Source organism: Acipenser ruthenus, chromosome 22 (genome assembly GCF_902713425.1).
Source record: "Acipenser ruthenus chromosome 22, fAciRut3.2 maternal haplotype, whole genome shotgun sequence".
Lineage (NCBI taxonomy): Eukaryota > Metazoa > Chordata > Actinopteri > Acipenseriformes > Acipenseridae > Acipenser > Acipenser ruthenus.
This window is the reverse complement of record NC_081210.1, coordinates 4,671,346-4,732,293: the sequence shown is the minus strand read 5'-3', so window position 1 is coordinate 4,732,293 and position 60,948 is coordinate 4,671,346. Positions and strand designations below refer to the sequence as shown.

General features: G+C 41.2%; 1 protein-coding gene across 2 annotated transcripts; it reads right to left on the bottom strand.

Annotated features, from left to right (window-relative positions):
- Nucleotides 1-2,485: 2,485 nt before the first annotated feature.
- LOC117431041 (xylosyltransferase 1-like) lies at nucleotides 2,486-53,377 on the bottom strand. Of its 2 annotated transcripts, none has more exons than XM_034051626.3 (11): nucleotides 52,891-53,377; nucleotides 24,392-24,983; nucleotides 20,753-20,925; nucleotides 20,242-20,444; nucleotides 17,593-17,673; nucleotides 16,500-16,716; nucleotides 16,207-16,383; nucleotides 13,602-13,864; nucleotides 12,089-12,284; nucleotides 9,144-9,477; nucleotides 2,486-7,163 (listed from the first exon to the last, which is right to left on the bottom strand). In XM_034051626.3, the coding sequence occupies exons 1-11, from the start codon at nucleotides 53,170-53,172 to the stop codon at nucleotides 6,841-6,843; spliced, it is 2,841 nt and encodes a 946-aa protein (XP_033907517.2). In that variant the 5' UTR covers nucleotides 53,173-53,377; the 3' UTR covers nucleotides 2,486-6,840. The 2 variants fall into 2 exon arrangements, with proteins under 2 accessions (XP_033907517.2, XP_033907515.2); XM_034051624.3 differs by having other exon boundaries at nucleotides 13,602-13,867; nucleotides 52,891-53,376.
- Between the last annotated feature and the right edge of the window lie 7,571 nt (nucleotides 53,378-60,948).

Sequence of the window (60,948 nt, the reverse complement as noted above, 5' to 3'; positions counted from 1 at the left end):
AAACAAATCACTTTCTTCAGAAAACCGTGGGAGAGGTTACATTAACTGGAGTTAGACTGCAAGTTACAAATACAGGAATGAGAATGGTGAAACACTGTGACATCCTTTTTAAATTTTAAATCATTATGATATGGGATGATTGGTTTAAAGAATGCTAGCAAAGGTTTTTTGTCAACTCGAAAGTTAGTTAAAATCATGTGTTGCTGTAGCCCATGTGATCAATATTAGTCTACCAGTATTAAACATTCAGCTTCTAATTTGTCATGGTTTGGGTTCCTGTTCTAAGCACAGTGTACACCTAGAATACCCCCCGTAGAAACTGCACTACCTCTGAACACTGTAATTAAACATTTCACCAAAGATAAGATTTCCCTGTGCAGTGTGCATGCTCACGTTGATGGAGGTGTCTGTTGGGATCTCACTGCATGCATGACTGACCAACCTAATTCCATCATTCGTCAGAGAGACACACTGTTGTTTGATGGTTCTACGGGGAACTTGCTCTCTTGCTCTCTGCACCAGCCTGCCTGATTCTCACACTCTCTCCCTTTGCATGTCTCATTAGAGACCCTTGTTTGCATAATTAGCAAGGCTACATTTCAATAAAGCTTTGGGACCGACTGGAAAGGGATGTCAATCAAATCAAAGCCCGTTCAGCTGGATTGAGTACAACGAAGATTCTTTCATTGTACAGTGACACAGTAATTGGAGAGGAGAGTGCTGGGCTGCAGCGTGGGGAGTTCTGGGTTTGAATCAGCTGTCTGGTTAAAGTGCAGGGTGGAGTGGAACTGTGCTCAAAGTACCGGACTACAGGGTGGAAGGTCACGGGTTTGAGTAGCTTAAAAATTGAATTAATATGCTGTTTTTACTGGAAAGGCTTTTTGCATAATTTTATATTTTTTGGCAGTTCATGGCTTGCGTTGTGAGGATTAAGTTATGTATTCCCATATTGATAAAAAAATATCTTTAATTATTTATCATAGATTAAAACAGAGGTATAACTCGCTGTGGTAATTTCAATGGAGTTCCATGAATAAGGAAGCAAGTGGCAGAAATGTACAAAATTTGAAGAGATGTGGTCACATTTGACTGCTGTAATAGCATTGCAATAGAGCCCCAGAGTTACAAATCCATTTTGAAATTGAGACTGTTGACTAAGTGGTTTAATACTTATGTGCTGTATTCATAAAAGTACTGCATATTTAACATGTGGAATAATAATAAAACACATATATACATTAGCTAGGAGAGCTAAGTGATCTTCTTCAGTAGCCAGGAGCCGTTTCTTGTTTTAAGTGGTGTGTTCGGTCAGTTTGTAAGTTTGGGGTTCTCTAAAAGATAATTTTGCCATAGAAAGGTGTCACTCAATGTGCACAATTACCCACACACTGAAAGCACAAAGCAAGCAAGCAAGCTGTATCAACCAGAACAGTGTGCTGAACAGGATGGATTTTTACTCTGTAATGAGGGTGTGGGGGGCTAGGAGGCAGTGTGGCTTAGTGTTTAGCAGCATTGTGAGTTGTATATGCATGACTACAGAGGTGCGACTTTTGGGAGGTCAGTCTACAGCATGCAATGCCGTACTTAGCACTTTAGAGAGTTCTTTTGGGAGATATGTGCACTCCACAGGGTAGAGATATCCGAAACACACACAGCCACGGCAAACAACTAATTACAGCACGGAGATCGTTGCGCAGAGTCGCTGCTGTGTTAATTCTGTTAAATTAAATCAGAAGATTACACGCTACAGAGTGTAATAAAGAATGTGAATTAGACTAAAGATAGTGGAGAGGGCAAGGGGTGCACAGCTAATCCTTCTGTTTGTAGTGTGTGTGTGTGTGTAACTGCTTTTAACATGCAGAAACTCACTGTCATGTTCCGTTACACATTCAAATATGGCTCATGCATTGGTGACGGTTTACTGCCAAGTTTCCTACCTCATATTCAGCTTTTAGTACCATTTCCGCAACAGTATTCTACTTTGCATTGTCTTCCTGTGAGTGTAGCAAGGTACCACTCTGTTGGGTTTGATTAATAAAGGTCCCCCATAATATCTTTCTGCTGTATTCTTTAAGATCAGACGACTGCTCTATTAAGCTGTTCCCAGTTGGTAAAACAGATTTTCAGTTTGAGTTGCGTATTTTGCCCCCAGTTTAACCTGATGAGGATTACTGTAATTGTAACACAGCTTGTTAATTGGTTTCTACTGCATTTACTATCCGACTTGCTATCTTATGACTCTGTTTATTCATACATTATGTGCAAAGCTGACGGCAGGAACAGTCATGGAAATGAACTGGTATTAAATAAGGAAATGTGCAGCTGAAACATGTGAGATTCAATTTCTTTGGCCAGAAAACCATGGGACTGACAAAGCTTCCAGTTTTTAAACTGACACCAAATCTTAATGTTACCTGTAAAAGTGTATTAACATTGTGGTGCCCCTCTCGTCCACAAAAAAAAAAAAAAAACACACAGAGGGAGAAAAGATATTTCATCATTTTATTTTAAAACTCAGCAGTCAAAAAAAACAAAAGAAAAAAACACACGCAGTAAAACAGAAGGCATTGTATATACAACAGCAGTTTTTTGGTATGATACAAGTTCCTGGTACATATATATATATATATTTTCTTGGAGAAATAAAATAAATTCAAACATTTGCTTGCAGACATTAAAAGCAAGAGTTCCCAAGATGAAAGAACAGCTAAGGCACAAAATCTCCGCTCTTCTCGGCTAACAGAAGGTGGGGGGGGGGGGGGGGGGGGGGGGGACGAGTTTGGAGAAGTTAGTGCAAAAAAAAAAACAACAAAAAAAACACAACAACATTCTAGCGACAGGAACAGCAGTTTGACGTTAGGTTCTCAGAATGGCACATAATCATCATTATAACAATTATTACCTCGTCAAATGAATCATAAAATATTTCTTTTCTTTACTTTTTACTTTAAATAAATTACAAAATATCTACATCCTTTAATGTGCCAAGTTCTGTGCTGGGAATTCATATATTTTATTTTGCCTTGTAACCATACTGTATTTACAATTTGTATTCTTTTTTAAATTTTTTCTTAAGACTTTAGATTACAAAATACTTCTGTACATTTTTTATGTATAATATTTATAACAAAATAGTTATTCTTTAATTCATCATAACATACAGTAACATTAGATTATTTTTCTTATTTAATTCCAATGAAAGGGTGGTCAGTACTAGGTTTTGTTTTGGTAATTTTTTTCTTATTCTAAACAGCAGAAATTCAAATTAAAAGGTGTTGAAATGCATTTCGACACAATAGAACCAGTACTATGAATCAGAGGAGGATAGTTGACAGGTCTCTTGACTGTTCCACAGCACCGTTGTTGCTGGGAAAGGCAAGACTGGTGTAGTAGCTGCCTGCCAGTATTCACTTTGCCCCAACACTGCCCCACAGTGGTCAGGGCTATAGTTGCAAGAGTATTTCTTTGATTAGGTGAGGTCAGAACTGGTCCTTGAGTGCTGCTCACAGATTACGTTTTTTCATCTTAAAAGGTTCCTAAATGAAGTCCCACTTTTAATTTTTTTTTTTAAACCGAGAGAATAGGAGAAGAGTTACCAGACCCTTGACCTGACTACTGTCGGTTCCATGCGTACAGCTGGTTTAATACCATTAAACAGCAAATATTCACAGCTGGTAGACTTTAGATAAGCTGGAGTTAGTATGCGATGTACAGAACTCTGTCGTGCTACAATGCATTGATTTTTTTACATTTACAATTTTCTTTTAAAGACATGACCAGAACAAAATCTGTACTGTTAGCAGCACTGCTGGATCAGGATGGCCAATACATGCCATTAAGTTTAGCAGCCCTTCATTTTTGTAACAGAATATATATATATATATATATATATATATATATATATATATATATATATATATATATATATATATAAAGCTGCGTATAATAAAATATACTGTCTTGGTATTTTTTGTTTCTTAAATCCTAAGTTGTAAGGAACATAGCTTGGTTTTGACGAAATTTGTATTCACAGCAACGAAAGATCACCCTGTTAAGCTCATCCTTCCCTCCTAGTCCTTCAGCTTTAACCACTGGACCACACTGCCACCCCTCCTTACAAGCCCTTCAGCTCCCATATCCCTGGACTGCCTCCGTCAGTGGAATCTGGTGGCGATTGCCATGTGTGGAGTAGCTAATCGCCTCTATCAATCAGTCCCTGAGCTGCGTTTTCTGCCAGCTGTAATTGATGGGCTGCTATAATTGCACAGCTCTCGCAGCGAGATCCTTAAACCTTAAGAGCATCGCGGCTTCAGAAAACCTTGTTTTAATCAATGAGCAGGTGATTCAAGTAAATACATAAAAAGGAAAACAAATGTATGCTGCTGATGAGGTAGAGATATGCTTGCAGAAGCTTCTGAGGCTGCTGGTGGAAGGTAGTGGGCTTGAGTAGCTCTGTGGTACGCGGCTGCAGTGTAGGAGGTGGGGAATCCAATAGTCTTACTGTTCTAGCATGTTTGCAGTTTGTTTAAACAGCATCATACATAAAAACATATTTTATTGTTAAAAGTGAAAGACACGGGGGCTCCCGAGTGGCGCATCCAGTAAAGGCGCTCTGCGTGGAGTGCAGGATGCGCTCTATGTCCTGGAGATCGCAGGTTCGAATCCAGGCTATTTCGTTGCCGACCGCGACCGGGGGTTCCTAGGGGGTGGCGCACAATTGGCCGAGCGCAGCCTGGGTAGGAAGAGCTTAGGTCAGCCAGGGCGGATGGCCAGGGCAATCCACTACCGCTCACCAGCGACCCCTGTGGCTGATAGGGCACCTGCGGGTCTGCAGTGGAGCCACCCAGATCCGTGTTGTCCTCCGGCACTATGGGTCTGGTGGCTTCGCTGTGGATCCGCAGTGCGAAAAATGACGGATTGGCAGGAACAAGTTTTGGAGGACGCGTGTTTCAGCCTCCGTTTCCCGAGTCGCCAGGGGGTTGCAGCGGTGAACTGCGATAAAAATAATAATATGGCATTCCAAATTGGGGAGAAAACCGGGGTAAAAAAACCATTGGTGATGACTAAATTAAAAAAAAAAATTTAAAAAAAGTTAGACACTAAAATGTTCCTACAAAAAAACAGGATCTCACGGTACAGTTAAAGCAGCTCCCAGATTGTACAGCACAGATACGGTCTCACTGCAACACTATTTCCAGCCTAGCTTAGCACTACAACACATATATGCATGTGGATCTCAATACTGTTCAGTGTTTCAATTAGACAGTTCCATTATTTGAGGACTACCTGCTCACACAGTATTCGCTGTGGCACAGTTAGCAGTTTATTCAAGCAGAAGTAATGCCTGCCAGCCACAGAAGGTGAAGCAGCAACATAAACAAAATGGAAACTACGGACCAGATTCCTCAGCTTGTATTTAAAAAAATTAATTAAATAAAAAAAATGGTGCATTTCTTCAATACTGCGTGCATAAGGATAGCCAGTCCAGACACAGACTGGGAGGATATGGAATGTGGTAAGTTGGGGCAAAGGCCTTTGTAAATAAAGGCAGGTGGTTAGTAAAGATAAAATATTCAGCAAGCTGCAAATGCAGCATGTAATCATTAGTCATTGACTAAAAATATACATATTTATAAATAAATAGCTCAAACTCTCTCTCTCTGCTTCTGTTTGTTTCCCCCTAAGTTGTGCCAAAAAAATAAATAAAAAAACCGTTATGATATTTTTTCCCAGAATGCCAGCGCAGGTGACATCCCATATTTCAAGTTTCAGGCAGCCTGCAGTATCCACGAAACAAACAAAAAAAGCTTAAAAACATAAAAAACAAACCCAGCTGTAACATCTGCAGCTGCACTGTTCAGCTTCCAGATGTGCTGAGTTTCTAATTCATGTTTACTATTATTTTAATAGAAAAAGGAAGGATTGAACTGTACAGTACATTTTAGGAAGGCCGCTATACTTCATTAAAGCCGATGTCATGTTCCTAACCACAGTGACGTCAACATGTTGAAATAATGGTACAGTTATAGGTTGCCTGGTTGCCAGCCATGAACTTAAAATAAGCAGCTCCTTTCTGTATTTTTCCATGTTTTAAACACAAAAATACATTGGGATTCAAGATCAGTGGCTTGAGTTTAAATAAGGTAATTGAGAGTACGCTTTGTTTTATTTTCTGTATTAAATTGAGAACAATTTGGACATCCTATTATTTTTTACTTTAATTGTGCCATAAGATTATTTTCTTTTGTAACAAAAGAAAGAAAAAGAAAAAAAAGTGGGAACAGCAATATGCTTCCCAAGCAAAGCAAAGCAAAGTGTCAGCAAAACTAACAGAAAGGCAATGTTTGCACAGACAAAGTGGCACCCTAAAACACCTTTGTGTCCCCATTGTGAGGTCACTGTGTGAATATGGTGACTGGCTGCAGCATTCCACAGTAAGTATCACTAACTGGGTATCCCCTTGGGTCACGATGACTACAATGTTGCTACCAGTTTGTATGTCCAGTGATACGAAATAGAAACGTGGACAAAAGTTTTGAAACAAAGTCAAAGTAGCACAATTGGGATGGCTTCAAATTTAGGATTGAGAAACTTAAAATAAGACAAGGTGAAGGTAGGTACGGCTAAACGGCTCAAAATAGTTTGCCTTTTAAATCACAGTCTAGACTTAACTTCCATAACAAAATCAAAAGCTGCCTGACCGAAGTAATGGCAATACCATTACTAATATATAATATTAGCAGCCTTCCTTTTTTGTTATTTAAGAAGCAGTTACACTTATATAAAAACGGTTGCAATAAAAAATGAATAGCAGTTGAGCCTCCCGTCCAGCAGTGGGCGCTACCTGAGGTGACCATCTGCTCTGATTGGCCCAAGCTCGGCTTTGGGGTCGGGGCTGAGCGCGCTCCACACGGTCTGGCTGCAGGCCTGCATGACCGGACAGCCGCTGGGCCCCACGGAGCACACGTCCACTGCAGACCAGTGTGCCCCCACCAGCTCGTCCACCCAGCGCTCCAGCTCGCTGCCGGTCAGCCCTGCATTGTGCTTGGCAGCCTCCACCTGCCCCAGGTGCACCGGGATGTTCAGCACCGGGTTGAGCCCGTGGAAGCTCTGCTCCATGTAGCTGTTCTTGGCCGGTCCGTTGTGCAGCCTCAAAGCATCATCTGAAAGAGGAAGAACAAACAAACAACAAGGTTTAGCAGCTGAGACAGGATATCCTTCTATGAGACCGGGGTAACAGGGGAGTGCAAAAGAGAGCTGGCTTCCTGTTGTCTCAGGAACAAAGTTTGTTTTGTGTGCAAAAAAAAAACAAACAAAAAAAAACCCTGTAATTGTAGCATTAGGCCATCGGTTGTCATTCTTATGCAATGAGAAAAATGTGTGTGTATGTGTATATGGTTAACTTGACTGGTGGACAACAACGCCTTTGCTTAATTCGACAGACAGTCTTGGTCCTGGATTTTTTCCATATAAAATATATGCATCCTGCATCTTAATTTTAATTCAATACCACGTTTTACTCGTAACCCGACACTTATTACTGGTACCAAAGGGATAAAAACTATTAAAAAGACTAGTGGATAACTTGACACTGTTGTTTCATGTGACTGAACTCTGACTGGAAACGGATCATTCATTCATTCATTCACTCATTCGCAAATACCAAGTGCAGCTGGTTACAGTATCAGTGCACAATGAGTGAGAAGCGAAAAACAAGTTCTCGTTCAATTGACTTTAAAGCTGAGGTTATTCGGGAAGCTTGTCAGCAGAACTTTCAAAGCTTGTGTTTTTGCATGCGAAACAATTGACAGTGCTTGATTTCTGTGTGAAACCAAGTTGTTTATTATTGGTTTTCTTCACAGAGTTAATTCTGTATAATGTACATTTGTTAACTTTTGCTATTTAAACCGTGAAATTAGACAGTACAAAGCCAATAACTAAAAATAGTCAACAGTTTGTGGTTGGATTGTTTTCGTAAAAGTAACGCTGTAGTTCTTTTATTAATTCTTATTTTAATTGAACTAGAGTTGTACCGAGTTTGTACAGTACTGTATACTGTAATTGATTCATTCACTGCAGTTCTTTCAACCGTTTCCATAAGGACATTTAACTAAACATGAACATGTAAATACTGTAATATTGTAAACATGTGAGTTCTGTTACTTATATGCATATTAATACCATGGCTTATGCGCACTCGTGGTTAACTCGACACCTTGGATAAGTGTCTAGATGGCATCCCCGTGTAGTGTCACATACCTGAAAACACAAGACAGCTGAGCTGCGTTTCCATCGTCGGTTGTTTAATCTCCCATTACAGCTATGGACTTGGCTTCCTGTACTTCTGCTTTTATTCATTCTGAATCTTGTTAGAGGTACCCGAGAATACTGTGGCTATTGACAAGCGATTGCTTAACATGCTGTCGTAGTCAGAAATCAGTGAAAGTAATTCCTCATAATTACCTCTATTTGAGGAATTGGTGCTTTCACCATGCCCTCTGAATGCCAGTTCTTGCTTGCCAAGGTAAACAACAGAATCAATCAAGCGTTTAAGAACCTCACAAGTTTTCTTACTTGCTCATTGTGATGTATTGTATCCCTACACTTCTGCTCATCCAGTTGAACACCAATCTGGGTTTTGATTGTTACAGTGTTACAGGGGCTCGCAAGTGACTTTGGGAACGCTCATGTTATTGCACTGACTTCGATAGACATCCTAGATTGCTGTAGCCAGTGCTGTTCCATATCGCTTTTTCTGTACTGAACAAAAGACTGTTCCAGCAGTAATTTTTTTTTTAATTGACAGCTACCAGTAAGCCACGGATACTTTTCATAATTTGAATGTTGGAAGTGGTGAGTATATCCCTTCCCTTCCCTTGTCAGTTCGGGTATTTGTGGTGTATACCTCCCTTTTTTTAAAATTCTTCAATTTTTCTGAGAAATGTCTTTTCCGTTGTCTGATGATTTATTTATTTTTTTTAATTTGTAAAAAGCAATTTTAAATATTACTATTGGTTGATTTTATTTTACACTTAACACCTAGTTTCTGTTCTCTCTCACACAAGCTTCTCACGTGCTTGTTGCCAGTATCAGTGTTTTTATCTGCTAAGTTTAGGAAATGTCCGCGTGAAAGGGCACCTCACCTTGTCTGATGGGCTGGTGGTTGTGGAAGGCGAGCGGGGCGATGAGGAAGCGCGTCTCTGCGACCGGGCTCCAGTGGTGCAGCACCTTGACAGTCCAGATGCCGGGTCGCAGCGGCAGGTTGAGCGGTGGCCGGTAGTGTGTGAACTCGGCGCTCGCCTCGATCAGGATGTCGTAGGTGGCTGCGATCACGTTGGTGGGATCCACCCAGACCACGGTCACAGTCACGTTGGCCCCCTTCCCCCACTTCTGCATTCCCACCGGCTCGTCCGTCGGGCCCATCAGCCCCCCGAAATTCCGGAAAATGCGCTCCTTGGCATCCCACTCCGTGCCAATCTGGAAATTATAATAAATACAATTCAGAACACGACGTGTCACTAATTTACATGTATAGTAAAATAACACAATGCAAACACCACATTCACAGCAAGTAGGTTTCTATCACCTAAGCCCCTTTCACACTGGCATGTTCTATCTGGGTCAGGACCCGGTGTCATGCGGGTCTGCTATATGATTTCACACTGCGTTTGATAAAGCAGGGTTGACCTGGGTGACAGATGCAAGTACACAATGCACATATCAATGCCCCGGAAGCAGCATGTTACTGACGCTTCCATCCAAGCTTCTCTGGATTGAACCGTCGGCCCAAATGTTGATTCGAGCAAATGTTTCTTCATCCCTGCTGCAGTCTGGCTCATGGTGTGTCTCAAACAACAAAAATATGGCTAAACAGAATAAACAAAAACGTTCCTTGCGGAAGTGAACCTTCACGCATGTGTGGCTGTTTGTTATTTCATCGGCTTATGAACTGCCGTCATGCATTTTGTCTCACTCAGCCCGGGTCAAAGCGTCTTGACACACATCCTGTTCTTTTTGAGCAACAGTAGCAAACAACTTTATATGCACGTTATTTACCATGACAGTTAGGTTTAGTTTAGTTGTGTCGCTTTTGTTTTGTTATTTTCATGTTAACAGATACAGTACTAGTTTATTGTTAGGTTTTCAAGGCATCATCTTTGCTGAGGGAAACCTGCAATGCAAAGTCACAGCTCCATTGTTCTGTACACTTTCATTGAATTTACCACTGGTAAGCAGCATTTTGTTTATTATACAGCACTGTGGCAAAAGTATGAGACCTCTGGCAACTCTGTTTCTGAATGAGCTGCAGTCGAATATTTTTAGGCAAGCCAGCAAACACAGTCCCAATAGACTGGCTGCCTTCATTCAATCTGGATTGATCGTACCGTTGGGCCCTACCCAGAACCTTGGGACTTCAAGGGCAGGGCCCAACGGTTCTCGTTATCCTTACCCTGTCCTAAGCTAGTGTCTGTCCATAGGAAGAGGAAGGGTAAATGGCAAGCCAGCAACTGTGCAAAGCATGCTATGTGTCCGAGTTATATATGAAATACTTGCTCTTTTACATTATTGATTATGCAATGTCCTAAGAGAAAAATCTACTTGTTGGGATAGCTAACATGCTGCCATTAGTACTGAAGAGAATATGAGGTGATATCATCTGTGGTTTATATTAGAAACAACCTAGCATGTGTTAAAGGGTAGAATTCTCCACCTGGGAGTTTATCTAGCTCAATGCACCCTACTTCTCAGCAGCTAACTAACTTAATTAATTTCAATTAAGCAAATAAAAAAATATTATTTATTATTTATTTATTGTTATTTATTTCTTAGCAGACGCCCTTATCCAGGGCGACTTACAATTCTTACAAGATATCACATTATTTTTACATACAATTACCTATTTATATGGGTTTTTACTGGAGCAATCTAGGTAAAGTACCTTGCTCAAGGGTACAGCAGCAGTGTCCTCCACCTGGGATTGAACCCACAACCACTACTCCACACTGCTGCCCAAAATATAATTGATGGGCCACTGCAGGATAGTTATTTGTTTATTTATTGGAGAAAGAGAAGGGAAAAAGGATAGAGCTTCGCTAAGTGGTGGAAAAGTATGAATTTTTAATAACGGAGAAGATGTGAGAGAAGAGCAGGTGGGGCAGTGAGAAGAATGAATATATATATATACTCATATTCAAGTTTACTAGCAAAGTCCTCACAAAGGCATTTATTGAAGCACACAAACCCCAAATAGCCATCTATAAATGTCTGCTTCAGAGGCTGTTTCTCGCTTCTATTTATAATAAACCTCCTGAAGCAATTAAATTCTTATTGTTCAGCATGCACCCACCCATCACTTATCCTGTAGGATGTGCAATGACTAATAAACTGATTAGCTGAGATTATTTGCAAAGACTTCAAATATATTTTGAAAGGAATTGTTAACAAATTAAATTTGTGTGGCAATAAAACCTGCACACCCAGTAAAAACAATATACTTGTTCAAATACTTCTGTTGGATAATTAAGGGAAACATGAGATTCTGACAATACAATATTAAAAACCACATATATAAAATACATGTGGTTTAAGTACATGGGTGATGGCACATTTGAATTCCATTTGCTCTGTCAGAATAGCATGAGCAGGCTCTCAGCGTTTGGTTTGTCTGATCCAGAAGAGATCTACTCAGACCATAACCTTTTTTTTTTTTTTTTACAGTATTAAATGAATAACAAGCAAATGTTCTTGTGCAATTTTGCACCTCCCTAATTTTACAAGTGTAGAATTTGAATAGGCGTAAATATATATGCAGTAAAATGTGTATAGGATGCTAGATGAGTGGAATATAAAGACTGCAATAGAAAAAGAAGACAAATATAAAGAACTGGCAAATATCTTCGTGAAATTACCAGCAGAGGTAAAACACAAACTGAATAACCTCCAAACTCAATATTTTGCCTGTTTCTGGTCCACACTCAAGTCTTCCTACATCGACTTCTTGTCAAAATCATTCCAATTACTATAGTAGCTGCTGAAACATGTCAGTGTGCAGTCTGAAATCTGTAAACCTAATGATGTGATTGGTTACCTCGGCAAACTGCAGCCTCCCGAAGTTGCTAGGCGGATTAGCGATCTTGAACACTTTCTTGGGCATCACCCAGGTCTCCAGCGTCTCCAGTTTGCTGGTCATCAGGTTGGTGGCGTGGTGTCTCACCAGGTAACCTTGGAAACGGTCTGACAGGAAGTACAGGTGGACTGACACGGGGTGTCCCATCGGGAAATACCTGAGAGAAACAAGAGGCATTTAGTCTGATTCCCAGCCCAAATCAAGAGGCACTTCCCCAGTATATCGTACTGTATTACCGGTTTACAGATTAAGTTTTATACCGTCTCAGTTTTTTGTACATATTTTTTTTTTCATTTGGGAAACATATATAGACATGTGCATATTCACACTCAAACACAGATAGAGACATAGAGTATCTCTAGAAACTTGGACAGACGGAGCACAAACAAGTCTGACAAAGATTGACTGGCTCCTGCTGAATGGTAAACCGCCACACTGTCAGCCAAAGCCGGCAATGGCCTCATCTGTATTCTGTCAGCACTTTGATCTGCTCCATTTCATCGCAGCGTTGCCAACATGACAAGCAGAATAGCTAATATTAACACCCTGGCCTCTGATCCAGCATAATCCAATAACTCCCCTCCATCCGTCCCTCCCCTCCCAGCTCGGTCCCTGGCGGGCTCCTCCGGGTGCTGGTGTGCACACGGTAGAGAACAGAGGCGCCACTGTGGGCTGCCCACGGTGTCTGCTCTCCAGAGTTGCAGAAGGCTGTGAAAGACAGAAATTCACACTCACTGACAAACGTCTCCTTGTGCTTCTTAGAACTCCTGCCTCCATGACTGAGAAACATTTGTTTCCGATTCACTGGAAAAAAAAACTATTTTTGGACTAGATTATCTACAGGATACTTAATTTCTCATCCATTTTGTCTTCAGTGAACTCGACAGGATAGTTCTTTAAGAACTATCTTTAAGAACTAACAACACCCGCAGGATAGTTCTTAACCACTAGGCCTGTCTTTCTCCTTAACAACAGCTTTTCAGTAGTAAAAGCATAGCAAAGTGTACTAAAGCACAGTGAAAGCATGGTAAACGATAGGTAAGCACTGTAAAGAACAGCAAGGTATGGTAAAGTGTATTAATAAACATGGTAAACTACGGTAAATGCATAGTATAACCAAGGAAAAAGGATGGGAAAACTGCAAAAATAACATGGTTCACTTTTATAAGGGTCAGGCATCATCAGTACTAGACCCCAATCCCTACTGTAAGTTCTCCCCACTAGCAAGCAATGCCTACCAGTCCCTCGGCTCCAACCATTAACCCACACGGTTTCCCTTCAACTCCCTTAGCTCTCACCACTAGTATCTCACAATTTCTGCTCACCAGCGACCACAATTTATAAACCACAAGGCATGAAGTATTTTTTTGTTCAGAAAACAATGTAAAAGTAGTCTATAGCAACTTTAACACCAACAGTGTGTGTGTGTGTGTGTGTGTGAGAGAGAGAGAGAGAGACACACACACTGACTGACCTGCAGCTGCTGTCGTTGGGGTCGCCCTGCAAGGAGTTGGCGGCTCTCTGCAGCCCCATGCGTGCGAAGGCGTGGTAGTAGGTGAGCTTGGTGTCAGAGAGGCTGTGGACCCCGTCAGGCTCGTCGAAGACATTCTCCCAGTATGCCTTGAGGCCGGGGGTGCTGGAGGGCAGGCTGCCGAACAGGAACCCGTCCAGCTGAGTCACGATCTCCTGGTTCACACTCGCCTCGAACTTCCGGGCGAAGAATGTGGGACGAGCAGTCTGCTGTGGAGAAGAGAGAGCGAGAGCGTGAGGTTCCTGTGGATAGAGGCAGAGTGAGGCTGGTGTCCATAAACAGACATGAGAAGACTAGCAAGACTAGGGCAACTCTGAGCCATGAGTCCAGTGGTTAGAGTTAAGGGCTTTAATATGTATCTCTGCAATAATGACTGTGTCATAAGAGCAGGACATGTTAAAACAGAGGTACCGGTATTTATATTGGAGTGGGAGATTCTGTGGCAAGGAAACCTGTAATAAATGTAAGAATCCCTTTTCTCCTTTGGTTACCAGTTCCCCTGACAAGAAATATTTCTGTGCTCTCCTCTCACTGCTGACTGAAACAAAACACAAACAGAACCCCCCTGTGAGCATGCAGGCTCCCATTCCCACTCGTGATCCTGAGGTGGGCTAGTGTTGCCCACTACCTACATCAGGGGTGTCCAATCAGGTCCACTCCAGGTTCAATTGGTGAAATTATATAATGAACTACTTCAGGGTATGGATAGAGGTTTAACGTTGGTTCAATGAAACAATTCAGAACAGTTTCAAAACATTACATTTATACAATTAAAAAAATAAAACAATACAATTTGAACAGGAAGTTGCTAAACTAAAATATCTCCTATATAAAGTAACCTTTATATGGGCTTATTTCCTTTTTGTGGCCTAATCTTTCCTCATGGCTGCCCAATAGCTTCCAACAGAGATGTGTCTTCTAAGCCTTTCTGCACTGGGGAGTCTTTTGTGAATAGCGTCATTTTTCTCCAGAGGCAGGCAGAGCTAATAAAAAAACTGTTAAGATTAAGCTCTGGCGTGCAAACAAGAGTTTTCTTGTTTTTTCGAAAACGTCAGTCCAACTAACAATTTACCGCGAATGATCCCTCAGCCAATACATTCTTTATTGCAGGAATAAGAAGGACCTGTCCCTGCGGTCTGGTCTGGCACCCTCCCACAGACACTGGGCTGTTTGGAAATGCAGCACAGTAGAAGCTCTATAATACACTAGAGTGCATATCTACAGCTGCATGGAGAAGTGACGGGTAAGAGCCCAAGCCTCTTGTGTATTCTGGAAGCCCTACAGCATTGGGCTATACTGAATGGGAGTATACAGGTGTGGCAATTTCTTAAGTTTGGCTGTTTCGTCAATAACATCTTGGTTACAGAACAAAGAGATACATAATATAGGCTGCGCATGATGATTTTATTGCAACATCGGATTCCAACACTAATTCAAGTACAGACACTTGTTGCCAACAGCTATGGATGGAATGTAAATAACAGCTATGTATAATGAAATATAAACTATAATGAATAACTGTACAAGGCACAAGGCTCCAGTAATCCAATCGAAGGGGTTTGGTTAAAGTCCACAATCCATTCCTCAACCTCTGGCCTTGTGGCTATTGATGTAATTGGAAACCTTCGATTGAACTGCTGCTTTTCCCTTGTATGGCTAAACCATCTCTTAGCATATCTGCAGTTTCAATTTCCAATGCATTCGTGCACTAAGTGCTTGTTTGGAATCTCTTCCAGTGTGTTTCGCTGAGCTGATGAGTTGGGAGATGTGACTTCTAGACAGAGGCATTTCCTCCCAGGACAGGACAGCAAATAAGAAGCATTGCTCTAAATCCTGTTGTCACAAACTCCAGCCTGCCTGCCAGCAAAGCAAGGACTGAGGTCAGAAGAATCATAACTCGCCAAGTCCTGCTCGGCCAATCAGATTGCGCTATTAATGAACATTCCATTGCCTTCACTGCAAACTTGTGATCAAAAGAGACAATGGTTCATTGAGAGAAGTTCATAGGTTTATGTACCATAGATGGTACATAAAAACAATAATAATAATTTGTGAGCACTGCAAGAGCAGCTGTGGTAAAACACTCCAGCCAAGTTTTGATTTGACAGTCACAAGCAGGTCTGATCAAGCAACTGAAGTTTTCGTCTAGTTTTGAACAGCCCAAAAGAATGAGATGGACGGATACGCTCCAGCATTTTCTACCATATTGCTCTGCTACTCGGTGTGGTTGGGATGATGAACTGGTGCAACAAGATTACCTAGCATATAGGTACGGAAGCTGCCAGAAAGCAGAACTGCAGATGTCTGGGGATCACTCCCAGTACTTGTGCCACACACAGTAAGCTTTCTTTTTTGCTTTTTGCTTTGCTTTCTAGTGCACTGCAAGGCTAGGACTCAATGCCGTACTTTAATGCCTTTCATTTGTCAGGCTACACTAACCCATAGGACTGGGCTGGGATAAAAAGCTCTAGATGTGCAGAGTTGAAAGACTCTGGATGCCTGTGTAGCCACCTCCCTCTTGCAGGAGCTGCCTCCTGGCCTCACTCACCTGGAAGCGGTGGAAGTCGGCGGGTTTGAAGTCGTTGGGAGAGCAGCCGCACCAGTCCACGATGTGCTTGTACTGGCACTTGCAGCCCAGCTTGCGGTTCCAGTTGGTGATGCGCAAGTTGTTGTCCACCATGCTCTCGCAGTGAGGACTGTTCTCCAGAACCGTATGGAAGAAGGACTGGAGGGAGGAAGGAAGAAAGAGGGTGTGACCCCCGTTTTAGACAGCCTGAAAAGGGTAAGCCAATAGTGAGATGAATTTTTAATCAATGAGCTGGCAGGTGAGGGAGCTCATACCTCGGCGGGGAGCAGCGTGTAGAAGTAGAAGCGCTTCATGTTGGTCACCAGATCATCCTGGGAGTTGATGACGTAGTTCACAAACTTCCTGTTGAGCAGGAACCAGTCCGAGCCACCGTCCACGGTGATGCCCTCCGGAATCTTGCGATCCCCGAGACGCCACATGTGTGTGTCACACTCGAAGAAGAGCCGATCCAGGCCCTGTTTCCTGATAAACCTGAGAGATCGAGGGAGACAGCACATTGAAATAAGAAACATTCTTAATCCAGTCTTCAGAACTTAATCAGCTGGTTTCACAGACCCCGAGTAGCACTAATGTTAATTTAGGGAAGATGATGATATCTTCATTTTTATTCATAAAAGATTTTATCTGGAGGCGATCGCTTGATTAAGAACCTGTTTCCAGGACGGAATTCAGCCAGAACTTATTTTGCTGATCAAGTTATAGTTTGGAGTCTCACAAGGAAAAGCAGAACAGCTAGCATGCCTTGTTTATCAAATTATTAATTGGCACATTTGCTAACCTGGGAAATTAATTTACAGCAATTTCCTGGACACAACAGCACCAGGCATACATCACCCCAAACAAGGTCATCTTATTAAATCTAACTGATTTATGACATAATTAAGAGAATACAAATTATTGTATTAATTCAGTTAGGAATAAATGCTGTAATAAAGCGAAGCAAAACCATATTAATGTGAATCAGCTACTTTACAAATACACCCCAGCCTTTTTCCCCCACTGTGAGCAGGAGAGAGTGTAAGTGAGGACTGAGAATGTCGGCCAACATCTAAGTTAGTGGAAGGTTAATTAGCATCTCAGTAGTAATTGGATTAAAGCTCAGAGATTCAGTAAGCTAAATAAAGAATAATTCTAAAATTGCCTGCTACACAACAGAGAAGGGTGTGGTGAAAACAGGTCATTGACAGTGTGGCCTAGTGGTTAAAGCACAGGGACTGGGAGGCAGTGTGGCCTAGTGGTTAGAGCTGAGAGACTGGGAGGCAGTGTGGTCAAGCATTTAGAGCAGAGGGACTGGGAGGCAGTGTGGCCAAGTGGTTAGAGCTAATGGAATGGGATGCAGTTTCTTACCTAGCGTTGTCTCTGCCGTGTGACTTGAGGAAATTCATGTCCCTATACTTGGAAAGGAAGGTCACCAGCTGATCATTTGTCCTGCAATGGAAGAGGAAGAAGAGAAAAGAAAGAAATGTGAGACTGGTTTTGGAGCAAACTGTACCCACAACACACGGGCGATTCAGTATTTAAGTCACCCAATGAATGATCTAAACTGATGAACTTTGTAACATACACGGATCAGATTAATTCAGACCTGCAGTATCCACATTCAATCATGGTTTGCTGCTACAGAGACTACACATTATAGAACCTATTGACTTTACTTTTAGATATTTAAAGGGAGCTCCAGTTCTCATGTGAAAACAGTAAGGCAGTGAAGTGAGTGCAAAGTTTGCCTCCATTTACTCTGTTGCAGACAATAGCAGGTACATTATTATATTCCTTTAAAAAACAAAAATAGAGAAATGTGGCTTCTGCACACTATGGACTTGGGACCTATATTTAAAAATATGTATGTAGAAAAGATCTGTTGAGATGCAACAATTTTCAACATGAAGTGAAGACATCAGTCAATATGGCTTCTGGGGGACTGTTCTGCAGGCCACATTCTCCAACAGAGCCAGCAACAGCAATCTACACACCATTATAAACCATGAAGGTCTGTTAGAATCACACTTGACTGGGCTTTCACCTCCCTGCCCTGGGCCACATTTACCAGGTTTATGTAGCCCACTTCTGCTTGAGAGGTGCACAGTGATAACTGATCCTTTCCAATGACTAATCTGTCAGCTGAAAGTCCCCCACTCCCAGCCACAGGCACCACTCCTCTCACTGACCTGTATGTGCTGCAAATCAATTTTAAGGATGCTGGTTTACAGACTTTCTCAGTAATGTGTCATATTACAGAATGGGCAGGTGCAAGCTGAACTGTAGCTTTGAAACATCAATCCAAATATACTGTACTTGACTAGTAACGTACAAAGGAGAGTGGAGTAGACCCTGTGGTCAATGGACCATATCAGGCTGTAAAATCACCCATCAGGTTGCAACCCTGGAGAAGTTGGGGTTTCTGGACCCCCTAACTATACAACGTGCTTTGAGGAAGCACCGAGAAATTCCAGTCTCCAGCTATTTCTATACATTTTGGACAGTAGTTTTTGTTTTACTGTTGACCATGTGTCAAGTTGAAATCCTAAATCAAGGATGTGCAGTTGCAACTTTTGGCCACCGGTGGCAACATGTGCTATGAAAAAAGAAAATCCTGGTTTGAGAAATACCAAACAGGGGACCCTGTAAAGCAAAGCATGTGCTTCCAATCAGTAATGGGGTAGCAGTAGTGGCATCTCCCGGCAGAGGTGCCTGAAGAGGACATGCAGCCTCTGTGTCCACCGGCAGTCTGGTTGTTCAGTACTGTCTATAAAAGCAGCTACTTTAAAAAAGGGATGGAAGAATAGCAAGACTCAAAGCTGCCAAGAGTCCCCGCTTCATTGACAGAGCGAGTGTGTAACCGATCCACTCGCCTCTGACTGCCAGCGACCCCCTGCTGTGCTGGGCAGCCCAGTGCAGCTCTCATAGCAATCCATGCAGAAGCACGGATATTATCTGGGAATTAGAGGGGAAATTATGGATGCTGCATGGAGATTGCAGCTCCCCTCCCTTCGGAGAAACATCACAGTGGGATTAATAACCAAGCGCACGCGAGGGAGACCACACAGACATAAAGCAGACTCCCGCTGAGAGGAAAGTCCAGTCCGTGTGTCTCTCTCTATCTCTCTCTCTCACTCACTCACTCACTCACTCACTCACTCACTGGCTGAGATGTACGTGTGGTCACTGACTCACTGAGGCACCCACACATACTCAGTCCCACTGTAAATGAGTAAACTTGAGATATATTTGCATCCTCCCACATAGATTTACTATTCTGAACTCTGCATGGCTATGCATCATCACAACCAAAAAAGTCTGTCAAATTATGTCTGCATTAAAAAGCTGTATTTATTACTAGGAACTTGTTATAAGTCCTCTCCTGTCATACATTTCTTTTAGTACTGATGACAGCAGTGTATGATACTAGACAAACATGCATGTAACCATATGCCTCATTTCCGCACTGTAGAGGGACCCCCCCCAATCCCGAAATGTACTTCTTTCTGTTTGTCGGTCCCTCCCCTTTCACTCTCAGTGGTGAGCGTGCGGTGGTGTAAAATGCCTGCTGTCAGCCATTTCTCACAATATGCTTAAAATGCAAATGTTCTGGAATGAAGGTGAAGATAGTTCGGTCTTAATTCTTTTAAGTTCCCTCCCCTTTTCTAAATACTTTCCATGCACTCATCACTTTCTGACTGAGTCTCTTCAGACTTAGCAGCGAGAGCTGCGAGAACAGAAACTGCTCTTCATTGGCCTTGTGTCCCACACACTCACCAACGCACCTACATACATATATATATATACATATATATATATATATATATATATATATATATATATATATATATATATATATATAGATGGGCTTCAGTGAGTTACAGCAAAATAATTTCATCTAAGGTTTCTGTGACGTCATATATTATGGAGACCGAGATACGAATGTACCATCATCCATGTATTATATATATACATATATTGGGAGAAGTCCCAATTCCAGCCCCACCACCCCCTCACCTGATGGGGTAGTCGGCCGCACTCAGGTTGATGAAGAAGTCCCAGCTCCAGTCGCTCATGTCCAGCAGGTCCTTCATGCTCTGCAGGTACATGGTCAGCAGGCTGGCTCCTCCCCAGATAGTGGACTTGCGCCAGGGAGTGACCCGCACGTTGGGGTACTGACTGGCCATCGCCACTACCTGTCTGTGCAGATAGTTTGAGCGCTGCATGGAAGGGAGAAAATGAGAGATGGGCTGATCAACGCTTGATCACAGGCCCCCACAGTTTGTTATACTGTACACTCTATAGGTTTAAAAGGCTAAGCAGACCTTGTGGTGCCTCTACCAGTTTAGTTGAGGAGCTGCAGTAAGAGAGGTCCGGGATCTCTCTGTACCTATCTGGATATCTTATGCCTGTGTGCAATATATTGACTCAATGTGATACATATTGAGTTCAAGTGCAATATATTGTATCATTGAGATTCTTTTTTTAATTCAGTTGAAGCAGTTTGAGAAACTGGCTCAGTATGTACCTGGTCCACGTGGATGTAATAGTAGTGGTCAGCGTGGTAGATGGCCTTGAACAACCTCTGCAGCTGGCGGGAGGCCCGGCCGTGCACCACCATGACAAAGGCGATCCGCACCGGGTTTGGGGGCACGGGCTCCACGGATTCATCATCCCACTGCAGGTTCACATTCGCCTTACCTGGGGAGCGAGAGAGTGAGTGAGGGGCTGAGACAAGGGCATCAATGAGTCACAGACAGAGCTAGGACAAGTTGGATGCAGTGAAGAGCACTGGGGAGCAAAAGCAGGCAAGGGCAGAGAGTGTGTATGTGTGTGGAGAGGTGGAGAGTGGTAGTGAGACAGTGTGAAGATAAGAAGAGGAAGAAGAATACAGTGCAGCCAGGACTACTGCACATTACATCTTAAAACACAGCAGCGCTACTGTGCAAGGTATTCTTGCTTTAGAATGTATTTATTTATCAAAATGTTCAGACAGGCAAAACCCATGCAAGCCTACAGCCCACATGTTTCTGCTGCAGAGCAGTGTATGGGTTCATAGTATATTCAGTAGCTGGGGCTGGAATATAGAATAGAAAACAATGTTTATTTATAGGGAGTCATCATGCTGTGTTTAATCAAAATGAGATGCATTACCCCTAACAGCAATGGGCTAATTTCCATGGGTCTTAGGCACATACAATAAATATTAATACAAAATGAGTAAGCCATTAAAAGCATATTAAAGTGCATCATTAACATTATTCAAGTAATACAAGGCAAGTAAACCAAACCAGACACCACAGCACAGGCAGAAAAACATTTAATGCACTCTGATTTACTAAACTGACAAAATCTATTTATAATTAGAATTAATTGTGGTTTGGTTGGGGTGAACTTTTTTAAAAAAAATAAACAGAGTAATTATTGCAGCAGGAAAGCAAATGTGTTGGCTAAGGGGAAGCTGGCTTGTGAACTTTACTGCAGATGCCTGTGTAAGAGCAGCACTGCACAAAGTGCTCATAAAATGTTCAAATCACAGTCTTCCTCTGACCCGCTCTTGCCACCCTGTGGTTTCAGTGCTGTCGCTCATTACAAACACTTGTCATTGGCTTTTTAAATATTTAAATACATCTCTGTAACTCGCCATCACTAGGTGCTGTGGGACTGTTCTGAAAGCAATCAGAAAAGCAGATTAACTTAAAATATGACGAGCAATGTATCAGACGCGTGTACTTGTAGGGTAATGACATCCTTCAGCATTTCCCCCACCCCACCCTCCACCCCCCCAGGAAGGAAGAGCTGTGCTTTTTTTTCTAGTTGTTGCTTGTGTAATTAATGACAGTATTTCTATTTTAAGGATACATACTATCTTTACTGCATTCTAACTAAGGGGGAAGGCTATAACAAATCGGCCACACTGCGACTTCTTCCTTCGTGAGTCTAAATATGGGAAGCCATGGGAAGCCACAGCCCTGTGTGTCTGCATCGTAAATCTGCAGGCAGACAGCTTTAGAAAGAAAAAAGATTTACAGCAATTACTGTGATAATAGAGTGCTATTTTCAACCTAAATGTTGTTATTTATAGCCTAAAGTAATAGCTCTCTTACAATGACGTCCACGCTCAAGCAAAGCTGTATTAGAAGCTGCCCCACTGTATTTGGTAAAACTATCAATTTTGTGACCCAGCACAGCCCTGCCCAGCACAGCCCTGCCCTGCCCAGCCGCAGTTACCACTCCCTGGCTTCCCTTCTCATTAGAATCAGTTTGGTTCCTTGAAAGAGAGCTATTTCTAAAATGTCACTCAAGGCTTGGATAACCAGCATTTATTTCTTGATCAGATTCCACAAATGTCATCAGACTTCCATACTCTGTGTCAAAGGGAGGTTACCTCAAATGTCAATGGCAATGGTAAAGTTCCTAGATGAAGTTCACTGACATATATGCACATTACTAATCAGTATGAAAACCATTTAACAGCACTATTGCCATAACTGATGCATCAGTAGTTTTGGGCCATGATGTTTATCCTGTGAATATGCCGATTGGTTTCCTTGTACTGTATGCTGTGGATATATTTGCTGTTGTAATGTAGGAGGCTCCTACTCAAGTATTCTATGCAACAGTCCTCAACACAACCTTGTTAGAAGCATGGGGGTGAAATCCACGGTATCAATGCACAGCAATAAAACAAGATGACACTGAAATCCGCAAGTTGAGAATAGGATGACAAGACAGCCCCCAACAAAGCCTGTCTCACAAGCTTACTCTGCTGAAATAAGGTCACGTTTGCAGACAAGACAAACACACAAAGGGAGCTCCGTGAAATACAGATCTCTTGCCGGCTGTCTCTGCATTCTTAGTGTCAGCCTGAGAAATTGGCTATAATTATAAGGAGACATCTTCAACAGAAAATATGTCCCAGGGAATGCAATTAAAACTGGTGAGGCTGACAGCTTTGTAAAGATTACCCATGGCGTGCATAAGATTAGTCGCTCCGGAGCTGGGCAGAATTGTTTGTGAGTGTCTCTGTATGTGCATGGCTATGACATTTATATTGGGTGAGCACAAACACACGCAGCCTTTATGAAAACACACACACACACACACACACACACACACACAGCAGAGCCACCGTTCTGTTAAATCAGTCTGTACTTGCAGATTAAAAATACCTTCTTCTAATGAATAGTTTATGGTCATTTAAGTGTAATAGCCTAAATTAGCTCAGCTTCTTCAATATTGAATATATCATTGCAAGCTCAGAAAGAGGTTGGGGATTTGTTCAGGAACTTTGCCAACGGACCTAAGGACAGCTGTCAATCGATCCCCTAGTCCTCTGGTTGAAATCTAGGTGTTCTCTCTGACCCTGACCATTCTTGACAAGCACATTGTGCCTGGCAGTGAGACTGCATGAACTACCCATAGCCGCAGCATCTCCAGGGTACGACCAGGCTTAGAGCGGAGTCCAGGTGAATTCCTAAATCCTCTATTTCTAAATGACAGCATGTCTATACTCTAGCAGTGAAGATCCTCTTCCAAATACCCTTTCCAAAGGATTGCAGCAGAGGGTTGCCAGCATTTGCTTTTTAATGTAAAAGTAAACTTTTATATAGGCCTAATTGCAGATGTAGACAATGGACATTAAGATACAAGAATTTGTTGAACAGAGGATCCATCTTAAGGTTTGGACAGAAAGAGGTTAAGTCTGAGTGTGCTTTTCTACTACACAGCTGAGTAATAGCACTATGCCAAGACAATCACAGCAGTGCCAACAGCAGCCTGCTGCCTCCAATCTCATTACTCTTTGCTAAGGGCACGACTGTGACTTGAAGTCAATGCGACCCCTCCACACACACCATTAAAAATGCATGATCCTCAATGTTAATCATTCAGCTCTGTAATGGCATGAATTTGACGATATAGTAGCAGGATAGTACAGCCTGTTTCGAATTCGGCAAAAATTAACAGGAATGAATATGAATCAGCACACTTGAAAACCTAAATGGAGCCACATTAACACATTCAGAATGTAAACTACATTCTACTCTCGGTTCTCCGATCGGCAGCACAGCACTGCTCCTTAACAATAATCCCTAGTCGAAACAAAAAATAAATAAATAAAAAGTGTTTGACAACCCATAAAAAAGTTAAAGTCGCAAACACTCACCTTCTAAAGGACAGAAGCGGTTGACTTTCTCGGGCATGAGGAGCCTCTCTTTGTGCTGGCAGTAAACCTCTGCGATACGCTGGCGGCATTCCTTGGTCTTGGCTCGGGACAGGGCGGAGATGGCTTCCTTGCCGCTGATCTCGCACTTGGGCGGCTGGTCGTATTTGATTTGGGGCGAGGCGACGGCTCCGGCTGCTCCCTTCTTGCCATGATGTTGCTGCAGCTGCTGGTGATGCGGGCGAGGCATGTAACTGGGGCTCGGCTGCAGCTTGACCGCCCTGTGGCTCGTCTGAACCCCGGGGTTGGTCTTACTGTGGTTCCGACCTGGCAGGGTCATTGCTGTTTTGGTCTCCCCATACTGGATCACCTCGTTGGAGTTCTTACCCAGGATCAGGGCGTTCTCTTTCCAGCGCTCCTCCGCCTGTGATTTCTGTTGCAGCCGCTCCTTGTGCTTGCTCAGCACCTGCTTCTGTGGCTGGGAGCGTGCTTCGAAGTTGCTGTTATCGATGTTCTCAAAGTCCTTGGGCACCGAGTTTTCGTTGTTGCTGTCCACTCGCACTTTCTCCTTGGGCCGGTGAGAGTAATAGCCATCCTGAAGATGGAAAACAATAAAAATTTAATGTAATAGATGCATTACTGAACGAATATTCCTACATTAGTACACTTGTTTCTGCAGATGCTTATTAAAAAGGGACAACAGCACTGGCAGCTGCCATTATTCTTTCCCAGTCTCGCAGTGTTGCAAGCACTACCTTTGGGGGATGTTAATAAACGAGATCCTTGCATAATGGTTATTGTGAAGTTATCAGTAATCCTCTAGCTACAATGACAGACATCCGGTTTAATTCATAGTACAAGAACAAGCACTTCATTGGGCCAAAAGCCATAATTAGGTTTCACAGTCCATTCTGGGTGTTTGCAGGGCAGGTATTACTTACAGTGCTTTGTTAGTGCAGTTTAAACAGTGCATCACCCAGAGATTTGTCAACAAGAGTGCCTAGGAATATATTAAAACAGAAAGGTCCAGAAGCAGTCTGGTCTCACAGTTACACAGTAGTGAGCCTGAAGAGGAGAGGAAGCTATAGCAGATTAAATACATACTGAACAAGCGTCTTTCTAGTATTGTGCACAGAAGGGAAAACTATAGAAATGTGCTCTAAAACAGACAACAAGGAATTACACTGAGATGATAGCAGGCCTCACAATTGGTATTCTGGGTTAGCGTTTCCGTATTGCAAGTCGCATGGTCCAATAACGAACATTTTCAAGGAGTTGAAGATTTGGCTTTCGGCAAGCACGGCCTGACAATGGTTGGGCTGCAGGTTGAAATATTTCATATTTTAGTTAGTTTATAACTTCGAGCCCTAGCAGCTCTTTAATCTCCTGTCTGTTCTGCGCTCTGCAGAGACAGAAAAAGGGGCTTTTAAGAGGAAATTACAGTGCATGGAATTAATAGCATGAGAAACCACTGGAGGTGGAGAGGCTGCCAGCATAGTATGGATCGATCCAGTGTGCGGATTCATCTTGCAGCCCGCGCTGGGATCGGAGCTCTGCACTCACAGTTGCAGTCCCATTGTTTTTCTCCAAACTGTGCCTCTTGTGAGACCGAAAGCCTCACAATCAGTCACTGGAACGGGGGTGTCCTCCAGTTTACTTTATTATGTTTGACTTGCTCTCCCCTCTTCCCCTTCTTTCCCACCCCCACAAGGTTAAAGCTGGATATTTTTCACAGAGATATGGTCTCATTTTCAGTAAGGTCCTACAGGGCAAGCTATGATAAATCGCCCAGCTGTTAATACATTTTTACGATTTTAGGATTAAAAAAAATCAGGTTGAGTTAGTGATTCGTGATAGCTGTGCAATAAATATTTAAAATCAAAAGAGGAAAGCCTGGGAGCAAAGCAGAGCAGCATAAAACAAAGGCAACCAAAGCCTAGAGATTCTGGTTTAAATCCCAGTTCAGTCCCAGTCCCTTGTCAGTGAGTGAGGTCTGTGCTGAGAGAATAAAGAGCCATTCAGTACCATCTGCCCCGTCAAGGGGGGTGGGGGGGTGGGGGGGTGGAGGGGTTTACTTTGGCCTGTTTCCCGAGATTCCATTTGCTGTCATCCTGTCTAACACTCAGCTCACTTGTTTAGTGCACTTGAAGCCGATTTGAAGATTATTTCAGGTCAACTGGACCTCAAAGTGGAAGAGGGATGTCGGGCTCTTGTGTGCAAACACGCGTTCTGTCTAGAGTAAGACGCACCACTAACCTAGGTTCAACTGGCTTAATATTATTTTCCACAGAGAAGCAATGCATGGCACAGTAGTTCTCTCTAACAATCATCCAGGTTTGAGAACTGCATTTCCTAACCACCCCTACAGTTTCTGAAAAAGGATGGTGGTATCAAAAACAAACATTTTCTAACAAACGTAGTGAACGGAGAGCCAAGCGGGCATCTGAAACTAGTATCACTATATAGTCGTGCTGTGCATATTAATGAGCACTAATTAAAAAGTGCATTACTAGCAGTATTATCTCTGATCCCCAGTTCCAAGGTACTGCAACAATCCTACAGTTTTATTTTTTATAAAAGGCCTGGTGAGTTTCTGGCACTCACAACACATTAAAAGCTGCTTGGCAGAGCTGTACAGAAGCACAGCCAAAGCAAGCAGATACAGACAGAGGAACAGATGTGAAAGCCGTTTGGATCTCCCATATGACCATTTTCATTTGCTTTCTATGAATATTTGTTTTTTAAATGCACACTAAAGGCAGGTTTACAAGTTTTGTTCCTTGTAGGAGGTGAACCATACTGTACAGCGCCTCCTGCTGCTAATAGGACATGGACTGCAGTACCTGTGAAGTACAGGAACTTACTATCCAGCTCCTACCACCATGCTGTCTGAGGTACAGCTTGTTCATATTTGCATTTCTGGATGAAATTAGTGGTACCAAATACATTTCTCAGCTCCATTGACCTTCAAAAGATTGAATGGACGGTTTCTTTTAATTGTCTGCAGGTCATGCGGGTATATTTACTTCGTCTAGATCATCACAACAATGATTTGACTATGCTGTGAGTTTACCAGCATGCTTCCTTCAGTAGTCATTCCTCCAGGTGCGTCCAGAGCATTCTCTAACAAAGGGCAATTCAGTCTGATTAGAGAGCCTTCTCAACACTCATCGTAGTAGCAGCTACACACACAGGGATGCACAACATTCAACACAACACTGAACAACAAATACAACCTCCATCCAATGGTGGAGTGGGTTACTCCAGTCTAACAGAACTACTGTACTTGTTTGTGAGAGCATGGATGTGTCAGTATAGGTTAGTACGGACGTGTGTTTTATCTATAAAAAAACTCAGGTAAACTATATATATGTCTTAATCATTGTGATGTACAAGTTCAACTGTTTTGTTTTCGATTTATGGGAATGAGAATGCGTCTAGATGGTGGATGAAAAATAAATCGTAATTTTAAGCAGCAGTAACTGGGGATTGGGTTGAGTTGGTACCGTATGTCTATATGGTTACTACTCTCTGTGTGTTTTTGGGTGTTTGCCTGTCCACCCCAGAATGTGGCAATATATTCCCACGCAGTATCAGGCTCCTGTTTAAAGCACTGCTTCAGAGCCTATATTTTGACACCTTTTAAGAAGAAAATCTGACACATTGACTCATATTAAAATCCAGCATTAAGCACACACACCGCTGTCATTGTGTAGGTTTGTCTGCCATTATGGCAGTGCTTAATGCTAAGGCAACGTGTTACCCCTGACTGACTCAATCACTGTCATATAGAACATGAGAATTGCAAGGTCACACGAAGTGGATGCCCGCCGCCTAGAGAACAGACAAACCACAGGAGCTACATGACCACAAACAAAAATACTTAAATTAGACTCCCCCACCACCACGACTACATTACTCCCCTCCCTGCCTGCCTGCCTCCCTGTCTGCCTGCCTGCTTCCCTGCCTCTAACCTAACTATTGCATACAAGCACACACAAAATACACTTTCAGCTCTCCACGGGCTGCATATGTTTAGGTGCTAATGTAGTTCACTATAAACATGGGCTGTACAGCACTTAGACCAGCTGCTATCCATTCACTGTGTTACAAATGCGTGTTATGGATTGGTTACTAATAGCTGTACAGCTTGAATTCAGACTCAGGTCCTTTCTACTGTTATGTTGTCACTAACTGGTAGCAGACAATAAGTTTAAGCATAACGCCAAGGCCACAGCTCTCCCAGTCTCTCAGCTCTCACCACTGACCATCTCCTAGTCACTCTGTTCTGTCCGCTAGCTACACTGTCTCCCAGTCCATGAGCAGCTTTAACCACTAGACCATGCTTTCCAGTCCCAAATCTTTAGCATCTAGGCCACACTGCCTCCCTGCCCAGCAGCTCTATTTATAAGGAAAGGAGGGCAGTATTGGGCAGTAATAAACTATGCAAGTCACACTCAGGCTTCAGTATGTGGAGTCTGTCTGAGAAAAATGAGGTGTTTCTGGCAGCGGTGAATGGGCTGCCTCATTAGGTATGCAAGACAGACTCTCTCGGCTTGGCTTCTCGCTGCTCCAGTGAAAGGGAGCTGTCTGTCAGCGAGCCCCTGCCCCCTTGCTCTCCCAGACACCTCCTTCCTTCCTCTCCTATCCCCACCACAGCTCAGCTCAAGAATGACTCTCCCAATCAGGGCAACACAAGAACCCCACTGGGAGGAGAACCTATTTATTAAAACCCTTCGAGATGAAGTCATCCGGACAGGGAGGGAAGTCAGAGTGATTTTTTTTTTTTTTTTTTTTTTTTAGTCTTGATTTAAATATTTAGTTTCTTTCACTCGCAACGCAACAAAATACGCCAGTTAAAAATACTAAGATTACATGTTGGGCACCCAGACCTGTCCATTTTTGTGTACCCCCAAAATCTGAGCAATTTCATATTTTAGCTTTCATTCCTGTTCATACTGAAGTTCTGTTTAGGAACCTCACAGCAAGTTATATCTTCCACACAATGTAAAACCAAGATCTACTAACATTAATTTAACATCATTCCTGAACACTGCCATTGCAGTAGTACACACCTAGGTCACAAGTACTGCAAACTTTAAAAAACTTTCTTTATAAAATATTGCACCAGGATTCACCTGCTTTATGTAAACACTATTTAACCTTATGCAAAGTACAAACAGTACAACAAAACATAACCTTATCATCCAGTGCAGATTCCCACAATGCTATAGTTAACCCCTTTCATTTATTATCCCAACCTCTGAAATTTACAGCAAGCGACGTGTGGTGGTAGTTACGACAACAGTTTTGTTGCTACCACAGCCATAGCCTATGATATGAATGTTTGGGTTTATTGCTGCGTTTCCGATTCACTAAATAGGACAGTATCATACTTTCCAAAGTAAAACCCAAACACATTTTTAAAAGGACATTACTGTAATAGAAGGGTGTAATAAAGCACAGTGAAAGCATAGGCAAGCATTGTAAAGAACAGCAAGGTATGGTAAAGCATATTAAAAAGCATATTAAAAAACATGGCAAACCAGGGGACACTATGGTAACACAGATCAATACAAAAAAAAAGAAAAACTTTTCCGGATGCATAACACACACAATTTCATGTGTACACCGTTTGTTACAAATATGATGTACTGCACTATAGCATATTTTGAGATACACTTAATAGTCCATCAATACAGAGGTTAAATATAAAGACAAGCTTATATTTTTATCGTTGCTTATAAAAGTCTACCACGGTATCTTTGCAGTTTTATCATGCTTTCCCTGTGTATTTACCATAATTTACCCTGGTTTGCCATGTTTATTAATATGCTTTACCATACCTTGCTGTTCTTTACAATGCTTATCTATGCTCTTGCTTTCACTGTGCTTTATTACACTTTGCTATGCGCTTACTGTGAGAATCATTAGTCAAAATCTGCTTTTACCTCAAGATTTTATGATTGGATGCTAATATTAGTAAACAGTAAACAGTCATCTGAAAATGGTTTCATTAGAGAAGTTACAAGAAGTGGTTCCTCCCATTATTTTAATCAACATGTTTACTGGACAAATGGATTGTGTAATGCACTTTATTTAAATACCAAGTATCTATAAAGAATGTGCTATTTTTGTGTGTTTATTTTTAATAACCAATATATCGAGCCATTACATTACAGAGGTTGAGAAGGGCCATTCAAGTGCCATTATATATTCAGGTACTGTTCAATGTTTAATGTACGCTTTTTATAGTAGAGATACAGAATGTTGAAATTAATTTCAAATAAGGTATTTTAAGGTTTGAGACACAGATCATGTGTTTGATACAGTACAGTATTTGTCAGTGCATTGAAAAACCCATTGCAAAAAAGTTTGTCTTTATAACGGTGCATCGGGATTTTTGATGTACTTGTTGAGAAGAGGTAGCAAAATCCAGTGTTTGTAAACTCGTAAAAATTCAATGTGGTATTGTGATAACGGCAGTCTTTAATTAACTCCTATTTTTGGTTTGTTAAACACACTGGGCCATGCGGCTGGTTTTCTCTTTCTTTGGAAATGGTTTAGTGTTTTACTTGCCTGGTGACTGTGTTGCTTTCTGGTCTGGATTATTTATCTTGATCTGGAGAAGGTTGCTCCTGTAATTACGTGGTCAATGTGATTTTATGTTGCTATACTCTGTTGTACTGAAGGGCTGCGTAACTGGGTGTATTACATCCACACCCAGATCTATGTAAATATAGGTTTTTCATCATGGAATAGTCACTTTATTGCACTCTGCACAAAAAAAGGACTGTGCTATTTGCTAAAAGATGCATAGTGAATTGTGACCCTTTTTCTCCTCCTTCATTGATTTTATTTATTTATTTATTTATTTAGACATTTTGGTGAAAATCAAAGGGCATTTGAAGACTTTGAGAAAGATGTTTCTTTTAAGTTACTTCATAGACCATCACAGCATGAGATTTCTATCAACCTCATGCAACAAGCAAATGACTCTTTTGAAACAAGGTACAATACATACTGTCACTTCCAGGCATTACAACAGAGCACAGAATCTATCCACACAGTCAAAATGACATTGGCCTGCCACATTCTCTTTCACATTCTTTCAGGCTTTAAAAAAAAAAAAAAAGGACAAGATTTTCTCACATCACAGAGGAAGGGAATTCTAGAACAGGACCAAGGGTAGATTTGGTCATTAGATCTCATTATTGGTAGCCTTTGACATGCATCCAGTAAAAGTTCTCACTCTTCCAGTAAGTGTGGCAATTCCAGGACTTGGTGTGACTGATCCCAGGTGGACCCGGACAGAGGTCACAACAAAAACAGGAATTAACAGCATTCCGATAGGCTGACCTGGGATTGACTGTTACTGGAGGTAACCCATTTACAGTACTGTTATTCAATAGGCCAATGCTGGGTATGCTAAAGGCTTAGCATATTGGACGAGTCCAACACAACAGCCTGCCACATACATAAACAGCTATTTAACAATGATACCGGACATATCCCTGATCCTCCCTCCAGAGTGTGTGTCCTGAGCCAACACTACAGTTAATGTGTTCATCTGGTCCAAGGGTTAAATGGGGTTGTAGTACACAGGCTAGCGTAAAGGGATATCTCTGGTATTAGGAAAGTTCGGAAGCATGTTACTTTGTTTCTACAGGAGTCCAACGGTTAAGTGACAAGATTTGTGAACTTGTGAACAAAGGGGCAAGTAACAGTATGAGAAACAGTGTGTGGATTCATGGTTAGATCAACAGACTAATGTCATAGATTATTATAAGTTTAGGCACTGGTTGACTGAAATACGCTACCAGCACCACACACACACATGTACATTTCCCAGATCACCACCAGAACGTCAAGGTTAGGGGGACAGAAACAAACAAGGACAAAGCAGAACAACTTATATAAATAAAACAGGCAGGAGTTTGTCAACATCAATTCTAGTCAACAGTCGAATCCAATGACATCTGACTGCGACACACAAACATGCCCTGATAAACCATCCACAAGTCATGAAGACAAGAACCTCCGAATCAAGTGTGGATTTAGCCCAGCTGTGTGATTAATTGTTTAGGTTCTACAATAATCAGAAAGGGTATAATCCCATGGCTCTTTACAGACTCGTACTTTGTCTTTTAACAGAGGTGATTTAACAATAGGCCTATAGGTTTTCAACGGTTTTAAAGAGACCAGCCTTTCAGAGGCAGACAATAAATGTAGGATGATACACTCAAGATATCGAAATGACCTTTTCAGAGGTAGTAGTGAAAATAATTTGCATAATCTGATGAAGCAGATCTTGCAAGAAGTGCAAGTCTGAATTCAATCTCTCATCCGATCAGTAGTCTCCAATACGGATATTCTCACTTTGCTGGGATACATCTATTTTTCCTCTGAATGGGATGACACAACATAGTTGTATGCAAAACATTAAGCTTTCGAACGTGCAAAATTTGTTGAAATGTCAATGTGGAAAGTGTGATTACACCGTCAAATAAAATAAGTCATGCATTCAGCAACAGAAAAAAATAGGTAATGGCTTTTAAAAATAAATCCTGCAGCAGTTAAAAGTTTGGTACGACATTATAAAGAGTATACTATTATTTTCGTTATACTTTAAAAAGAAAACAAAGTATAGTAGCCCACATCTGGGTTACAGCCAGCCTTCACTCAATACAGAGCGGATCAGCTTTCTCCGCGATTGCATCCCATGAAATACGATCAGTCTTCAACGTATTAATCACAGCTGTCAGGATCAATGTCACCAGGTGGAGCTGGGAGATTGTCTGGCTTATTGGAATCATCTGCAGGCTTCTGCGCACAATGGGGAGCAGGCATTTGAGTAGGACATCTGATTCAACCACCACTCAACCTTCCCTACCTACTCTGCCAGCAGCAGTGTAGATACACAGCAGCCACAGTATACTGCAATCTAACAATAAACAGATTAATTCGCTTTTTCTTTTTAATATGAGAAGTCAGGGAGCTGGGCTGCAGTGTAGAGGGAATGGGTAAGGTTGCTTAGTAGTTTGAGTGCTGGGCTGCACTTTATATTAAAATTTCCAGGTGTTGTAGAGTATGACAGACTAAAGCTGCAGCACAGTCAGGGTGGGACAAATCACTCTGTATGGTGGTGGCCATTTGGCCACTAGCTTTCAAAACCTGGTGGCCAAGTGAACTTTTATGGTCACCAACATTTTCAAACGGGGACAATATGAGGAGACGTGTATATTTTGTACACACATTGCTTTTGCATGCTTTGTTTTTATAGAATGGGTGTTTTATTATATTTAATTTGTGGGAGGGAAACTATATACAATCGATGTGCCAACCGAGCAAGTCAGGGAAACTCAATGGCCTGTAGCTCTGCAGCACTCCTGCAAACACAGAGAATGTTTTAAAAGCTGTGTAGTTATTTTAACCCCCTCCTATAACCCACCTGTGTGTGTGCGTAAGGCAGCACACACCTCAACACTCCTTTCGTCCCTTCTTGTTGTTGGGGTAAGGGGAATCTACTTGCTTTTAAAGTTTTTTAGTTTATTAATTTTCGCAATTTCGCTTTAAGTTTGCAATAGCTGTCTCTTCCTAACTGCAGACAATGCAGAATTAATTTGAAATGATAATTTCTGCTGTTCTACCCTAACTTGCTGGCTGGTGCGCGTTACTATGGAAACAAGAAAAGGGGGCTGGTTCCATGAAAGGATTGGCTCTGCGAGATCAACAGGGTGGTGCAGATTCTGACAGTTAAGCAGAAAGCCTTTATTACAGAACCAAAGTTCTGTTGTACATACTGTAAAAGCTTAGTTGCCAGTGTGACGACTTTATGGTAAAATCTATTGGCCATATTATAATTGAGGTTCGTATTTGGCGACCGGGTGACCGGATTTGAACCATTCTGAGTACGGTGTATCATAGCATCAGTAGATGGACAGTGTTACTCCCAGACAACCCCTAGCGGTCTCCAGCTAGCGATACTGGAGGGCAGACATTAAGAGGTTGACCAACAAAAAGGGAGTATCTTGGCTCACTGTGCTTCAGCACGTAAATAATGATAGATTTTCATGCTGGCCAAGTGTCTCCTTGTTAAAGCAAAGCTCTTATGAGACTAAGTAGATTTTCTTAAGAAACCACAGGAAAAGTTGATTCCAGCCATGTCAGCCCCTCCAAAGCCATGCAGATGCTCGTGGATTAACTCCAGGCCTGCTCTCTGTAATCCTGGCCAGTACAGCTCTGCTGCTGAAATGGACAGCAGACCCACTGCTCACACCCTGGCACAGACAGTTGGGATTGTGCTTGCTGACCTACACTGTGGGGGCAGTGAGGTAGCTCTATCATCCATCTGATCCCCTAGCCCTCAACCAACAGCCAACTAAGAGTTATAAAACATCCGCAGGAGAGCAATGCGGCTTAGATGGTAGATAAACTGCTCAGAAAAGCTTATTTCTTAAGGTTCAGGGCCAGAAGGACATCAAATGGACCAAACGGTCAAATCTGGTCTGCGATTCTTCATCGACTCAAGCATCGCTTTATTCCATCTTCACTTTTCAACTCTATGGTCGGGCCAGTCCTGTTTGGCAAGGGTTCCAGCACAGCTCAATCTGGGTAGTGCCATTAATCGCAGGTCTGTTTCAGTGATGGTGTGCTCGGTAAAAAGAAACCAGGTTTGAAACTGAGTACTAATTTCCTATGTGGTCACTAACAACAAGATAGGGCCTGGGAGCAACCCTGTCAGATACCTTTCTTTAGCCCTGTAATTTCTTCTTAACGAGTTGCGAATGGGTGACATCAGAACGTTTCAGTAACGGAAAATCTGCATCACTGAGGAGACTTCAAAACGCAGCTCCTGCTGCTGTGTACTGTAATTAAGAGCTGTCTGTGAGACAGTCTGAGAGTGCCAGGACCCTGGGTACCCAACATTCCCCTTAAAAAATGGTACTGCACTATTCTCCCTGCTGCTAAAAAAATGCTTCTGAGCTGCAGAACAGTTGGCACGGCTTGCGTAACCATGCTGACAGACAAATGTGCAGGATTTGCCAGAAACAAACACTCACTCAGTGGTCTCCGCACGAGGGAAAGGGTTCGGCCTGTTCTCCTGCGAACATCTGTCAGGACAACAAAGACATGGATGGCGTTTGCAGACTGAAACCCTTTTACTCCAGCACTCCCCTAAGGCACCGTGAGAGAGAGAGAGAAAGAGACCAGCTCATTTCCAAACATTCTCCGGCTCAATCTCTATGACATTCAAGAAGTGAGCATGACCACCACAGACCGGGAGAGTCCCCAAGGAGCAGAGAAAAAATACCTTTCAACCCAGACCGAAGATCACACTGCTTAGGCGTCCTTGTCACTCCCCCGATGAGCAGATCAGTCACTGACGACCCATTACAGGATAGCGACTGGCAGTTAAGAAGAAACTCTACAGAGCAACATGACTGCAGTCTAATAACTTCATTCAGTTTACTGCACTCAACCCACCCAAATAGAGCCAGGAGGAGTTGGACCGGTTTAGTAATTTTCTGGTAAAAATAGAACTAAGTACTGGCCAATGCCAGAGTAGCGGTCGCTGTACTGTTGAAGGTGGCATCCATCCTTTGAATTCAAGCTTAACACCTAGTTTGGGTGGAAATCAAATGTTCTACAGCGGCGGGGATGTCTTGTCCTTTGACCTTTGTTATTTATTCATGCAGGATGGTTATTCACTCATATACTCTATCTATCCTGGGGTAACTGCCTAATTATTCCACATGCAGGAACTGGAAATCACATGTTGTGGATAGTTTCATTCAATAGAAAGCTTTTAATTCTTAGAAAGTAGATGTTTCCTCTCAGCAAATCCTTTAGTTTACAGCTTGTCTCAGATTTATTATTATTAATTAGACATTCAGCAGAAGCTTTAATCCAAAGCGATTTACAGAGACTAGAGGGTGAACTATGCATCAACAACTGCTGCTACAGTCACAATAGGACCTTGGTTTTACATCTCATCTGAAGGATGGAGCACAAGGAGGTTAAGTGGCTTGCTCAGGGTCACACACAGCAAGCCAGTGGCTGAGCAGGGATTAGAACCAGGGACCTCCTGGTATCAAACCCTTTTCTTTAATCACTGGATCACCAAGCCTCGGTAGATCCAGACAGTCTTCTCATCTGCCACTGAGAGCTGCTGTATTATTTATCCATCTAGACTTATTTATACATAGTTCTGTGCATCTATTTCTCTTCATGAAAACACACCCGCAGTCCAGAGTGTTGCAGGTTAACAGTAACTCTTCTGCACACTGAAGCCTGGAGTGATGGAGGTAAATTGCAGTGTTTTGGTTGAATCAATACAGAAATACAGGAGGCTTTAGCCACAAATAAATCAATGTTGTACCCAGCACTGCTGCACAGGAATCCATGCCTGGGAGCCAGGAGGTGTTGGTGGCTCAGTCAGTAAACACAACTTTTAATTCCAGATTTCTGGGGTAGGCTAGCCTGTGCTAAATAGGCAAGATGATCCTTTATAATGTATCAGGTTATACTCAGGTTAACCAATCACATTCCTTGTGTTTTACACATATCCATGCAAAATTAGTTCATTACTTCTTACCAAAGCCAAACACCCAATCAGATATAGAGAAAAATACCTCATCAGTAAGCAAATTAAATCTGCCTAGCAACACAAATCTGGAGAAGAAATCTTATTTGGTTTAAAAAATGACAGAGTCAGAAAAACAACACTTTAGAAAACCAAATGGGCTATAAAATACTGAAAAACTAAGCGAAAGCTATAAAATATAAAATGGAAAAAAATAATTGCCTCACAAAATATGCTGACATGTGGCGTAACTGGCAGTACGCCAGTGCTCTGGAGAGCTGGCCTACATGGTGTAATGGACAGTAACTCACTGCACTGGGAGCTAGACTGACTGCCACACACAGCACTGTTTATACAACTTTTACAAAGACAGGGGACCTTTTTAAAAAGGACAGTACAGCATTTCAAACATAATGGAAAACAAATACAATACAGTCAGGTATGTAATTGGAAAGAGTTCTCCGATAGTACTGGGTCTCTGAGAGAGGAGGTCAAGTTTTAAAAATTGGCAGGACCTTTGACCTCTACTTGGGTCAGAAGAAATGAAGTTACTGGAAGGAGCTAGACTAGTCCTGGAGGTGGGGTTTCTTTTGTGAGCAGGGTCAGATTAATACCTCTCATTATTCATTAATGCCTGCATAACCCGAGGCCCCCCCCCCCCACACACACACACACATTGCAAAACTTCTAGCCTGCAGTACATGTCACCATGGCTTCTAATCAGGGTCTTTCAAGTCACTATCAGAGTTCAACAGGTTTGATCAATCAGGTCCCTCAAATACATGATTTTAGTTCAAGTACATTCCCTGCAAATTACCATCAGATATGTTGTATCGAACCAAATAAATACTGCCTCACCCACCTTACATTTACTGCCTGAGTTGGAAAGGGAAGTCCAGCTAAGAAAGGATGTGGGGACTGCAATAGTTATAGGTGGTGGCTCTATAGCACTGTACATTCAGAGACTTTACTAAAGTGAAGACATGAAATTGTATTAGAAATTACAATTTGGGCTGCACAATAATATGGGAATATGTGGGGAAAATGTTACTGAAAGTAATAAAGGGTAGACAATTCAATTTTTCACACCTTAGAGACCACACAGATCAATCACTATTCAAGCACCGACATTCGTGAAATCGACAGTGTTCGGAATTGAACTTGCCAATTGAGCAGATCCTACCTGTTCCCTCGAGAAAAGAGTAAAAAATTGTCCTCTCAGAAAATGTTTCCTGCACACATAATTCAGTCATTCATTCAGAAACTGGATTGTCATTAAGCAGGAAATATTGTCTACTGATTGTTGTATTATGTATTTATTTTATAATTAACAGTTTACAAAATTGGTGTTGGTTTATACTCTAACAGGAGCTGGCTTTTGGACTGAGAAATGTATCTTTTTCTTTTATACAGTAAGCAACACTGTACAAATCCACCGAGTTTTATGGGAGTATGGAGACTAGCCAGTAACTGTGGTTTGCCTGCTGGAAATGGAAACAGCAGAAAGAAAATGAAACTGGAGACAGGAGCTTCAGTAGCACTCTACTGGAAAAATCCAGGCACTAATCTATATAATAACGATGGAAACTATCACTGGTATTTTAATGTACTGGACAAGACTGACTTACGTGTAAACCAGAGACGGTTTGGGGCTGTGCTGGTTAGTTACCCTCTGTAGGCGCATGCAGTCAAAAGACCCATTCATACAATTTCTTAAAACAACAAATCACACTTTTTTTTTTTTTTTTAGCCAAGGGAACTGTTGCAGCATTGTGCCGACTTTTCCTGTATTAGGTACACATGCCAAACAGGAAAGCAATGCGATCAGACTTCTTTTCCAGCAGCAAAACCTGGTTTGTTTTATTTCTTTACTGTCAAAAACCAGTGGCTTGTTATCTGGTTATTCTAGCCACTGAGCTACTCAAACCCACAACCTTCCACACTGCAGCCCAACACCACACTGAGCTACTCAAATCCACTACCCCACCAAACTCCTCCATTGTGATTACTGGCTGCAGATATCATTGTCACTGCAGTGTGATCTCAAACAGGGATTGGAAATTCTCAGTCTGTTTCGTACCAGTTGCTCTGCCTGGTCCAGAGTTACCACTGAATATACAGGATCCCATTTCTTCTCAACAAACAGCAACACATCTTCATGTGCTTTCCATGAATACCCCACTCCTAGAGAAGCAGCAGCCACCTTGTTATACCAGCTGTGCAAACGCGGTGTTCATCTGCTCCGATATATGCAAAGAGATCAAGCTGTAGTCTTTCTGGGTTTAATATAGATTATGCACACATTTACCCTAAATACCAAGTCAGACGCCTGTCCATCTATCGATGGCCAATCTCATACTCCCAGTCCCTCAGCTTTGCCCACTAAACCACACTGCCTCCCAGTTTCTCAGCTCCAACCATAAGGCCATAATTCCAGTGCCTTAATTGCTGCAAATGACAAAACCACGAGCAGCAACAGGTGTAGAGTCAACTGGCGGTGCTGAAACATCAATTTACCAGGGAGCTGAGTGGATTACTTCTATCTGAAACAAGAACAAGATATGGATAGTTCAATGGTATGTATAGAAAGTATAGACATTGTTGATGGGATGTCGTTGGTATAGATGTTGAATAAGGCTGGAGCCAGGATGGACCCTTGTGGGAGCCCGTTATTCAACTTCCGCGTGTGACTCTTTCGGTCACCAAGGTGCACGCTGAAAGTTCGGTTGCTCAGCATTGCAGTGATCAGGTGGATTGAAGGGCATCATCATTTCAGCAGGAGACCCTTCCACCACACAGTATCGTAGGCTGACAAAAGGTTGATGAACGCTGTTTTTAATTTCTTCTGGTATCCGACCTCAGTGTGGCTGGTCAAAGCCAGCACTTGGTCGCAACAGTTTCGACCGGCTCGGAACCCTGCCTGCTCCCTGGGGATCACTTCCTCAATTGGATTCAACCTTTCCAGGAGAATCCGCCCCATCAGCTTTGAACAAGTCCCGAGGAGCGAAATTGGCCGGTAGGTCGGTGGCGTCTTTTCCCAGTTTCAGGATGCCGATGATCTTGGCGGCCTTCCACTCCTACGGGATGATGGCGGATGCATGGATGTTTGTGAAAAGGTCAGTCAGCCATCCGCGCGCCTCCATGCTTTGCGGCTTGACCTTCGGAAATCAAGCCCCCCCAACCGTTTTGCACGCCTTCCTGTTTACTAAGCAGCAGCGCAGCTGAACCAGTGGCAGGGTCCTCCCTGTCACAGTATTATTTTACTTAATTTTCCGTATAAACTTTTTCCAACCACAAAATATTAGGTTTGAATCTCAGATTAAAACCTATGCTTAAGAACGTTTTTTTTTGGTTTTTCATTACTGGGGCGTGGAGACGGGACCACGCTGCCAAATGTATTTAGGATGCCTGCCTGGCCGGCCAGTACAACACACTGCAGACTCACGCACTTTCCCTCAGTCAGTCTTCATTTTCAGTCAAGTCAAGCCCCGGTCTCTCTCCTCTTATCTCCCTGCCTCAGCTTCAAGCTCGACGGTGACTCAAAACAATGGTTTTTCAGTGTTGGAATGCACATAAATTGTCCCCCTTCAGCTACTTAAATATTCTTTCATCTTTAATGAGCTAACATTACAGTGCTGTAAAAAACAAACAAACATGTAAATTGTATTATGGCAAACACAAATATGTCTAGTTTCACAGATCCTAAATTAGCACTTAGCTTGGACAACCTATTGTTACTGTATATCAGGTAAGGTAGTCCATGATTAGTACTAATAAGGGCCATTAAAACCAGACAACATGGTTGTTTTTGCTAGGTTTTTTCTAAACAATGAATTTCTGCCGCAGCATGAATTACTTGTATAACTAACTACAGTATAAGGATGAAGAGATGTATGCCTAATTTGCTACAGAAAAATATATTAAAAAAACAGTACTTAGAAGGCGAGCGACATGGCAAAACTGTTATTTAAAAATGTAAACGTATGCTCAGTATTGCTCAATTAATGTATATTGCTTGAGTGTAACATTAAACTGACTTGCTACAGGAAGTGGCACTACAGTTTTCAGTCTATCGTCTCAGCCTCTCTTTGTCTCGATCTCATGTCCTCGTTCTCCACACAGCCCTGGATTGTCTGCTGCCTGTCAAGCTGCTTGCTTGCACCCTGGGCAGCTTAATGTACACGAAACCACCTCTATCATGAAGCTCAAGCTCAAATGGGCTGTGTGGGCAGACAGGCAGGCAGGCTACCAGGCCTTGTGATCTGTTGCTTTTACTTGTGTGTACAAAGGGCTTTAGACATTTTTACATGGTTTCAGATCACACCTCTGCCACAATAGCTGTGGTTACAGGTTGCAGTGCTGGTAAACTGCAGCCTGCCTATATCATGTGCTGGTGTCAGTACGCAAGGCGGTCAGTCAAGCTGGCAGGGAATGAGGGCAGCGAAGGGCAGCCTGGGGGCCCGGCCCTAACTCTGGAGCACCAGTGTGAGGCAGCAGTGCAATGGTTCAAACATGAATGACGCAGTGCCTAGATAACAGCGCCTTTGTATCCAGGGCAGCATCGGGGTCAAAATTACATTAGCCTGCAATCCAAGTTCAAATAAATCAAACTGAGCAGAGTAGAGCACAGAGGCTGTGTGTCAGAGCTCTCAGGCAGCCGAAGAACAGGCAGTCCCAGGCAATGTCAGTGTTTTAATTGTAGCAAGGTACATTATTTAAAAAGTATAGTTCTGTCAGGGTAAAATAAAAATAAAATATAGGCTGCAGTTTCCTGTTAGCATGTGTGCATTCCATTTTTAATATTCATTGTAGCTAACTAAGCAACTGCTAGGACCTACAAAAATAATGCTAATAATAACTGGGGCATTCCTTTGCTGCAGGTCTATTACGCATGGCAATTCAGCTTTTTCTTGTAGAACCTCCCTTTTTGTTGAAAGAACAGTAACTTCACTATGCAGAAAACACAGTAATAATACACAGAGCTACTTTTAATGCAATGGTGGTGGCGCAGAAATGAGCTTTGTCTTTGCTTGTATTTTACATGTAGGTATTTCAAAGACAACACTGCAGATCACCTCATGTGTTGCAGTTCAAACTCAACAGACCTGCATTCCAAACTGCTTTTAGTTCTCCAGGTTTTTTCATACATTTTATACACTTTTTAGTTATTACTGCAGTTTTATTATGTACTGTATTCGGCACCTTAGATTTATTAATCTTACATTATAAGGTCAGCAGTCAATGAACAGTTAAATCTCACCAAGCCAATGCTGCACTAAGTAGCCTGGAAACCTGTGGGATTGAAAGGAATTACGTTGGGGATTTGAGTAGATTTAGGATTTAGGGCTGAAAAAAAACACTGCTTCCCTCTTACCTGTCACTCCACTTCAGAGAAGACGGAGGCAATAGCGCTGGTCGATTACCATTTAATGCCTGATCTCAAATTGAAAATGTTTCCAGCACTTACTGCTCTTTTTACCTTCTATTGAGAGGCACTGACTCAGCTGAGCATCCACCCTGAAGCCAACTATCGTCTGCCTGCTTTGGCAAATAGGAGAGGGATGGAATACACTTAGTCAGAGTATCCAGTCATTTTCCACATTTTCAGTGCAACAGCACAGTATCTATGTAGTGTTTGGTTACAGATATTGTTTTTAAAACAGTAATGTGTTTGATAATGGCCCCAAATGTGTACATTCACAACCCCCGCCCCACACACACACATATATATATATATATATATATATATATATATATATATATATATATATATATATATATATATATATAGGTAATTCTGTAAAGCTTTGGCTTGTTAAGCAATCTAATAAAAATCACTACTAGAAAAAATGAACAATGCATCATTCAGTACAGCAGTAGGATATGTTCACTGCTATGACTTAATTTTAACCCACTGTTCTGCTGCAAGGGTGCCATACAATGCAAAATATTGTTGTGTCAAAGCAATGTATTAATTAAATTGAAGCGTGGTTTACTCTTTGAATGATTAAATGCAAGACCCATTACCAATTCATTTATATATATATATATATATATATATATATATATATATATATATATATATATATATATAAAAACCTTGAAGTGGTTCACAGAAGTGCCTAAACTATATTAATCTCAAGGCAATGGACTGCATTGCATAAGAGGAGTGAGGCAACGCAAGCAGGTCTACAGATTATAAGTATTGCACCCTGAGGATGTTAAATCTAAAACGACATTTTTAAATAAACCCAAAACACCAGCCCTGCAATTCCGTTTCCTGCGCAAAACAAAGAACTGCAACGCAGTTTTGTGAACGGAGCCCGCTAGACCCATTTCTCCTGACCCCAGCCTCCAGAGATTAAAGGCTGCCATACTCAATCGCCCTCATCTGTGGTTTTCTGCAGATTAGCTTGTATTATATTACTTACTAGTTTACCATATTTGCTCTTATCCTGTAGGATACTTTGTGTGACCTAATCCTGACCCTGCCACCTGGAGTATATATAACTGAGCAGTTTAATTTATTAGGAATATAATAATGATCTGTTTTGGGAGGGAAGTTAAATTGCTTGGTAGAATGCATCGCTTATTATAAAGTGCTCAAAGGATTCTGTTTTAAGACAGCAAAGGTTTTCCTGTTGAGATGTTTAAAGAGTTAGGCAAGAAGCATTGACCCAGAACAGACCAAACTCCAGTATCCTCGAGGCCTTCCTCCTCTTTAGCCATTGATTTAAAGATACCCAGAAAACCTGCAGAATTGTGGCTCTCCAGGACCAGGGTTGGCCAACCTTGGTCTAGAGCATGTCTATGGTTATGGTAAGCCCAAAACCCCAGGGTTTTATTAGAGCATTTTACAACACTGGGAATGATAGGTGATTGTAATCCATGGTGATTTCCTCAGTGCTATCAAATGCTCCAATGCAATCCAACAAACGATTATGGTGGCATTATAAATGTAATGTAATCTAAAAACTGTATTTTTATTTATAAATCTGACAGCTGGTGAAAAAAAGCATATTTTTACAGGTTTCTGATGGACATCATTGTACATCTAATTTTTAGCCTTCAAAGGCTTAATTAATTGAAGCTTTATGAACATCTGAAGGACATTATACCGTGTTTACGTGAATTTAAGTTGCCGCTGAATTCAAGTCGCCCCCCAAATACGGACACCAAAAAAAAAACAAAAAAAACCTTGAATGCAAGTCACATTTAACTCACAATAATTAGTGGTTAAATTACTATAATTTCTAGGTGCCAGCAGGGAACACTGTATTACTGTGCATTAAAGCATCAGAGTACGTCACCTACTATATTACAAATGCAAATGGGAAAAGAAAATATGTACAGAGTACAGCACAGTATTTTCAGTATTGAACAACAGTCATTGCAGTTTATGGTAGCTGGGAAAGGGTAAATTACCTTGAACTTTATTTCAGTCTGCTTTATTGTCCTTGTTTGTTTAATTTGGCCAACATGACTTTGTCACGTTCACAAGCAAATGAGTGCAAGGCAGAAATGTTTAGCTCATTTTAGGTTTGAGTTAGGACTTTGGAGTTTACACTAGTGGGGTTCCTGTAGTTAAACCAGGCACAGACCATAATAACAGTGAGTAAGTTAGTGAATCAGAGAGCGATGGAGAATCTGCCATTACCTTAGAGTTCCTGTTTCTTGTGCTCCTTCAGATAGAGAAAGAAAGATATATAAATAAATGATTGTTCATTTTGAAGCCGGACCCGCGTTGATCATTTCAGCAAGTACTATACTGGTAATATTATAGTATTACACAGCCTTTCGATTGCGTCTCCATCTCAGATGCCGCAGTTTCTCTTTTCTTCAGCAAACCAAATTACTTTTTAAAAGCTGCATTAAAAAATGTTCGCTGGTACAGTGCCAAGAGTAATTACTATAGTGGGCAGTACTGTGTACAGTTGGTCTTGTTCAAGCGCACCAGAATAATTGACATGTGCAAATGTAAATTGGTACCCTAACTAAAAACCTCAAAACAAATCTGATTAATCTAGCAATACAGTGTGACAAAACCTCATCCGATTTAGGGAACCCTAATCAGATTGTGTGTGATAATGCAATAATCTGCAAGCACCATCTCAGAAGGGGACAGCCACGTGCCAGCCTCCACTGCTGAGATGCCTGCTAAACCCTTTAAGCACTCTGCTTGCTCGCCACTACCCACACTATGGACTGCAGCCAACAGAGGGACATGATTCAGCCAATAAGGCTGGCTGAAGCTGCTGTTTCATAAGAGGCTGACTGGAGAAGGGATGAGTGGTGTACAATAAAATGGGTTTTAAATATAAAGCCCACATAAACAAATGCAAAGTACTAGAGTGGACAAAGCTATGCACTACTCGCATATATTTCTGCTACAGGGAGATTGTATTGCAAACCCTGCAACGCTACATTGGGTGCAGATAGGCAAATTCCTTTTGAGGTGTTCGGAGACCATCAGGTATTCAGCAGACGGCTAGAAAGATTTTTCCTACAGAAAAAAAATGCAGAGAAAGAGGACTGTACAGTGCATTAAAACTGACTCGTCTATCATGGTAAAACTGTTTGCCTTTGCATGTTAAACCAAACGTTTGCTGCTGTTATGGTGATGTTTTCTGCTTTCAGTTTCAGGTTTAGTAAATTAAAAACTTTCCTGGACGTGCATGTTGTTTTTTTGTAACAAAGAAATGGAAAGGGGTTAAAAGGGGTTTTTCATTTTGTCTTTTCATTATCCTAAACCTGAACTGTTTGCACAAACTTAAACCCTATTTTCAACTAAGAACCGTTTGCAAACCCCAGGCAGTGGGAGCCTTGGCTTGTATGCTCCAAAGGTGTAAAACAAGCAGGACAGTAAATCAGTAAACTGCCTTGAAAGCACAGCAAAGGCTTTTTAATCAGCTGTTTGGCTGGGTTTTATTTTTTAATGTGACTAATGCATGCAATGCACCTTTAGGATGTTTGGTATGAAAGAAACTCGGAAATAGGTATATGCTAACTCACTTCCACAAAATAGGTTTCGGTATGTGTTTGTGTTGCTTTTAACTGGATTTGGCACTCAACGGAAACAGTGTCATATGACTATTAATCACAGCAGTATTTTTTTTTTTAATAAATAGTGTTCTTAAATTCTACTGGTATTTGTTCATTTTCCACCTCTGTATTAAAAAAGCCCGATCTTCCGAGTAACTGCATCTTCGAACTACTGGTGCATTTACCAGTGTGTTCGTAATACACATCACCAACCACAGCAGTCAATACAAAATGAATATGATCAATATCATGAAAACTGAACACCACTGTATGCAGTGAAATGCTAGAGAGTGTCCAAACCAAGTTTCATTACAATTGAATTTAAGAGCCGTTCTCTAGCTATATGTATACAATTAGATAGACACATTTAGATACATTTTGAACGTAACCAGATATGATCTTATGAAGGATCTGATCACTGACCTGCTCGAGGCGGTTCAAGTACGTAAAGGGTTAAAGAAATGATTGAGCTATCAGGGGCTTTGAGATAAGCTCCTCGCTTCTATTACTGAATCTGAAAACGTCTTTGCAAAATGTCACCCGAGTTCGTCCCTCCCTATAGGGGTCTGAACGAATGTCAGCTTGCTTCCCACGAACCTGCAACCCTGCACATCACAAGTGAGTGCCTAAACTAGAATGCAAAAGAGCCGGGCCTGTATCCATAATGGCAGTGTATCATAAAACACTGCCCCTTACACCAGCAGCACCATGGCTCAGAGCAAGAATCTCGCAGACGCACAGCACGCAATCATTCATACAGGCACATATACAGTCGTCACTCATGCACATACATGCAGTGACAATTCACCTTTCACTTTCCCTTGACCTTAATTGTAGCTTAAGTGGTTCTAACTGACGGGGTCAAAAGACTCCTCAGTGATTCATCATCTTCTTTAACATGACATATATCGCATTGTAATGTGTTTGTATCGTTTGTAGTCCACCAAATGGTTCTCCAATACTGATTTCGTGTTTCTAAGCTCCCTTATGTCAAATTTTTCCCTACAAAAGCAGTCCATCATGTATTATTATTTTTATGCTTCGCACAATATATAACATGAATCCAACACAGGTACAATTCCTAACTTTTGCCCCGTTTTCTTGTGGTATTATAAAGCAAAACCTGCATATGATATTATAATTTCAATAATAATAATAATAAGAAGAAGAAGAAGAAGAAGAAGAAGCTTTTCAGTAATTTTATTTTCTTAACACAGTCTGGAGGCATTCATAAAATACAATTCTGCTTTAAGGTTTCGTCCCTTTTTCCACAGAATAGGGATGTCCCCAGTTAGCCCAATATTAAATCATCCATACCTTTAAGCAGTTGATCAACTGTTATATCAAATGTGCCACTTTGTCGGAGTATCTTTGCAAAGTCATTTTCTATTCTTTGACCTTTGATACATAATTCTAGACTTTTACAGCAATATTTGGCGTGTCCCTAGTCTTTACCGCTGATGTGTCAGGGGAAACAGGGACACACATTGTAAACAGAGACAACCACCACCTGCAATACATTTAAAGATGTGAATTAAAGAACAGCACAGTAAGTACCTGATTGCACTACTAAAGTGATTAAACTGTGAGAAGATGAGCTCAATTGAATTCAATGAGCAGACTGTCACTGATGGTGTTCAAACGTTCCCTTGTAAGTCAGCCACTATAATCAGACATATCAACAGTAACAGACACTCACATGCACACAAACGTACATACATTATCATACACACACAATCACCTAATTGTCGTTCAGACAGGAAAAGCATTAATCTTACCCTTTAATCTGCAATTTCTCAGTGAAAACACCAAGATAACAGAGACTCTGTTTTATATCGGAGACAAAGGCGATCTAATTGTAAGCTGCAGAAGCTGTGCTCTGTTTATATTCTCACTGTAATGAGGGCCTGCAGCTGTCTATTTCAGTTTTTGCCCAACAAGACGTCCCCATAAAATGTATAATTCTGCATCTTATTTATCGGGGGGGGGGGGGGTTGTGCAGTAGGCTGTATGTGGGAAAGAAACAGTTTTATGGAGGAGGTGCAGTTTCTATGGATTTACTTTACTTTCTGAATATTGCACACACTATTAAATAATGAGTAAATTTCTATCTGAAAATATGATACCAATCTACATAACAAATTCACTGTATTAAAACAAAAAGTTGAGGACTATACTCAAGAAACACAATAATGCTACAGTTTGGATGTTGGTACATGAGTCCTAGACGTGTTACAGTCTTGTGTACAATATAGGTCAAACACTATTCTTATGACCCTATTGCATGGCTGTGACACATTCACAATGACATCTTAGCTTCTCCAGTGCTCTAGTACAATAGCAAGGATAACGAGATGGATGGATAAATGGATAGTGAAAGTTATTTAAACCTATGCACACATGTCACAAACACAGACCAAATGACTGTACATGTTAGCTCTTGGCTAAGTTGGGTTATCTAATAATTGTATAGCTCCAAATAAGGGATATACCTATTTTTCAAATGTAGTACCCCTATTTATTATTTTACAGATATTTCTGTTTGATAAATTAATGACACAAAACAGCTACAGACTCACAGTTAGTTTTCAAAACCTCTTCATTAGATTTACCTCCAGAATTGAGCAGCATTTTTATGACTTTGCCTGCTGATCGCATTAAACACTTGAAAGCAGGACACTATCCAAATCAGGCTGTGTGCATGTGTGAGTCAGCAGGGCAATAATGACAAAATAGCATGAATCACAGCATAGGAGGCATGCAGGCAGACAAGCAAGCGGGGGCCTAAAGATGTATTCGAACATTCGCTGTCACACTTATCGTCATACCTTAACCGAGCCACCATGAGGAGGCTGGCACGGATTACACAGGCAGGCAGAGCGTGTGGTGCCCCTCACAGCCAGATTCACTTGCATCATTTCTACTGTACCACACACCAGCGCAACACTAATTCCTCCATAAAGACAGAACAGAGACTGGGTAAGGAGTGGGAGGATGTTATCAGGATGTTACTGTGTCTTCAGAAATGAGCAAAGGGAATTCAAGGGGGAATTTGCCCGAGTGATATAGGCATCTAAACTACTGTGGGCGATGGTTGAAATTCCACCCAAAAATCATCATCACCCCACTCCAGCACAGGGACACAGGGTCTACTGTATGCTGTACACTGTGCTGGGTGCAGAGGCAGGTTTTATGAAGGGTTTGCTTCAGGGCAGCTCCATGAAAATGGTGTGTTTTCGATAGATCAGATTAATGGCAGAGCCAAGATTGTTTTGTGGTGGTGTAGGGGTATAGGTATATCATAATACACAGAAGTTTGATTATCAGAAAGTCTGGTATTTAGGTCTTTCTGCTAAAAGCAACAACAACAATTTAAAACAGGAGATTTTTTTTTTTTTTTTTTAAATGGCATGGAACAAAAGGTTAGATAAAGTATCACAGTGCCTCTGCTCAGCGTTTTAGTGCCAGTTGCTGCAGAAACAGAGAGAACAATTTGGTTCTCGTGCATAACGTCCCTCTTTTATAAACAAACAGCGTACACTTTTCACCTAATCAATAGAAAGCCATGCCCTGCTCTCTCATTCAGTACCTGTGCTTCAGGATAGAAAGTGCCTCTGCTACTGCACAGCACACAAATTGAGGGTTATAGTTCTCATTTGAATGAAACAACTATTTACTTAGAAACAGACCTCTAACTTCCACACTACAGCCTTATGAACCAATGCCAAGCATTTTCACAGCACAGTAAAAATAAACAGCAAAAGTGAACAAACCGTATTCCCCCACTTTCTGCAGCCACCTACTAAACTACTCGTGCATACACTACAGCCCAGCACTATCAATACTGAGCAACTCAGAACCCACTGGTTCACTGCTGAACTTACATACATTCACCATCTTCCACACTGAGCCCAGTGCTCCAACTAGGGAGCTGTTCAATGCTACCAACTCCCCGATCTCTCTCATCATGGAAAAACTCCCACGGCAACATGTAGCCACAAGCTCCTGGTCTCATCTGCTGACACATACCCTGATGATGCAGCAAACTTGCAGGACTACAGGGAGGGAAAAACTAAAGGAAGGAAATAAAACATTAGGCTGCTAATCTCATATTGGTTATTAGTCTCACGGTCCTACAGTTGAAACATTTGCCTTCAGGTTGAAATTGAATTTGACATTTTGAATATGTTGAAGACTGTGTGTCATATCTCATTTCCTACTATCGCTAAGATATAAACACATTCCCTGTCAGAAATACACTTGAGTTGATAGAATGACAATCTTCCACATCTTTACAGGGCTTCGTTGCTATATTATTATGTTATCCTTGAAATGCCTGCCAGTATTCTATCAGTTGTTTTTAACCATTCAGTCATCAGAAATTACCACGGGACGTCATTATTATTTACGTTGTAATTGCTGTTTTTATAAATAGATTATGACTGAACACAGCTGTACAGTTATGTAGAATAACAGTAGAAACTCAATTTCTATGGCAACACTCTCAGTTCTCAAAAGCGGGAGATTCAGGTAATTGAAATTGAATATCATTTCCGGGCTGTATAAGCATAAAGCATGAAATGGGTTCAGACACTTCAGCTGCAGAGATTTGATCTCTGTTAACACATTCATGTTCAACACTTGTCTCTAACAAATTAGTGCCAATTCACTCATTTGTCTCACGTGACTGGAGGCATGCTTTGAAAAACAAGAGGATTCTCAGAAAACAGATTTAAATGTATTCAAGTGTGCAAAATGCTAAATCCGAGAGAGGCAGAGCAATGCAACAAAGCTCCTGAAACATGCTTTATAACGGTAGTGCATGTACAAAATATGAACTGTGTGCACTGGTTAGACAGTCTGCAGTACTGGAGCACAGTGGAATTTAGTAGAAAATGGAGACACTGCCTATTAAATAAAACCATATTTAAAAAAACGGTTTCTTGGGGTTCTGTGTAAAATGCTCACCTTTGCCATGCAATATGTGCTGCCCTGCATCAATACGTTTTAGCATTTGGCTCCCTCTCCGTCCGAATCTAACTACCTCCTGGCCTTGTCCCAAGTTAGCTGTAAGCAGCCCACAGTGAGTAATACTAGATCTTCAATCCAGCCACCATAGCTTTCTTGGTGGTTAGTTTGGATTTAACATACAAGCAAGGGAAATATTTATCTTATTTCATGACTCAGTTCTGAGCTCAACCCAAGGTTTAGAAAATGGATATTTCTGGAGCAGGCAGGTACCTGGGAATATTTCCAAGTATAAACCCTATTACTTAAGTTAGCTAAATGCATCCCAAATTACTAAAACACATATTCCCTGGAGTTTTCAGCATTCAAATATATGAATTTGTCCTAAGAGGAAAATACTGTTTGATACTTGTTGAGCTTTTTATTTATTTATTTATTTTTCCTACAGAAAAATAAATAAACATGTAACTACTCTGAGAAAAATAATGCCTGTGGTTTCTAGACGCATTTTGGTGGGAGACCCTTGTTAAAGTTTTTTTTTTTTTTTTTTTTTACTAGTCATCCTTGTCTTCTTTTAAGAGTTTTAAAACAGATGATCCGGGAGGTTGGTGTGTCTGATGTTAACTGATGGCGACAATAATACATTTGTATTTAATTGTACTTAAAGTTTGTTAGGACGCTTTTTGGCTGTTAAATGCGTGATTTTAATTGTTCCTGGTACATCATTAATTCAACGTGCTTTTTTTCCTACTATTTTTAATAAAGAGCTTTTAAAAGTCACGGGTTCAAGAGCGATCACGACCTCCTCTTACAACGGACAAACTATTTATTAGCCTGTTTTCACGTCATATCAGTCCTACACAAGTGTTTATCATATTATGCGATATCATTGGTTTTTACTCCTCGATTTACATGCGGGTTTTTTTGAATATTGAAAGACCCTGTAGAAGCACACTAATCAATACGACCTTGCTAGTTCAACTACATACAGTTAAAAACGATTAAGTTCAAGCCATTTTCAATTGTACTGCAAGACCGCTTTAAGGGGCATGTCTCAGACTGACAAAAAGGCAACCGTCTGCGTCTTTATCACATAGGAAACGACTGGATGGATATGTACTGAATACAATACATCTACACTGTGTGAGCAATCCTGTCTATGCATATGAATGCATACGGATCGCTTCATTCTGGTTTAATGTATGCACAACAATACTGTGATCCAAGGTATCCCATTCAAACACAGTTTCATTGCAAATATCTATTGCGCAGCCTTTGCACAAAAACACAGTACTCGTCTGTAGATACTAAGTGTACTTTTGGGCACCGCGTTTCAGATATGCATACATTGTATCTTTTTGATTGGGTTAAAAAAATCGTATTTTTTTCAAACAAAAACAACAACAGCAGTACATGCATTTACTATTAAACCATTTGCATCGTCTCCAAAAAGCTTTACAACCCCTACTCGTGTACCTGATGCCAGCCTATTATTACCAAAAATGCAGATTTCTAGAATCAGTTGGTATCGTATTAAAAAAAATGTAATTATTGTAGTATTATGTACCATACCCGGCTACCAATGTCACTAAACACACGTTCACTGCAATTGCACAGGTTTCAAAAACCCAGTCATTTAAAATGCAAAGTTTACAGACATTTCTAACATACGTTAATATCCAAATCAATGACGTATTGTCAGAATATACATCACTGCTGTAAATATAAACCCCAAATTGCGGATGTATGAATAAAATGAATAAAATACTAAAATACACCCAGAATGGAAATCAGAGGTTCAAAGAAAATAAAAAAATAAAATTAAAAAAGCAAAAAACACATTGCCTCCTAACACTAAAGGCCTTTTTATTTTATTTTTAAATCTCAAGCGAACACGCTGTCTTACCGGCTGCTGCTTGTGTAGAGCGGGTCCCTTTCTCTGCGGAGCCGGATGGTGTTGTTGCTTATCCCCGCGGTACTCGCTGCCGGCTCGGTTATAGTTTCTGCTGCTCCCGACCCCGTCCCGCTTTTCTCGGCTGTTGGAGCCGCCGTTCTCTCGGTCTTCGCCCGAGTCTAAGCTGCTGAAGTTCCAAACGATCAGCGTTTGCACAAGCAAGACGGTGAGCGCCGCTATCACGGCAGACCGTGAACGGCGAGCCAACCTGCGAGCGCACGGACCGCCGACCATCTTCACTCTGACCAGGCTGGGTGCAGACAGCAGGCTTTGTGGCTCTGCGTAGCCCGATCACTGAAAGGAGGAGGGGGTAAGCTGGAGAGGGTTGGTAAGGATGGAAGACAGAGAGAGGGAGGAAAGTGAGCCCCCCCGTGGTTGACGAGAGACGTCAGAGTACTGAGACGGTGAAAGACTGTGACAGAGGTTTGGTAAATGAGATTGGACAGACATGGTTGTGGAATGCAGTGCATTTTGGTGAAAGGCGACTACGCAGTGGTAGGGACATAAGAAATTTCTTACAGTGTACACGTTATGACAAATTACACAAGCCCCTAACTGCTGTCTGTTTCACCAGTCCGAGGAGTGCGCCTTCACATCATCGAGCTGTGCCCTCCAGATGCGCTCTTGAGGTTTGAGATGTGCAGCGACCTCACCTTTAACTAATCTAGAGAAGAGAGAGGGAAGTTTTGGATACTGACCCTGTGCCAAACAGTTTGGAGCATAAAATGCCCCGTGTGAAGCAAACTTGAGTAGCTGTTTGTACAGTATATGCTACAACATTAAACTGTATTATGCATTTTAGAAATACACATGTTTTGTGGGTAGAGCTGTGCTGGTTAACGTGACAGGAATTTATTGAATTCTCCGCGTCTATGTAAGAAGGATAACAAACAGCACATCATAGGAATGCTGAAGCAAAGTAGTGTGATCTTACATTACATGCTTTTGTATCCCGGTGTTTAAAGATTAAAAAAAAAAAAAAAGTGGTCCTGCTACAGGGCCACAAGTTTTGCATCTCTCTCTCTCTCTCTCTCTCTCTCTCTCTCTCTCTCTCTCTCTCTCTCTCTCTCTCTCTCTCTCTCTCTCTCTCTCTCTCGCTACTGCAGCTACTGCAGCTACTGTACTTATATACGCAAATTGCAGTCCAGTCACACAATTTTACAATTACTCGTAACAATTTACTACACTTTCAGTGTATGCTAGTTTTCCATATAACCTAAACCTCAACAAGCGCATAACTGTTGTCGTTACACATGGATGCTTACACATACCACTTTCGGTACAGAACAAACTAGATCAGGTTACGAAACACGACTGACTACAACCCAGCGACTACTCAACATCGTTTTTGTAACTGCCTGCTGTTGTTCACGCCGTAGACAACACAGACCGCTGTAACTGAAATCCAATAAATATAAAAAATATACCAGTACCACAATATACCAGTGATCCGTAAAAATATACCAGTACCACAATATACCAGTGATCCGTAAAAATATACCAGTACCACAATATACCAGTGATCCGTAAAAATATACCAGTACCACAATATACCAGTGATCCGTGAGGGTCTGAAATTCACCGTCGGACTCATGATGAAGGAACAGATCCATACCCATCTAACAAAGGTTTTTATTAATAATAATAATAATAATAATAATAATAATAATAATAATAATAATAATAATAATAATAATACTAATAATAATAAAATGTAAGCACAGAAATATATCGTCTACCATTTGCTAAAATGTATGGAAATACTTCATATCAGTTTCATGATAATCAGTTCCATACAGATACTGTATGATTGATGTGTTGTCTGCATACTCCTGCCTTCAAGGCAATGGAGCTTGGTGATTATATCTTTAGATCTGTCTGCCCAGTACAATAACCTCTGTCTATGACAAAAGCGATGCGATTCTGTGTAACCTCACTGTGATCGACAGCTTGGCACTCCCAGCTTCTGCAGAAATAAATCTATATTAAATCTACTGTTCAGGGTAATCCATCATCATAAACAAAGGTAATATTGCTGTTCCAATAATCATAATGAAAAACAAGTTATTTCTCTTCAGTTGTTTTGCATCCAAATTGTTTCACGGTTTTCAAATTCCGCGAATTAATTAGTTCAGGTCTGTAGCACCAAGACAGCGCACATTCCTTAATTTGATTTGAGGGTGCTTATTTGGGGGAAAAACATAAATAATGATATCTAAACTTGCTTCCTTTTTTTTCCCTCGGCACCACTGATATTCCTCTCAATTGAAGTAGAACTGTTTCTTAAATAATTGTTACCTGCTGCGTTCTGTACTACAGTGCCACCTGCAGCCAGGAATTTACAACAGCGCTTTTGGGGCAAATGAGACATTACCTCCACGAGCTACTCACGTTGCGAGTCTACATACAGCAGCGTATTAGGACTCTATGAATGTTTTTAAATCTAGGCTTAAGACTATATATTTGGGCAGCTGGCTCTTCAAAAACACAACAACCACTATATATATAGATATATATAGATATATATCTATATATATATATATATATATATATATATATATATATATATATATATATATATATATATATATATATATATATATATATATATATAGTGGTTGTTGTGTTATAGAATTATTAGAATTATTAAGAATTATTATTAAACAAAATATGTGTTCTAGAGAACATCACACAATCCAGCATCTGCTGCAGAGCTCAGAATACCAGAACATTTAATTAGAGTGGATTTATCTGTCAGTCAGTCTTTCGGCTTGCTGTCGCCTATACCCTTCTACTGCTGGTACTCAGAGCTCCAGAGATACCTGCATGAACACACTATGCTATTTGTTTTTGTATCTCTTTGTACATTACATTGCAACAGGTCCGAATCCTTTTTTTTTTGGCCTTACGAGTCCTAGGAAAGAGCAGTCTGTTATTGCGTCTTAGAAAATTGGCTTTTTATTTCCTGACATCTCATTGGCTAGGACCCTTGTAAGGGGAGTACATTAACTTTCAATAGATGACCAGGAAATAAAGTAAATAAAAAGTACCAGCAGAAATGCCTTTTCACATAGATATCCTTGAGCCACCTACTCATCAAGTTTTAAACCACAAAAGTTGTTTCTGTCTTTTTATTCATAACAGTTGCCCAGTTGCCCATTTTCTTATATATATATATATATATATATATATATATATATATATATATATATATATATACTGTATGTATGTTAACACAACCATTAGTTAGAATCATTTTTTCAGTCACTCAGTTTTGAGTTGCGCTGCCCCAATATTGAGACTTACTCATATCCCCGATAGCTATTGTATTACTTCTTTGATTTCCACATTCCAGGAAATCAATTAATAAAATAGATTGCAATGTTGCAAAACCAGTTACAATTAAACTCATGCTGTGCCATTCTGACTGATTGATCTGAATGGCTCCCAGTCACTTGTCTGGATTTACAGAAGTATCTGTTAATATGCTGTAAGCTTTAGATGCTTTTGTATACATCACACGGTCTCATCAAATGTAGAAATGTAAAGGCTTAGTGATTTTGTTATGGGCCTGCTTAATGATTTTGAAAGTCTTAAATACACGCTAAAATAGCCCAGGAAGATAATATCAATATAGCACGTCTCGCTGGCGTGTTTATTTTGGACTTGCAGTACTCTTGGCTAACACTGAGATGGTTAGTTAAACACACTGTGATATACGCACATGCATTTTATGAGAAGGATGGACTGTATTCATTAATCACTGCCTCGGCTGTTTCCTAACTTTTCCTGAATTTGTTGTCCATTCAGATAAACACACAAACGCCTGCATGCATTAATAATATCTAATTTGCTTATGAGGGCTTTGCCATTGACAATCAGTGTGCAATATCTATCTATCTATCTATCTATCTATCTATATATAGAAGCGAGGCAGAGAGAACACCAGGTGGGCAGCGGAGTTCTGGATGAGCTGGAGCGGACGGGTGGCGGAAGCAGGGAGGCCAGCCAGGAGGGAGTTGCAGTAGTCTAGGCGGGAGAGTACCAAGGCCTGGACCAGGAGCTGGGTGGTGTAGTTGGTGAGGAAGGGTCGGATTCTTCGGATGTTTCTCTGGAAGAATCGGCAAGTGCGTGCCAGAGTGGAGATGTGCTGGGAATAAGAGAGGCAGGGGTCCAGGGCGACTCCGAGGTTCTTAGTGGAGGAAGAGGGAGAGAGTGTGGTAGATTCCAGAGGAACAGAGATAGAAAGATCAGAGGAGGGGGAGGAGGAGGAGGGAAAGAAAAGGAGGTCAGATTTAGAGAGGTTGAGTTTGAGATGATGCGAGTGCATCCAGGAGGAGATAGCAGACAGACAGGTAGAGATACGGGAGGGGATGGTGGAGTCAGAGGTGGGGAAGGAGAGGAAAATCTGAGCATCATCAGCATAGAAATGGAATGAGAAACCATAGGATGCGATGAGGGGGCCCAGGGAGCGGGTGTAGAGAGAGAACAGGAGAGGACCCAAGACTGACCCTTGGGGGACTCCTGTTGAGAGAGGGCGAGGTGTGGAGGTTGCTCCACGCCAGGTTACCTGGTAAGTGCGGTTGGAGAGGTAGGAGGAGAACCAGGCCAGAGCAGTTCCAGAGATTCCCAGGTCAGCAAGAAAGGATAGTAGAATAGAGTGATCGACAGTGTCAAAGGCAGCAGAGAGGTCGAGGAGAATTAGGACAGAGGAGGGAGAGGCAGCTCGGGCAGACTTTAGTGAGTTGGTGACAGACAGGAGGGCGGTTTCAGTGGAGTGAGCAGAGCGGAAGCCAGATTGGAGAGGGTCGAGCAGAGAGTGGTTGGACAGGAAAGCAGAGAGCTGGCGGTGTACAGTCCACTCGAGGGTTTTTGAGAGGAAGGGTAGGAGGGAGATGGGATGGTAGCTCTGGAGGGAGGTGGGGTCGAGGGTAGGTTTTTTAAGGAGGGGAGTGATAGAGGCTTTTTTGAAGGCAGAGGGAAAGAGACCAGAAAGGAGAGAGGTGTTGAGAAGGGAGGAGATGAAGGGAAGTATAAATATATAACCTGATTCAATATTTGACGTAGTTGTTAAACTGGATTTATTTATCCATAGAAATACTTCATATATACCCCCAAAACCAAACCTTGGCTCAATCCAATCATTAATCAGCACAATAAAAGGTTACTGCACCTGCTCCAAAAGAGAGTTTCATTTTTCCATCACATCTAGTGAATTTTATCTAAATATAAGTGATAAGTTTCTTTTGATGCTCAGTATATATATATATATATATATATATATATATATATATATATATATATATATATATATATAGCCAGTAAAGTAATTTAAGATTAATCTTAATGAACTTAAGACTTATAAATATAATTATGAACGGATATAAAATAGAATTTGAGCTTTAATTCTCGTCTTCTCTTTCCCTGGTTTTCAGCTGCCTCAATCAAAATTGGCTTTTGGAGTGTGGTCGAAAATTTGAATTTAACGTTCCTTTAAAAACTAGCAGTTATGGCATTTGGCCACCAGGGGTGCATGCACAATGTATTGATTTAAGAAGCGAGGCCAATGACTGCACAACCATTGATTCAAACAATAAAACGAGGCTATTAGCTGACCCATTCCAAATGATCTTAAATGGAAAATCAGTGACACTGCTTTGGCAATGCATTGTTCAGTAATGAATTGTTCTGTTATGTTTTCCTGAGGGTAATAAAAGTGAAATGCTGGCAAAATGCTGGCCATTATTGGTTTTAATAAAATTGTTTTGTCTTCATCCTGCTGTATGAGAGGAGACCTGTGCAACTGGAACACTTTTCCTGAAGTTGTTTAGTAACCAGGGAAGCCATGTAGTTTGAAGTGCTTGATAAAATAAGCAGAGACATATGTGCTCAGATTCAACCTGTGTTTGTTTTTATCACTTTCTGAATGTTGAGAGTACATTATAGACAATTTTTATAGCTGCCACTTGTGGGCAGGTATGAATTTCTGTAAGAAAATTTCACACAGTAGTATGGCATTTATAGTTCCTGGATGTGCAAACCTCACCAGTTTTCCTGGGCACGGACCTCAATAAAAAACACAGAAACTACATAATAAGTGTAGTTTAGGCATACAATGTTTTATATTTTGTATTCAGAGCAGGCCCTTTATTTATTCCTGTCATCTCCTCCAGAGTCGTCCTATAACAACAGGATCCCGACTCAACATTGCTTATCGGAGACATGGGATGAAATTAGGCATTCAACATCCATATTCATGCATCAACATGAATGAATTCCCAGGAGGGTAAAGGTTAATTAAATTATGCTGATTTTGTTTGCTGGAATACAATTCATTTGCCAATTCGCAGCACTGCTGATTGGATTAGACTTTAGGCATCACATTAAACAATGGCAAGGAGGGCATGGTAAGAGAACGGTATGGTGGTGCTGATGTGTAGATTTCCTTTCTTGTCTTTTTGGGGGAAGAAATTGCCGGTGCATAGCTCTAGTGCTCCCCTAAACAGGTCATTTTTATACTGAGCTCATTTCAGAAATTCCACCTTGCTCAGAAACAGCATCAAAAGTAAAATATGCTGGTGACTATTAAATATACCAAATTTTCTGGAGTTCTGAAACTCATATTATGGGAAAATGAACATTTTGAGGGTATAAAGCATTCCTTCAATAACCATTTTCTTCCAAAAAAATGTATTTAAAAAAATGTTGTTGATATTAAAAGCTTCACAGGAGGTTAATAATTTAAGAGCTCCTACACCACGTGGACTTTTATTGTTTCCCATTAGTTATTTGTTTCAGTCTGTTTTAGTTTTACATGTGATAATGAAAGCGTGGTAACACTTAGTTAATCATAGTAAAGCCCCGAGAGGTATAGTAAAGCATATTAAAAAACACGGCAAACATGGCATACCATGGGACATATATTAAAGTTTACTGACATCATTAAGTGATATGATGAGTCATTAATATCTGCATTTGCTAGGCACTAGCATAAGATAGAAATAGCTGCACAGAAAATGAGCTGGCCTGTATCCAGAAAAGAATTATATTAGAAAAAGCTTGTCAATTGACAAAACAAGACCACTGGGATCTCATCTATTGGATAGTAATCCAAACAACACCTCAGAACTGGGATGCAATAGCTGTAGTACAGTAAAACCTGTCTGCCTAAAATCAATGTAAATGTGACTGTTGTGATAGAAAAATAATAGAATAATCGCACAAAGAGTTCTAATCTAATGTGTTTGGGTGATCTCTGATTTGTATAACCTGATTTATGATATTATATGAAGTTTGATGTTAACAAAGTATTAGCTTTACAATGTTGAACCAACACACTGGAATGTGACCAGTGGTCAGTAGTCCTGTTTCTAGAGAAGTGCGTGAGTCAGCGACATGAGAATAGGACACTGTCTCAAATGATAAAGATATAAAGAATATTTTGAGACAGCGACAATTCCTCTTTTCTCCCCAGTCACTTAGTTAATATTACCATATATGGATTGTTATTCTTGTATTAGGGGAATCAACTTTGTGGGACCTGATAGACACTCTCCATAGCAACTAAAAATCAACCAATCAGAAAAGTCGGTAGACAACAGTATCGAGGATACCACAAGGTTGGTTCGAGCTGACTAAGGAAGATAAGAATTACCACAAGTCGTGAACTCTGTGCAAAAACTGTTTATATAAGGAACTGTTTGACTTAGTGTATTTTGAGCTTCTTTGCGGTTGCTTGCAGAGTCTGCGACACTCTGTTGAATGCTCCAGTTTGCAAACTAATAAAAACAGTTGCTCCTCCTTGTCTCTGCTGAATTGTCCTTACCGCAGATGTACCTGAATGAGGCAGGTGTAATTTTCCACGACACTGTGCAGTCCAGCACCAAGTCATGAGGCTTTTCTTCTCTAAGTTTATAATCAAGTATGTTGCGTGAATACACAAATGTCACACAGTATCCCTACTGCATTTTTTAAAGTGTTCAAATAGTTGATCAATTATACCTTTTTTAG

Bases quoted from the DNA above. Each gene is read 5' to 3' on its own strand.
- LOC117431041 (XM_034051624.3), bottom strand. From the start codon at position 53,172: ATGGTCGGCGGTCCGTGCGCTCGCAGGTTGGCTCGCCGTTCACGGTCT. The intron at 24,984-52,890 runs GTAAGACAGCGT...TTCCATCTTCAG, and splicing joins CTCTACACAAGCAGCAGCCG to GATGGCTATTACTCTCACCG. The intron at 17,674-20,241 runs GTGAGGGGGTGG...CTTCCATTGCAG, and splicing joins GCGGCCGACTACCCCATCAG to GACAAATGATCAGCTGGTGA.